General features: G+C 52.1%; 3 protein-coding genes across 4 annotated transcripts; all 3 read left to right on the top strand.

Moving 5' to 3' along the window:
* The first annotated feature begins 1,926 nt into the window (after nucleotides 1-1,926).
* On the top strand, nucleotides 1,927-18,689 carry GGNBP2 (gametogenetin binding protein 2). 2 transcript variants are annotated; one of them, XM_058037647.1, is made up of 14 exons: nucleotides 1,927-1,990; nucleotides 2,670-2,797; nucleotides 6,491-6,571; nucleotides 8,230-8,483; nucleotides 9,090-9,188; nucleotides 11,428-11,541; nucleotides 13,107-13,316; nucleotides 14,257-14,431; nucleotides 15,333-15,527; nucleotides 16,013-16,163; nucleotides 16,405-16,530; nucleotides 16,612-16,763; nucleotides 17,118-17,366; nucleotides 18,036-18,689. In XM_058037647.1, exons 2-14 carry the CDS (start codon nucleotides 2,705-2,707, stop codon nucleotides 18,237-18,239), a joined length of 2,103 nt encoding a protein of 700 aa, XP_057893630.1. In that variant the 5' UTR covers nucleotides 1,927-1,990; nucleotides 2,670-2,704; the 3' UTR covers nucleotides 18,240-18,689. The 2 variants fall into 2 exon arrangements, with proteins under 2 accessions (XP_057893630.1, XP_057893631.1); XM_058037648.1 differs by having other exon boundaries at nucleotides 13,107-13,310.
* Nucleotides 18,690-19,553: 864 nt separating this feature from the next.
* Nucleotides 19,554-39,707, top strand: DHRS11 (dehydrogenase/reductase 11). The gene is made up of 7 exons (XM_058037548.1): nucleotides 19,554-19,691; nucleotides 28,940-29,149; nucleotides 34,546-34,640; nucleotides 35,124-35,253; nucleotides 35,882-35,974; nucleotides 36,551-36,616; nucleotides 37,161-39,707. Exons 1-7 carry the CDS (start codon nucleotides 19,560-19,562, stop codon nucleotides 37,200-37,202), a joined length of 768 nt encoding a protein of 255 aa, XP_057893531.1. The 5' UTR covers nucleotides 19,554-19,559; the 3' UTR covers nucleotides 37,203-39,707.
* Nucleotides 39,708-40,992: 1,285 nt separating this feature from the next.
* On the top strand, nucleotides 40,993-48,445 carry MRM1 (mitochondrial rRNA methyltransferase 1). The gene is made up of 5 exons (XM_058037527.1): nucleotides 40,993-41,648; nucleotides 42,411-42,504; nucleotides 42,988-43,108; nucleotides 47,687-47,806; nucleotides 47,956-48,445. The coding sequence occupies exons 1-5, from the start codon at nucleotides 40,993-40,995 to the stop codon at nucleotides 48,003-48,005; spliced, it is 1,041 nt and encodes a 346-aa protein (XP_057893510.1). The 3' UTR covers nucleotides 48,006-48,445.
* Nucleotides 48,446-68,298: the final 19,853 nt, after the last annotated feature.

A 68,298-nucleotide genomic window follows, 5' to 3' on the forward strand; every position in this document is an offset into this window, starting at 1 on the left:
CTCAGAGGTCTTTTCCCACCTAAATGATTCTGGGATTCTGTGGGCTGCTCACCAGTGAGTTAATGAGACACAATTCTCATTGCCTGTTGCGGGTAACAAATGCACGGAGCTCTGCCCTGAAGCCACTGGTGCAGCTCTGGATGCTGAGTGTCCAGCCTGTGAACACAAGAGAATTGCCCAGGCCTCTGAAAGAACCCAGAGATGCAATTGGGCATCCTCTGATCACAGGAGGAGCAAACAGCTCTGTCTGGCTTTGAAAAGAAGTGGAAAGTGAACTCCAGGACACTGCTGCTCTCCACAGCTGGAGGAACAGGAACTCTGCATTTCACTTCACTCTGGGCTGTTTTAGACAAAGATCCCTTTGTACACATCAAAGGTATAATTTTTAAAATCAGAAACTTTTATTTAGTTGTTACAGAATGAGTAAAAATTTAAGATGTTTCAAGCAGGAAGACTAATGCTTCAACCATCATGTGTCACCTACTTCAGCAATAGTAAAGCAGAGGAAAACAGAAATCGTTTTCCCTTTGCTGCCATAATTCCACCAAATGACCTTTCTGTAGGGCTGCAGGGTAGAAAAATGCTGGGATATGGTGGGAGAGTGAAGCTGATTACATTTATCCTTAACTTTTTATGAAACATCACTAACTCCTTAACACATCTGATTATTTTTAAGGATCAGCTCCAGCAAGCCTCCTCTCCCGGCTGCAGTGGTGTCTCTTTTGAAGTCAGAAGTTGCCCCGAAGATTCCAGGCAGTATCGTATTTCAAAGCCCTGTCCCAGAGAACAGGTATTTCTTCCAGGCAAAGAGGCCCATGCAAATGAGCACAGGAAGGGGCTGGCTGCCTTTCCACCGCCTTGGAGATAACAAAACAAGCCACGTGTTCCAGCGACTTAAAAAAAACTTTTAAAATCCATGGATAAAAACGGTATTAATGTAATGGTGCTTTTTGTATCAATGTGCACTCCAAGAATACAGAACCTGGGACAATGCTGCTGTTGATGTGGGAGGGAGGAGTGACACAGGAAAGCACATTCCTGCAAAGACCTAAATTCATCGTGGTTCAGAGTGCTCTGGTGTGAGAAACTCTGTCTAGTAACAAACCCCCAGCTTTCCTGCTGCAGAAAACCATGAACACGCCGACTGCAGTTCCCGTTACAGCTCGATTAAATGAGCTCCTGCACTACACATCCCTTTTATGCAGACAGGAAAGAATCCTTCTCCTTTATTACCTGCCCTGCATTTTCCTGTGAGGGCTTTACTTATATCCATACACAACAAGAATGAACAGGTCAGATGTATTATTCCGTAGTTCAAGAAAGACTTTGGGTTCGTTGTTGTTTTTGTGATTTCATTTTTTTTTTGGGCTGGTTAATTTAGGCAGCCACAGGATTTCGGGCAGGCTGCTCTGGGGTGCTGCAGGCGCCAAGCAGAGCTGTTCAATCCTGCTCGGCCTGGCTCGGCACCAGCCGCGTTTGATGCCGGGGCAGCGTGTGAGGCGGAGAATTCAGCGAGCCCCAAGGACAGCGAGTCCAGCGCTTATCCCTGCACAGGACACCCCAAAGCCCGCCCCTGGCCGTGCCTCAGAGCGTTGATCTCGGCGCGGCTTTATCAGCCCGCGCTGCCGGCGGGGCCGTTCGCACTCGCGGTAACGCCCGGCCCGGCCCCGCTCGTTGTAACCCCCAACGCCCCGGGGCCGGCACCCGCTCCCGGCCCAACCGCCGGCCCGGGGGCCGTTCCTGGCACCGCCGGGAGCCGTTCCCGACGCCCCGGGCAGAGCCCCGCGTCCCTCAGGGCCGCCCGGAGCGGCCGCAGCGCCCCACGGCCTCGAGGCCAGGCCGGTGCCCGGGGCGGGCCCGGGCGGTGCCCGCGGCTCTCGCGAGAGCGGGGCGGGGCGGCCCCGGGGCGGGCAGGGAGGAGGCGGCTCCGGGACCCGCGGTGCCGCCCGCCTGTCACAGCGCCCGGGCCGCCCAGCGCCGCCAGCAGCCGGTAAGGGCCCGCCGGCCGCGGGCAGCGCTCCCGGGGGGGGGCGAGGGTACGGGCGGCAGCATGGGGCTCTCCCCGCCGCGCCGGGCGGCTCCCCGCCAGCGCAGCCCCGCGTGGGGAGCCGGGCGAGGCCGCGCAGCAACGGGAGGAAGGGGTGGGTCTGCCGGGGCAGCCGAGCTGCAGCCCGCGGGGAGGCGGCGGGGCGGGCGCTGGGGCCGCTCCGCGGGGCGCCCGGGGCAGCGCCGGGCTGGGCTGGGCTCCCCCCGCGCGGGCCGGGGGCGGCGGAGGAGCCGCAGAGCCGCGCCGGGCTGGGCGGGTCCCGGCGGCCGCGCTGGGCCGGTGGCGGGCGGGGGGTGGCGGCTCCATCTCCCCGTGGCGGCTCCATTTTCCCCCGCGGGCTCCATCTCCATCCCCATCCCCGCCCGGGGCTCCGTCTCCCCGTTGTGATCTCCACCTCCCCCTCTCCCCGGGGCTCTGCCCGCGCTCCCCCCGCGCCGTGCCCGTGTGCTGCCGCATTCCCGGCCCGTTGCCGGCCCGCGCGGGTCCCCTCCCGGCGGGGTGGGTGGGCCGGGCTCGGCGTGGTGAATCAGGCGATGGGGAGCGCAGGCTGGGTGCCGGCTGCTGGTGAAAGTGTGGCGGGGAAGCGCGGCGGGTGTTTACCTCCGGCCGGGGCCGCCCGCAGGCTGGAGCGGGGAGGAAGCGGCAGCAGCAGCAGCGATGGCGCGGCTGGTGGCGGTGTGCCGGGACGGCGAGGAGGAGTTCCCCTTCGAGAAGAGGCAGATCCCCCTCTACATCGATGACACCCTCACGGTGAGTCCCCGCCGCCCGTCCCGCTGCTCCCGCGCCTCCCGCGTGTTGCAATTCCCCGGGCCGGGCCTTTCCTCCTCGCCGGGCCTCGCTGGCTCCTCCTCGGGCTCCCGCGGCGTTAATCTTTGGGACTTTGCAACACTTGGGGTTAGCAGAGCTCAATGTGGCAACTTTTTTTATCTGATGGCCGGCTCTGCGAGCGGGCGAGCCGCGTAATGAGGGAGCTAGCGCCGTGCCGGGGCCTGTGCACAAGTTGTGCCGGAGCCACGAGCGTGGCTCGGTGCTCAAGGGTGGAGCAAAGCCATTTTTCTGCTGGGAAGGAAGGGAGCCATGTTAACGTTAAACCCGGCTTAAAACCGCCCGATTGTTCTGCTCTCACACAGGCAAGAAAAAGGCTAAAGGCGTTTTCCAGAGCTTCGGCGTGAAGTCGGGCTTATCGAGCCTGCAGAAATGTAACAAATCTGAGAGTTCCCGTTTCAGGGTGGTGCTGGGAGTTGGAAAACGTGGTTTGGCCGTTTCCAGAAGATTCAGTGGAAAAAGCAGCTAAATGCAGCTCGGAGGTTCTCTGGTCCTTCTCCTCGTGAGTTTAGAGGAAGGTTCAAAAATTGCATTGTAGGAGAACACAGAAATTGCATTGTAGGAGAACACGGAGCAAATGGAAAAAAAAAATCTCTAACTAGCCAGTTGCTCTTTGTTTTAATTCTTAAAGCAGCGAAATGTGTTGAAAATAATATTGCACTTAGTAAATTTGGTATATTAATGATTAGAATTTGATTTCTCATGATAGTGGAAGAGTAACTGTTGTTACTTTTAGTGATTTAAATTCCTAATCTAATGTTTAGGATGGAAGAATCCCTGAGTTTTATCAGCCAAGGAAGGTGTCCTTGCACATGGCAGAGGGGTGGAACTGGACGATCTTCAAGGTCCCTTCCAACCCAAACCATTCTTCCACCTTCCAGAGCAAAAGTGTTGAATGTCCTCAGACAGGCCCTGTCTGGTTTTGCAGCATTTGGAGGAAGTCCTATTGCTGTATTTTAGTTTTGATCAATGTGAATGGTGGCATATTATTAATTTACCAAATATAATCCCTGGTTTTGGCTTCTCTCTGGTTAGCTGTGTTCAGAGTTTCCTCTCAAGCTGTCCAAAGCAGGATCTGCCTCTCCTGGGGGGCTGATGACCTGGAAAACCCAGACTGTGCACGGATAGTGAAAGTCTGAGTTTTTTGGTGTCTTGGCCACACCTTGAAAGTTGTTTTGCCCATTCATTTTCCATGTGGTTTTAAGCTCTTGGATTTCTCTCTTTTTTTTTTTTTATTTTTTTAATCCTTCCTGGACTCCCTATAAACATTACCCATTCGTTTGTGTCATGAGACTTGCCATGCTCTTGTTATTTTTGTTGTGTGTAGTAGGTTGAGAGTGAAAATTCAGCTCTACCAGGTGGATGACTTCAGCAAACCTAGAATGCCATTTGTGGTTTAGTGCCAGAATTTAATACCAGGCCCAAACTTTGTGTAATTGCACTGTGTTGCTGCTGCCCTGCTGCTTTTTGCACCATCCTCACGACTGAAAGGGTTCTCTAGCTGTAAATCAGTTTTATATCCATCTGGAGAAAAGGCATTTATGCAAGTGCAAGTCATCCTCACCATGAAGAAATCTTACCTTATGTCCATTTTTTTTGTCATTCTCTCACTGTTGTTACAGTGTTTGGATTTCTAGGTGGTTTCTGGAGGCTTTTATTAAAAAGAATTCTGCAGCAGCAAGTGAATGAACTCTGAGCTTCCTTGTCTGTCATCTATAATTTATTTTTTAAATACTTAATGAGAGCTATTACAAAACATGCAGCTGCCTTTGAAACAGAATTTTACATCTGCAGCACTATCTTTAAAAACTAATGGTGGTTATTGATAGTGACTGGCTTCTGTTACCTCTTTGAAAACTCAAATTTTAAAAATAGTGGGAGCAGCCAGCTGAAAGAGTTAATCTGTGCCTTAAATGTGGAATCAGTGATTAGTGATTGCAAATGAGGAGTGAATGGCCCATGTGCTCCTCATCTGGAATTTGCTTTGTAGTAGCCAGGAAGCAGCTCAGGTGCAGGGAGATGCTGCTGCCCTGGGTGGATTCTTCACCTCCTCACTTCCCTGTTCCTCCTGGCTCAGCCAGAAATTAAAGGAGGTTTCAGTATTGAACCCTTTTCATTTCTTAAGCAGCTTTTATGGTTTCTAGAAGGCATTCCATTTGATGTGGTATTACAGGATTTTTTTTTTCTCCCTTCCAGTTCAGGGTGTGATGGTGGTTGATGTTTAACCACTTAATAAAATCTCATCAGACACACGAATTAATTTAGTCTTTGATTCTTTTGCTCTGTCGTACAAAATACCTCAGGGTGTTGTCTGATAGTGGGAGATGAAGGTGAGGGAGGAGAAACGGGCAGATTTATCTCTTGTCTCTGTTATTAGCAGATAAAACTTTTACTTTTGCTTGTAGCTCCTGGCCCACAGAAACACCACATTAGTGGTGTAGGGAACCTCCAGATCTGCAGCAGAAACTGGTGGGGATGGCTCAGGATTGGCACTGCTCTGCACACAGATAAGGCAGCTGTGCCAGCCTCACACTGGGGCACACGGGGCAGCAGAACAGTGCCTTGTTCCCTAGAAATGCTGTTTATTTTGGAGAGGTGCTCAGTGCCTGCAGCAGAGAGTGTGGAGTGCTCTGGAGGGAGTGCTGGTGATCAGGCAGGCAGCAGGGAATTGTGCCTTCCCCAGACAGCTGAGGGAGGTGCAGGGAGGAGAAGGGCTGAATCAGACAGTTTTATTTGGTGCTCATTTGCATTGGGGTTATTAACCAAAGTTGTTGTTTTGCCTTTCAGATTTTAAAGTGAACTTTCAGTGTTCATATTGACAAGTTCCCTATTTCTCAGTTTGGACAGGGAAGGGAACTCAGCCAGGCTTTACACATTTTTCTAGTTGCTTTCATTTTATTCCGTGGTTGCACAGTTGGATTTTTGACTGAAAGTTACTTTGCCGATTTCTGCCTCCTCTCAAGAAATTGCCCTCTTTGTTTTTCAGTAATTTGATAAGAAATGTTATTAATTACTTACAAGTAATCACATTGTTCTGTAGGCTTAACATTTTGCTTTGAGCCTCTTGAGAGTTGCAGCTGCAATCACACAAAGCAAACTATGCCTTGGAGTACCTTGTTGGGTTAATATGGTTTGAAATTAGCCTTTGGAGGAGTCGACTCTGTCATTAAACTGTTGTGACTGTTTCCTCAGAGCTTTATAAATCGAGTTAAGCTGTTGGGTCCATTTGATGTTGAAGTTGTTTTGTTTTGTTTTTTTTTTTTTTTAAGTTGAAGCAGGGTCTCAAGTCATGCAGATGATGATATAAACACTGATGGTCCATTTAGCAACTTTTGCTTTCTAGCAGCTATTTAAGAGTTGTCATTTATAAACTGCCTCTAGAACATTATATTAATGAAGCATTTATTGCTTTACTGAGACATTCACTATCTGAAATAGTTACTTTTATCCTTTCCCAAGCTCCAGTAATTATGTGAAAAGAATGAGCATTTAACATAATTTCAGTCTTATTTCCCTCAAGAAAGTAAAGCAACTAATGCTCTGTTTGTTTGGGTTTTTTTTTTTCATTTGTTTTTGTCTGAAAGCTCCTCTTTAAAATGTTTTTCCTCTCTTGCATAGATGGTGATGGAATTTCCTGATAATGTGCTGAACCTCGATGGACATCAGAATAACAGCACACAGCTGAAGCAGTTCATCCAGGTAAATCATGTTTCCTACAAAGTGAGATTTTTGCTTTCCTCAGGTTTGTGTTTTTTGCTTCTCCAGGAGGTTGTGACTCCTGGAATGCCTCAGACACGTCAGCACCTGGGAGCAATCACACCTTGGTACCAAAGTGCACTGGGCTCAGTTGTGCTCTGGATTCCTCAGCATTTATTGCACGTTGTCTTGTCAGGAGGCAATTGCTGCAAGTCTGAGAGCTCAGCACTCACAGTGGGAGCTGCAGCTTCTAAATACATCCTGATTTTTGTTTTTCTGAGCAGTTTTGAACCACCCTTTGAAGTGGAAGTGTGGATTGCTCGAGATTGGGTTACTATGATCAGTGCCCATACCAGGGTGGAATTTTTGTGCCAATTTGTGGATTTTATAGAGATCAGTAGTGAGAATTGGTCTTGTGGTACCCCAGAAACTTTAATCCTAGAGACTGATGTGCCAAATTCTGGCAAAAACTGTAGCACTGTGGCACCTGTAGCAGCTGCAGGATGGTGCCACTTGATGGGCAGAGGTCGCAGCTCTGCAGTTGCAGGGCTGCCTCTCTCAGGGCTGACAGCAGCAGTGCAGACATGTGCTGCATGCCAAGTGCAGCTGGGCTGTGAAAATAGCTCATTCCTGCTTTGCTGTGGCTCCTGAAATTAATTACAGGAAACAGGGTTATTGCACAGTGATAGTGCTTGGCAGTGATTTAATGGGCCTTCCTCTAGGAGCACAAACCTTAAATGTTACCTGATGGTACCTCTGCTCTCCATATTGCATAGAAGGAGCTGAGAGCACTTGCTCTTTTCAGTGGATGGGAATTCTGCTGTATTGTGTGGTCTTTTCTTCCTTTCCCAGGAGTTGTGACAAGTCCTTTGTGCATGGGGAGTCTTTGAGTGGTGTGATGTGACAATAAAACAGAGAATTCTCTGGTGGTGCGACAATCCCTGTGAAAATACAACTCAAGTGTGTGTTTGTGTGTTGGGGTATGAGGAAGGGACTCTCTGCTCTGCACAGCTCTGCTGGTGGCACTCCAGTGCTGCTGAAAGCCAAGGCAGTAATTCAGCAGTGAGGACTAGAAGGGTATGTGCTTTTTGTGAGGACGTGTGCCTGGATGCGTTTGACACAGGGGCCAGGAGACACATCTCCAATTGTTTATTGACGTCAGCAATATTAGAAGGTGTTCTCATTAATGTTCTATTCATAGCACACATTGGGTGTTCCCTACTGAAGTCAAAGGCTTTACCCTGAGTAGTAATGTGTGCTTTCTTTAATTCCAGCTAGTAGGATTGTAATGGGAAATGGCTTTTAGCCTTCCAGGAAAAATACTGCTAAATTGTCACGAGCAGAACGAGCTGGTTGTAAATGAGATTTCCATAAAAGCCAACGAGAGTTTATGGATTTCTGTGTGCCAAAGGCAAAAGGAGTGTGAGTAGAAGGTGAAAACTTGGAGTTGGTGTGTGTGAGACCTTTTCCTGCAACATCTGTGCTGAGGTGGAGACAAAGAATTTCCCAATTGGGACAGGATGGTTATTGTGGGACCATCCCATTCTTGGGACGGTTATTCTGAAGCAGCGTTTGCGGTGAAAGGAAGCGACAAAGAGGAGAAAAACCCAGAGAATAAACCTTGAACGATTTGATTTTGGTGGTGTTTTTTTTTTTTGCAGAGACACAGCATGCTGAAGCAGCAGGACCTGAACATTGCCATGATGGTGACGTCGCGGGAGGTGCTGAGCGCGCTGTCGCAGCTGGTGCCGTGCGTGGGCTGCCGGCGCAGCGTGGAGCGCCTCTTCTCGCAGCTGGTGGAGTCAGGGAACCCTGCCCTGGAGCCCCTCACCGTGGGGCCCAAGGGGGTGCTCTCGGTCACCCGCAGCTGCATGACTGATGCCAAGAAGCTCTACACGCTCTTCTACGTGCACGGGTCAGTGTCTGCCCGGGCCGTCCGCGCTCTCTGCGTCGCCTTCGCGGTGATGCTGAGTTGTCACAGCACGTTCTCCTCTTCAACATCCATAATTACAGCTGCTTGTTGCCTAAACTGGGGGAAAAACTAACCTAGTCTTTGGTAGCACCAGTTGCAGTGCCATGATTGCAGTTGGAAGATGCCAGTGTTTAATGTTTGGTCCTTAATCTGGTGCAGGCGCTGCGGGGTTTTTGTGGTCTCTGGAAGAAGAGTGTGTGCCTCATTACCTGGCTTGTAAAAAAATAAAAGTGTTCATTTTTTCCACCAAAGTTTGCTGCACTTGGGTAGAAAGGTTAACACTGAGAAAGTGAAACCTTCTGGGCTTGGTGAGCACAATAAATGCCCCAGTGCCATTAGTTCCTGAGCTGTCAGCAGAGCAAACAGGGAGTGCTCGGCACAGTGTGTCTTAGCCTTCCAGTTGGCTTCAGCTTGTTCTTCTTGCTCCAGTTAGCAGGAAAAGTAGGGAAGGTTAGTGCAGAGTTGAGATTGAGGTGGGGACAGTGAGGTAGTGTAACCTGATCCAGTGGTTTTCAGAATACAAAGTTCCTCACTTTTTTTTTTCCATAGGTCCAAACTGAATGACATGATTGATGCAATTCCCAAAAGTAAGAAGAACAAAAGGTGTCAGCTACACTCCCTGGACACACACAAACCAAAACCTTTGGGGTAAGTCTGTGTTGAACATGCAAAACTGAAATATTTTAAGGAAGCAAAGTATTGAGACTAATTTATTTTTAAGCATTGAGATCAATTTTTATGCTCTGATCTGCTTGCCAGAGTAGCAGTTGGATTGTAGCAGACCTAAATAGTTGTTGGGGAGAGGAAGGGAAGCACCAGGAGTTTTGGGCATGGATGGCTTCTGCACTGTGATATAAACAATGCTATTAGAAAGACAAACTGGTTTCTGTGCTCTAGACCAAAATGGTTGCTCAGCAGATTTTCTCACATTTAGGTCAAAGGGTACATGCTAAATAAATATACATCATTTTGCTTGGGATTATTAAAAATGCCTTGCACAACTGTTAACCAAGGGCTTTATTGTGGTTGGATGCAGGGTTAAAACTGGAACTCCTTAAAATATATTTTCTCAAAAGTGACAGCATGTTTTGAATACACCACTGAACAATATGCATATATGCCTCTGTCTTGAAGTTGAAATGATTTATTCCAGCTGGTTAAGCAGAAAAACACTCCCTGTAAATCTATTGTGGATTTTAGGGAGGTTTCTTGTTTGTGGGGTGGCTCCTTTTATTTTTTTTTTTTTTTCATATGATGACCAATAAATTAGTCTCTTGGGCTTAATTGGAGTGTCTGGACCATTTTTACTCAGCTGTGTTCTGCTGCTGCTTAAGCCTCCAACCTGTGAAAGCTTGTTCATGGTTTCCTGTTACAGGACATGTATTTTTCTATGCAGATTGGAGTCTCCTGGGTTTAGTTAAATCCCCTGGGATAGCAGGCATGTGGAATTTGACACTTGATTTTTGCTTGTGCTGCTTGAGGAGGATACTGGGAACTAATCATTACCTTCTATTATATTTTGGTTACAGGCCTTTCACAAAATTAGTTTAAAGCTTGTGTTACACGAGATCCTGAGAGTATAGGGGTGTAGATATATACATTTATTTTTTAAATAAAGCAAATTCATAGCATCATGAAAGTGGGTTTGGGGTTTTTTATATTTAGTAAGCTTAATCTTTTCTGTGTGAGAACAGATGCTGTGGAACCTGCACTTGGGCAAGGTAGAACAATGTGTATCAGCATTTATATAAATTCAAATAAATCTGCCTGCAGTGGGCACAGGCTCTGGCTGGGCTGTGGAGGCACTCAGCTGTCACAGAACAAACTTCATTTACCAACATGGAGCTCCTGCTCCACATCTTCACAAGAAACTCTTGAGATGGGCATTTCCTCCACACAAAAAGGCTTTGAGCTGGAGCAGTGTGTTTAATTAGAGGGGTTATGTAAGCAGCTAATGCCACTCCAGGGTTGCTTGATGTCCTCACTCTGTGCCTGGCTTTTGGCTCCTCAGCTCTGTTTGGGGCTCAGGAGCATTTGAAACTCTCCTAAATGCAAGCCCTATGACCTGGCAAAGTGGGAAATGGCACACAGAGCTCCTCTAATTAGGGAACAGGGCTGCTGCTTCCCATTTTCCTGCTCTGTTGTGTCCATAAGACAGAAATGACCATTCTGATAAAGTGTCAAGTGTACACAAGCCTGTAAGCAACCATGACTTGTTATTTAAAGTCCATTTTTTGTCACTTTCAGCACATCCAAATATGAATTGTAAAGTTATTTGATATTCTTACAGATTTTTGAAATTTAGGGTAGGGTGTTTTATAGTGAAAGTTGTTTGGTTTTTGTTTTGTTTTGTTGTTTTCTTTTGTTGTTTTACCAAATCATCTTCACCTGATTCAAACTTGTATTTGTTTATATTTAAAGTGATATTCTGAAAGTCACAACTGGTTTGCAGCTGTAACATTAGAAAGTCATGGTGAGTCTGGGTTATAAACATGGACAGCAAAATCTGCATCTCAGTTCTGACCCAAACTTTCATAGATATTAAGGCTTAACCTATAAAGAATTCAAATTTAATTAAGGAACAGAGCAGCATTTTCCATAGGACTTGTTTAGGAAGAATAACTAGCTGATAATATATATGTTATAGGTCTGAAAAATGTTTGGTAATACTATGTGACAGTGAAAGGAGCAGTAGCAGACTCAGTTCAAAGAAATTAAGAGCAGTTAAGAAAAGTAGAGAAGACAGGAAGAGGAAAGAGAACAAGTGTAGCATCATTTTCTGCTATGGACCCTCCCAGGGAGCAGTCAGGTAAAGAATGAGGCTCTGCTGGGCTTCCTTGCTGCCTCCCAGCAGGGTGAGGAAGAGTTTGGTGTCATTTCCACACAGGGGTTGCTGGATGGACGTGTGGGAGCTGATGTCCCAGGAGTGCAGGGATGAAGTGGTTCTGATCGACTCCAGCTGCCTCCTAGAAACCTTGGAAACCTACCTACGGAAACACAGGTGTGTGAGGGGGGGCAGGCACCTTCCTGGGGGGAATACATGGCTTTGTGAGGCCAGAGTGCTCAAAAGGCAGAGGGCTTTTTCTTGTGAAACTGTAGATTTCAGCTTGGTGGTGATGGGGGACTTTGCCGGGCTGCACTGGGATGGTTGATGTCACAAAGATGGTGGAATGTTCTTTGTGTTTAATGAAAGGGAAGATGTGGAGACCTCTGATGAAATCATAGCTGCTTGTCTGAATTTTTTTTTACTAGGATTACATTATGATTTACAGTTCAGTGTTTAGAAACTGTGTGTTCTCATTCACTCTTTCACTGCTCTTGGGCTCTGCCTGTTTTCAGGCTTTCAGGGAGTGTGTGCCATTTCAGAATCCTGCAAACTGCACTAGTGCAAGCAGATTTTGGGCTTGGTGTTGCCTTTAAAGCACTGTTCTAAACCACTTGTTTGTGCCTGGTGCTGTTCAATCTCTCTTGCAGGGCAGAAATAAACCATTAAATTATAGTTGCATGTGCACAGGACCTGCCGTGCTGATTGAAAAGTTTTCATTTCCAGCAGTCTCAAGGTTCTGATATCAACTGTGGGGGCACAGATGGGCGCGGGGGTGGCGGTGCTGTGGAAATAACACTTTGGAAACAAAATAACTTTAATCTCCTGTGACATTAAACACTGCCTTGGCTGCCTTCCTGGTGCTAACCTGCAATAATACTGCTGTTTTCTCTCCTTCCACCACAGAAAGCAGACAGGTATCGTAGGTCTAACAGCAAAATATGTTTGATTTAATGCTGTCAAATGGCTGGAGACACTAGGAAAGGGAAAAACACCATCCAGAGCTGGCATGGGGAGGCAGCTTTGAGCTGAAATGTGAGCAGCTTGTCTGACTTGCATTTTTAGAGTCATCCAGCAAGAGATCTGGTAGCCTCTTGAAGGTTACTCCTCTTATGACACAGAATGAGCTTAATTCGCCTGTATTTTAATTATAAGTATACTCTTGTCACACATGAGCTGTCATATGTTTAAAATGAGTACGTTGTGATATAAATAACCCTCGTTTGGCCATCAGCACAGCAATCTAATAATTCAAAATATGTTTCTAGTGGAAACAAGGTTCACTCTTGTACAGCAGGCACCAGAGGATACTTTGCCTTGTTTGTTATCACTCACTTGAGTACACTTGAAAGAATTGCTAGAAGGTGATGTGGTATGTGTTACTTGAGAGAGGGATTTTGCCCTGGTTTGCAGTACTTGCTCACTGCTGAGATTTCTGATCTTTGAGTTGAATTCTGTGTGGGAATTTCTTCAAATCAAGGATTCGCTGGGTGGGCTCCACTCCATGGGTCGCAGGACAGAAGTTTGATATCCAGGGTATGTAATGTAGAATAGATGGGGTAATTCATGGTCAATTTAGGTGGATCATAGCCAGAAGATACTATACTAATTACTATAATAAGAATGCTATTATAATTACATTTTTGAAGGCGGGGAGTTCTCTCACACCCCAGCTCAGACACCTCACCGCTCTCCCAGCGCGTTTGGGCGCGCCGAGCCTGATCCCGTTCTTTCCCCCCCAGATTTTGCACCGACTGCAAGAACAAAGTGCTGCGTGCCTACAACATCCTGATTGGGGAGCTGGACTGCAGCAAGGAGAAGGGTTACTGTGCTGCCCTGTACGAGGGGCTGCGCTGCTGTCCCCACGAGCGCCACATCCACGTGTGCTGCGAGACCGACTTCATCGCGCACCTCTTGGGCCGGGCCGAGCCCGAGTTCGCAGGAGGGTATGAGTATGTAATTGGCTAGAGTGGGCTATCTAGCGCTTTGCTTCTTTATTTGACTCTCCAATGTCTTTGCCCAAAGTGGCTTTTTGCCTCTTTGCTGTGTGATGAACTCGTGGTTGTGGATATCTGTACTGGTGTAGGCTCGGAGAGAGCGCTTGGAAGGTGTCGGCTGTGCTTTGGAAGGAAGGAGTGACCTTGTTCACTCCCTGAGCTGCCTGCTTGTCCACTGAGGTGTTCAAATATGCGAAATAGAAAGAGAGCCTTCGTTGAGTTTTGCCAAATGCCAAGTATTCAAGTTGGTTTTGTTGCCGTTTGTGTATTTCTGAGCCTTTTTTTAAGCATCTTTAAACCATCCAGTGAAAAGTTCTGAGCTCAGTATTGGAGAATGATAGAATGAGTTGGAAGTGACATTAAAGATCATCTAGTTCCAACCTCAGTACCTTTAAAGCTCAGTTATAACTGTTTAATGAGGAGGGTAAATCCTTTCATAGTAGTTTTACCTTAACAGATTGACCAGATTTATAGATAATAGATTAATAATGAACAGATTAATACTGAAATGTTTTTACTCTGCACGGTAAGTAATGTACAAAATGCCCTTTGTGTTTGTTCAGCTTGAGCTAACTGATAGTGAAATAATTGCTGTGATTTCTAGCAAATTTTAGGACACAAAAGAATTGCATCTCTGGCATTTAAACAAAAGGAAGAGCAGGTTATGGCACCTGAAGCCAGAGGTGGCATAGTGAGAAGGCACAGTGCTACTTCACAGTGGTGGCTTTGACCTGTTCCTTTCTATTTTGCATCTGCATGCAGCACAGCAGAGCCCTGCCAGGCTGCTCCTGCAAACACGGCTGCAGCTGTGCCTCAGAGAACACACGAGCCCTGCTTTGATCCCTGGGTTGGCTCCTAGCTGCTCTAACAGTGCTTTGCTTCCCCTTTCCCCCAGACGGAGAGAGAGGCACGCCAAGACAATAGACATAGCCCAGGAGGAGGTTCTCACCTGCCTGGGCATCCACCTCTACGAGAGGCTGCACCGCATCTGGCAGAAGCTGCGCGCTGAGGAGCAGACGTGGCAGATGCTCTTTTACCTGGGGGTGGATGCTTTACGCAAGAGCTTTGAGGTAAAAACATCCAGATTTGTCCAACCTGTGTCTGAGCTGCTGGGCCTGTTGTCACTGTGGTTCATTTTCTGCTTTTCAGCACTGGGATGGAAGGAGTGTCAAGGGTGTTGCAGTCAATCCCTTGTTGAGTTGTGTGGCATCCATGCACAGCACTACTGGAGTGTGTTTCCATGTGGAATAAACAGGAATAGAAAAGATTGAGGCTTGCTTTTACTTTCAAGCTGCCCATTCCACTACACTGAACCTTCTGTGTTAATAATTCTGTTTTTCTACCTGATTGCATTTAAAGTAGCTCAGGCTATAACAGTTTTTGGTTGGTCTATGAGCAAAAATGGAGGATGTGGTTTTGAATTACGAAAGTGATTGCAAACTCTTGTATTCAGCTTGTTCTGAATGCACTCTGTTCCTGTGGGATCCTGAGCTTTAGACAGAGCTCCTTTAACATACACCAATACTTAATATTAATCACAAGTATATTATATAGTTATCTTTTTTGTTATGTTCATCTTTCACTCATAAAGACTGTTCTCTCTAAAATCTCTAAAACACCAGAGAAGGAGGAGAAAAATAATTTTGGGAAAGATCATAGTGTAACCTTGAGCTGGTTAGTTCTTGTTTACTCTCACAGGCTCAGAGATCACAGATCTAACAATGCATTAAAATCTGCAACTCTTCACTGAAAAATGTAAATCTGGGCCATAGGTGCAACCCAGAGCTCCCTCACACATGAGTTTCCAGCAATCTAAACCAAGTGGCTGCATCTTGGTGGGCATTTTTCTCCTGTAGTCAATAGTGGTGCTACTGGGATTTCATTCCTGGCTGTTTTCCTTCTCTTGTTTTATAAATGAAAAAGCTTGAACAGTGATGACTTCTGTAACTGGATCTAACCTCTTGTAAACAGATGGCTGTGGAAAAAGTGCAGGGCATTAGTCGATTGGAGCAGCTCTGTGAAGAGTTTTCAGAAGAAGAGAGAGTGAGAGAGCTTAAACAAGAGAAGAAGCGCCAAAAGCGGAAGAACAGAAGGAAAAATAAATGTGTGTGTGAGATCCCTGCTCCTCTGCAGGCAGCAGAAGAGAAGGAAATCAATCAGGCAAAGGTAAACATGGCTAGCTGGGGCTTTTTGGGGCTTCATCCATCAGCTCACTGTTCCATGGTAGAATTTGTGAGGGATTTTCTTGTATTTTGGTCCTTGGTAGAATTTAATGCTCTTTCAGATGAGCAGAGTCTTTGTAAAGTCAGCTTCTGGGTTTTTTCAAAATCATAAATCTGAGGTTCAGGTTATGCCAGAACCTGGGGATTCAAATACTGCTTGTAGACAATTACCACTGGATTTTTGGAGAGAGGGAACCTTTAAGTGCAATTATTATTCAGGATCTCTTGGCTGGCCTTAATGGGCTGTGACTGTGGGTCAAGGTAAATTGGTTTTGGGGTTTTGTTTAGTTGTGTTGTACTCGTGAAGAATTCTAAGCAATGCTATTATCAGTCAGTGTCAGCTGATGTTTCTCATGGAAAGAGTATCCTTTACAAAGTGCTGGCTGAGCTGCTTCCAGTGCCTGCAATGTTTTTTGTTTCTGTTTGAAGGAGAACTCAAACTTCACGGAAAGCAGCTGCAAAGCCTGTGGTAGCACCGAAGAAGCCAACAACTGTGTAGAAGTAATTGTTACTAATGAAAGCACTTCTTGCACTTGTCCTAGTAGTGGTACCCTATTAGGCTCACCTAAAATCAAGAAAGGTATGTTAAATGTCAGTATTTTTCACTTTTAAAAAGCATTTGCCATTTATGGGGTGAACGGTGGTCACCTGTTTTTATAAAGGAGTCCCTGCCCGTGGCAGGGAGTTTGAATGAGATGATTTGTAGGGACCCTTCCTACCCAAACCTGTCTGGGGTTCTCTGAATTCTCTCTTGTTAGAGGCATAACTAAAGAATGTGCAGCAGTTCCTACAGATGGCAGTAATTGTGGCCTCTGTCTCAGGTTTATCTCCACACTGTACTGGCAGCGACTGTGGCTATTCCTCGAGCATGGAGGGCAGCGAAACGGGGTCCCGGGAGGGCTCGGACGTGGCCTGCACTGAGGGCATCTGCAACCATGATGAAAATGGTAGGTTTGGGAAGAAGACGATGATGCTTTGATGCCCCCAGAGCTGCAGCATCTCAAAGGAAACTTGGCTGTGTTTTGCAGGGGACGATGCCTGCGTCCATCGCTGCGACGACAAGGAGGAGGATGGAGACAGCTGTGTGGAGTGCTGGGCTAATGCAGAGGAGAGCAACACAAAAGGCAAAAACAAAAAGAAGAAAAAGAAAAGTAAAGCTTTGAAGTGTGAGAATGACCACGTAAGGAACATGGCTCTGCCAGATGCTTCTCTTAAGTGCTTACATTCCAATTGAGACTTATGCTGAAAATGGGACCGCAGGGATCTCCTGTTCCCTTGTCATCCCAAGTTTTGGAATTGAGGTCCTTCCTCTAGGTTAGGTTGTGGTGGAGTCTCTTCTGTGTTCCTAAGCACGTGCACTTTTACTCACTCTCAGTGAATGTGCCACCCCCAGCTCCCCAGGCACGTGTTTAAGTGTAAATACCTCCCCTCGCTCACCTTTGAACCTTCTCTTTTCCCTCTGCTTCCATCTCAAACTCGAATATTCCACATGAAACACTGCTGGCAGTTGATTGCAGGCTCTTTTCCATTCCAGATTCAGAAGCTTGGGAGCTGTCTGGCAGATGCAGGTAGCAGAGAGAGCTCAGGAAATCTCACGCACACAGAGTTTCACCGCGACAAGACCAAAGACACACACGCTGAGAGCTGCTGTAGCGCAGACAAAAGCGGCCAGCAGTTGCCTTGGTTTGAGCATATGAAAAATGTGTCACAGTTTGCAGAACCTACAGAAATGTCACTTGTCCCTGATACTGGAAAAGGTGCCAAAAGCTTAGTGGAACTCCTTGTAAGTAACCACTGCATTTGAGTTTTGGGTTGTAGTATCCTGCTTTAATCTTCGGGGCTGAGAACTCAACTCCCAGTGAGGAGCTGAGTCCCAGTGTTCAATTCAGTTCCCTGTGCATGTTCCCTGAGAAGTTTATAATTGAATGCTTTGCAGAGGAGGAGAAATAGTCGCTGGAATGCGGTGACAGAACTTGTGTTGCAAGTGCTCATTGTCAAGGGCTGCATTATTCCGTAACATGAAGTGGGCATTATTGCTGCCTTCAGGCCTCAAATGTGGCTTCCCACTGTGGGCTCCTTGGGCAGCTTTCATCTCTCTCCTTTCCTTCTCCTTCCACTTATTTAGATCCTTTGCTCTTTCCCTGCTTTTGTCTTTTCTTTGTTTTTTCACCTTTCCTCCCCTCAATTTTCTTTCTCCTTTTTTTTCCCTTTTTCTTTCCCTGCCTTTTCCTCAAAACCCGCTAATAAAATCAATCCTCTTCCCGTGGGAATGTGCTAAGACTGAAGCAGACTTGGATTTGTTTAATGACTGAATTGGCTATTTCTCACCCCAGAGCAGCAGAGCCCTGTGTGAGTGCTGTGCCTGGATCAGCCAGCTGGGCTTTGGGCTGGGCTCGGATGTGCTGCACAGGAGGGCAGTGCTGGAGCTCTGAAATCCCCCTTCTCATTGCAGGATGAGTCAGAGTGCACTTCTGACGAGGAACTGTTCATCTCCCAGGATGAAATCCAATCATTCATGGCAAACAACAAGTCTTTCTACAGCAACCGGGAGCAGTACCGGCAGCACCTGAAGGAGAAGTTCAACAAGTACTGTCGCCTCAACGACCACAAGGGGCCCGTCTGCAACAGCTGGCTGGCCACAGCTGGAGCCAACTGAACCCAGTCCAACTCTGTCTGTCACTGAAACTCGAGATGACTACTGCGCCTTCTCCTTCCAAACTTAATTTAGTGACTTACGGCAAAATTTTATCTTAAATTAATGTGATTTTTTTTCTTGGTTTTTTTTTTTTTTTTTTCCAGGGGGAGGCTGGTGGAGGTGATTTCCTTAATTTTGTTCTTTCTCCAGGCTTGTATCTTTAGTTGAGTAGCTGTGCAAGCCTCTCTTCTAATTTAAGCCATCTCTTTTCATTCAATGTTTCTCTTCCTGTGAGACTTACAAAAAGCAAACTAGTGGCAAAGTAATGTTGTACCTATAATTCTGTACAGAATGACAAGGAGCTGAATATAAGATTTTACAAAGTAGACATCCATTTGCAAAATGTTTTGGATGTAATATGTTAAAGCGCAATGTGCAAAAATTTAAATAAAGAATATTTATTAATATGCATAGTAAAAGTGAGTGTCTATGTTTGTGCTCTGAGTGCTCAGTTCCTGTGGTTCAGGTGGGTGGAGGTGGGGGTAAGGTGGGGAAAGCTGGGCTGGGAAAGGACAGAGCCTTGAAAACCAGGCTCTGTGCTCCTCCAGGGATGGTTTGGGGATGTGGAGTTGCTGCCAGCCCAGCAGGGACCGTGAGGGCCCAGCTCTGTCCGTGGCACGGTCCCAACCTGGCACTGCTCAGCATCAGGTGCCTGTTCTGCTTCCAGGAGCTGGGATAAGGGATGGCCAGGAGCTGGAAATCCTGCCCTGAGGGCTGTGCCCAAGGGCAGCATGCTTTGGGAAGGGGGTTGGATTTGGAGGCTGCAGCTTTGGGGGGGCATTGTTAAATCCTACCCTTTTTTTACATCAATTCAATACCTACCCTTCTGCCTCTTCCAATTAATCCATTTCCTCACACATTTCTGAGAATTATCCTTGGCCCTGGGGCGGGGGATAACACTCCCTTCCCTCTGCTGCTCACCCTCTGCTCTCTCCACACCCATTTCATCGCTCTCTAAAACCTGCTTGGCTCTTGGATCCTGCTCTACTCATCCCTCCCGTGGCTGCTGGATCCTGCTCCGCTCATCCCTCCCGTGCCTTTCCACGCTGGGGAACGAAACCCTCAAACCCCGCTCCCACCTGGAGCTGAGCCCCTCAAACCCCACGCACGGAGGGCGTGTCCCTTATGGGCGTGTCCCCATGGGCGTGTCCCTTATGGGCGTGTCCCCATGGGCGTGTCCCTTATGGGCGTGTCCCCGGGGCCAGGGGCGTGTCCCGGGGCGGGGCCGGCGGGCGGGCGGCGCTTTGTGCGCGGCGGCTGCGGCGGGGCCGGGCCGGGGCCATGGAGCGCTGGTCCGGCCGCGTCGCGCTGGTCACCGGCGCCTCCGTGGGCATCGGCGCGGCTGTGGCGAGGGCGCTGGTGCAGCACGGCATGAAGGTGGTGGGATGTGCCCGCAGCGTCGACAAGATCGAGGTACCGGCGGTACCGGCGGGGCGGGGGCCGCCTCTCCCCTCACGGGGCCGCCTCTCCCCTCACGGGGCCGCCTCTCCCCTCGTGAGGCCGCTCCTGGCCCGGCCGGGCGCTGACACCGCTTGGGGGATGCCCGGCCCCGGCTGCTCCTGCCCACCGAGCCGCTGGAGCGGGGGGAAGGTGCCCGAGCGAGGAGCGGGGTCGGTTTTCGGTTTTCTTTTTTTTTTTTTTTTTTTTTTTGTTTTGAGCCGCTTCTTATCGAGGTTAAAAATAGCATCTCTGTCCCCGGGAGCGGGATGGGGCTGCTCGGGAGGCTGGGCGCTCCTGGTGTTCAAAGAGGGTTCGGTCCTGCCAGGAGCATCCCCACAGCCCCCTCAGAAACCTGATGGCGCTGGCTTGGCGATAAAGATGCTCACAAGAAGTGTTTTCTCGGGATTCCTGTTGTGTGTGGGTCAGCTGTGCCTCGCAGGGGCTTATTTGCCATTTAGGAAGTTTCCTCTGAGGGAGGAATTAAGTTTTAGTCATGTTAAATATCGCCATCGTGGGTGTTTGGAGCTAAAGGGGACCTGTGCGATATCCAGGGTTGTGTTTCCATAGCCGGGGTGATAAGGGCTGTGCACAGCTGACTGTGCTGGGAAATAAATGGTCCAAAATTCACGGAAACCAAGGCTCGGCATCAGTGGCGTTGCTAAGCGGGGTTGATAAAGAAATGCTCGGGAAAAGCCAAACTTTTCCCCTTTTTCATTGCGTGTCACGGAGGCTCTGCTCGCAGAGAGGAGAGAGCACCGGTGTGACCGAGTGCACTGTGCTTTGGGGCTGCTGCTGATTTGGGATTCGCAGCGTTTTGGTGCTGTGGTTTGCAGGGAGGGCTGAGCTCTCCAAAGCCTTCCCCACCTGCAGCTGGTTGGATGTGCCTGGCAGAGGATGCTGCAAAGGATGTTGTCGCTTCCCATTCCCCTCCGCAAAGTTATTTCCAATACTGCCGTTTCCAGCGGCGCCCTTATCTTGGATGTTGTTCTGGACTCTTTTCATTTGGGAAAGAAATCAATGCAACTTGTGTTTTCCTTCGGTGTTCACGTGAGTTTCCTTCCTTTCCCAACCTTTCCTGGCCAAAATGCAGCGTGGGTTTAAAAACCAGCAGTGCTGTGAGGCTTTGTGTTTGGATTTGAGTGTGCCCCGGGGCGATGACTCCTGTATTGATCATTGATTGATTGATTGATTGGGTTTGCAGATTGGGGCCGCTCCCCGGTGTCCTGAGCTGTGTCACACACGTGTTCCCGCAGCAGCTGATGTTTGTCCCCTCGCTGGGACCCGAGTGTGTCTGCAGGGCTGTCATTTGTTTTGCTGGGTGTCTGGACTGTGTTTTGCTCCGCTGCTATTCTGGGTTTATTTATTGTCGAGCTTGTTTCCCTAACGAGGAAGAAAATCCCAGGGGGGGGAAGGTGCTGGAGCGTGGGGGGATCCAGGGTCACTGTGGGAACAGCTCTGTCACCTCCTGGCTGCCAGGGATGCTGTGGGAGCTTTCAGAGCAGGGCTGTTCATGGAGCTGTCCTCTGGGAGATTCACCTTGAGGCTTTTCCTTAAAAAAAAATTTAAAATATAATAGGAAAATATCCAGACTTGGAAGTGTTTGGGGATTTGACTGGGGCGGGATTGAGGGATGCTGGAACGCAGTGATGGAGGGAGGAGAGAAAGGGAATGTGAAGCAGCTGAGGGTTTGGTGATGCCAGAGCATCCCAGCCATGGCTAACAGAATGATGGAATCCCAGGTGGTTTGGGTTGAAAGGAACCTTATAAACCATCCCATTGCAACCCCCATGGGCAGGGACACCCTCCACTGTCCCAGGGGGCTCCAGGGAAGCTTGGCATGGAAAGAGGGCAAGAGCAGGGTGTGAAACCTGGAATGCAGAGCTCGCTCTAACACAAAAACCATCACATTTCATCAGAGTTCAGGAAGGTTGCTGGTTTTAAGGTGAAATGCTGGAACCCTTGTGTAAGGTGGTTTTGTAACCTCCTTCTAACTGAAAGAGCAGGTTGTCTGGTGGGGATTTAGCTGGGGCAATAAATGCTATGTCAAGATTTCTTAATCTCTTGGAAAATCAGATAAGGGCTTGAGGCAAGATAACGAAGGATTTGCAAAGTTGCGTGTTTGGCATTAAACCCCTGTCACAACTCTAGTGACAGTATTTGTCTTTTGAAATAAAAAATTACTTGTCTCTTGAAATAAAAAATGGTAATGGCTCACAAAAAAGCCCCCAAAACCCCAAAACTGCAGAAGGATATTTTTTAACTTTTCCCTTCCAGTGGCTCCACTGTCCACATTTCCCTCCCTGCTCCCTGCTGCAGCCTCTCCGTGTGGGTCATCCGACAGGAGCTCAGGCAGTCAGACATCGAGGAATAAAATATAATTAAACTGGCTGTATTTTCCTTGTGCACGCCAGGAGGTAATTCAGGTTGAAGGCTTGTTTTAAATGCAGAGCCTGGAGGTACTAACAGCTGTCAAGGACTTCTTGGCGTGTGCTCAGGGAGCGTTTGCTGCTCTCCAGACACCGCCACGCGTTCCAAGGCAGCAGCTCTCACCGAGCAGCCAAGTGTTTTTATTTTTTAGCAGCTTGGAAGAGCAGGTTTTTTTTGGGGGAAAAATGCTCCTTGGGTGCAGAGATCCGCTGAGATTTGCAGCCACAGCCACTTGGGTGCTCCTCACTTCCCCCTGCTCCTCCTCGTGTTTTCCAGGAGTTTGTGTTTGGTGTGTGGCTCCTTGCAGCAGCACAAAAAAAGGGGGGAATTTGCACATGCATGGGACAAAATGTTCCTGCCCTCCCGGCTGGCAAAGCCCTCTCTGGTCTTTTATTCAGTGAGATGTGTGAGTTTTGTTTTGCAGGGTTTTTCCCCAGGTTGGGAGGGTTTTCCTGGCTCAGAGGGACTCTGCAGCTTTTCCCTTGCAGCACAGCAGAGCAGGAGGCAGGGAGCTGTTTCTGAGTGGTTTGCAGTGGTGCTGGTACCGTGCTTTTTTATAACGAAAATTGGTTTATTTTCCATTTCCAGAGAACGCAGAAGTGCTGGCAGGTGCTCCCCCTCCATGCGTGGTGTCAGAGCCCTGATCTGCGGCGTGGCTGGGGCTGTCACTGGGGGGAGATGCCCCAGGTGGGACACTGCCCCTGCTCCAGCTCACTGGAAATCCTCCAGCAGCTCGGTTGCCTTGCCCTGCTGTGCCCAGGGATGCTGTGCTCCAAAAGAAATCCATTTTTCCCTGTCTTTGATGGCGTGCCGAGAGCAGAGCCGTGCAGGAAGCAATAAATGTGACTTAAGATACAAGGTTTAACCAATTAATTCCAATGCATTTGTGACAGGTATTGATCAAAGGTGACATTTATAACCAGGGCCTGCTTTGTCAAGGTTAGATCTTGCTCAGGAGCAGCCTTTGATAAGCTCAGCGATTGATTGCAGCTTGGAGCAGCCCAGGCTCTGGGGAGGCTGTTGGGAGGAGGAGGAAGGAGCTGAGAATTCCTCGTGGGACCTGAGCATCCATTTTTGGGCTCTCTGGTCACTTCAGGGAACCCTCAGGTGCTCCTAGGAGGGTAATTAACAGTGTAATTAACAGCTGGTTGCTGAGTGTGGTGTTTAATTCCCCGCAGGCAGATCAGATGATGGTTTAGAGCTCACCTGGTTCCATTTTGGTGTTTTGTCTGTCCCTCTGCCCAGCAGCTGGGATGGGTTTCCTGGGCTGTCCCCACGGGTTCCCCCATCCTGAGCAGGGTAATCCCGAGGCAGGGTGCCCGTGGAGTGTGAGTGACCTTCGGAGTCCCCTTGGCCCCTGGCAGGGGCTGTTCTGCGTTTGGGGATGGTGGGCTCAAGGCCTCTGAAGGGCTTTTATTGCCACTTGTCCCTGAGCAGATCCTGTCTGATAAACAGCAGAGATCCCATCATTGCCGGGAACAAATACTGCTCTGTGCTCATGGATTCCCTCAGCCTCGAAACTTTAAACCAGCCTGGGTTCCTCTGTTTCTCCCCCAAAATGTGCTTTAAGAATGTGGGTTTAGGACAGGCAGGGCTCTGTGGGGCTGGGTTTAGGGCAGGCAGGGCTCTGTGGGGCAGGCTGAGCTCTGTGGGGCTGGGTTTAGGACAGGCAGGGCTCTGTGGGGCTGGGTTTAGGGCAGGCAGGGCTCTGTGGGGCAGGCTGAGCTCTGTGGGGCTGGGTTTAGGACAGGCAGGGCTCTGTGGGGCTGGGTTTAGGGCAGGCAGAGCTCTGTGGGGCTGGCTTTAGGGCAGGCTGAGCTCTGTGGGGCTGGCTTTAGGGCAGGCTGAGCTCTGTGGGGCTGGGTTTAGGGCAGGCTGAGCTCTGTGGGGCTGGGTTTAGGGCAGGCTGAGCTCTGTGGGCCTGGGTTTAGGACAGGCAGGGCTCTGTGGGGCTGGGTTTAGGGCAGGCAGGGCTCTGTGGGGCAGGCTGAGCTCTGTGGGGCTGGGTTTAGGACAGGCAGGGCTCTGTGGGGCTGGGTTTAGGGCAGGCAGGGCTCTGTGGGGCAGGCTGAGCTCTGTGGGGCTGGGTTTAGGACAGGCAGGGCTCTGTGGGGCTGGGTTTAGGGCAGGCAGAGCTCTGTGGGGCTGGCTTTAGGGCAGGCTGAGCTCTGTGGGGCTGGCTTTAGGGCAGGCTGAGCTCTGTGGGGCTGGGTTTAGGGCAGGCTGAGCTCTGTGGGGCTGGGTTTAGGGCAGGCTGAGCTCTGTGGGCCTGGGTTTAGGACAGGCAGGGCTCTGTGGGGCTGGGTTTAGGGCAGGCTGAGCTCTGTGGGGCTGGGTTTAGGGCAGGCAGGGCTCAGAGGAAGGCAGGGATATTGCTCTAATGAGCTGTCACGGTGACAGCAGTGTCACCTCCTCCACGCCAGCCTGGAGCAAGGAGTGACAAACTCAAAGTGCCTTGACGTGAGTGAGGAGGGGCTGGGGGAGTGCCTGAAGGTGGCGGGGACCTCTGGGGCCTTTGGCTGTGTGTGACAATGGGACCTCTGGGGCCTTTGGCTGTGTGTGACAATGGAAATTGAACACTGAGCGAGCTGAGGAAAACATCTCCTGGGATGCTGAACTGCTGGGGAAGTGCAGGGAGCAGAGGGTGCTTGGGAAGGAGCAGCGTGGCTCTGGGAGCTCATCCCCCAGCTCTGGCTCAGCCAGACCCAGCTTAGCAGGAGCCTGGGAGGAAATGTGGAATGATATTTGTCCTTGGATCTTATGGGCCAAAAGGTACCCAGAGCTCAGAGTGTGATTCTCTCCATGTGACACAGCTCTGAATCCCACTCATGGGCACAGAGCACAGTGGAAATAAATAAATAAATAAACAAACAAACCTCACCCTGCTGCTTTATTCACTGTACCTCTCTATTATGCTGTTATGCTGTTATTAAATCTTAATTAAAAGCAGCTTCAGACTTGCCAATCCTGGAATGAAGGGGTTTGTAAGCCCCCAGTTGTCTCTCACAGCTGTGGAGCTGTTTGTTACAGTTTTTGTCCTTCATTTCCTCCAGGCAGCAAAAGTGATTGGGGTGATTTTGGTGCTTTTCCAGTTGGTTTCTTGGTGCAGGAGCTCAGTCAGTAGGACACAGGTTCCTGTGGTGAATGGCAGGCGAGATTAAAAATCACCCAGTGGCTTCTCCTGGCTTCCATCTCTCTGAGCTAAACGTGTCTGAAGTTAATGGGAGACTGTGCCAGATAAAGCCCTGCTTGACTCCTTCCTTCTTTCCCCCCTCTTTAGAGCCCCTTAACATTTTATATCAATTGGTTCTGTAAAACCATTTCACCAGGACTGAGTGTGGATATGCACAAAGAGCATTAACCCTTTCAGGGGAGAACTGGAGGTTTCTGAGCACAGCAAACCCATCCCATAGATGAGAGGCATCTTTTCAGACTGGCTGTCCATTTTCAGGCATCCAGAGATAATGCTGTGCTGCAGAGATGCTGGGAGTGTCCCAGGCTTTGGAGCAACCTGGGACAGTGGAAGGTGTGGAATTGAATGATATTTAAAGTCCCTTCCAACCCAAACCATTCTTATTTCAGATTTCCATCTCCAGCTGCTGGACTTGCACTGCCCTCACCTGTATTGCAGTTGCATTACCTGGTCACTCTGAAATTGTTTATGAAATCTGGAAAATCAGCTTTTTTCTCTTTTTTTCTTTCCTCCTTGTGCATGGGGTGAGCTCAAAGTGGAGTGAGCATCACTTGAGTGACTTAATGGATGCTCTGAAAAAAAAAACCCTCCATGAGCTCCAGCTCAGAGCTGCTTTTCAAAAGTCTCTTGCAAACTTGCCTGCAGTTGATGTTTCTTTGAAGAGCCTGTGATGACTCTTTATCTGTAGATGGTTGGAGCACAATCCAGCCCTGCCTGGGTGTCAGCAGTGTTCAGCACTTGCTTTTCAAAGAGAATTTGTTAGCACAAGTACAGCCTGAGAGATGAAAGGATCTGTGTTGGAGGCAGCCAGACACCAGGCAGGGAGGGAAAGGTTTTTGAGGGAGATTTGATTTCCCAGGTCAGTTGTGGCAGAGAAGCTGAAAAGAGAAGTGAAAGGGCATTCTCCTGGTGCAGCTGGAGCAGAGGAGGGGCAGCTCCAGCCAGAATGCTCAGCTTGGAGGGACCACTGTGGGGCTTGTGGTGCAGCCTCCCTGCTGCAGCAGGCTTATCCCAGAGCAAATCACAGCCCTTGTTCCCTCTGCTCCTTCACCTGGCTTGGCACTGAGCAGGGGAGGGTGGAAGTGGCAGCTGGACATGGACACAGAGCCCTGTGTCCCCCTGGGCTGTCAGTGAGCTTTGTCTGTCCCTCCCTGTCCGTGTTGATGGGTCCCTGTTCCCTCCAGCTCTCCTGGCACGGCTCCTGCTCTGGGAGATTCCTCCCATTGCCCTGTGCTCGTGTTTCTCATTTTTGGACATCTTTGGCACTGCTTGGTTCTCACTCTCTCACCAGTTCATGGTCCTTTTGCCCTTTTCCCCTCCTGTATCTTTGCAGGAACAAGGCCCCATCCCCGGAGCAGTTTAGAACCTTGCAGCAGCCCTTCCTGCTGCTGTGAATTTCCTAAATGCTGCTCTTGCAGGGACGCAGGCATTTCCCCTCCCCTCGTTGTTTATTCAAGCGTGTGCTCCAAAGGTGAAAAGGAAAATATTCTCCCACTCCTACCAGCACATCACCAACAAGGTTCCCTGCATGGCAAGGTGCTGGCAGCCCCAGGAGGGCACAGAGAGGGGTGGGATTCAGTGCCAGGGCACAGAGGGGTGGGATTCAGTGCCAGGGCAGCTTTGCTCAGGCAGGGATGCTGTCAGGGGCTCTCTGGGGATGCTGCTGGCAGGGATCGATTCCAGCTCAGCTCAGCACGTCCCTGCCCTCCCTGCCTGAGCTGTGAGAGCAATAATGATCATTCTTGTGTTCTGCAGGGCCTGCCCTGAGCTGGGAGCCAGGCAGGAGAGCAGCTCCTGCACCACAGCTCTGCCCTGGGCTGGTTCTGCCTTGTGGTCCATGGAAGCTGCTGGGGTTTGGGGAAGGTAAAGCAGCAAAGCTGCAGCTGCCTGCTCAGGGCTTTGGTCCAGCTCTGTGGTTGGCTCAGCTGCTGGGAAAGGCTGAAAATCATTTACCAGACAGCCCCAGAGTGCTTCATTTACCAAGACGCCTCAAGTGGACGTGTTTGGGGTGCAGGGAGGGCTGGGGAGGAGCTCGGAGCTGCCTCCATGTGCCATCACTCGCAGGAGATCCTGCCCTGGCCCTCGCTCCTCCCTTTCTGAAAGGCTTTTTGGGGGTTGCAGTGCCTGGAGTGCAGGGGGAGCTGTCTGTGGTGTGTGGCACACACAGGGCTGTGTGGCACACGCTGGAATGGCACCGTCGGTGACACCGCCACGGCCCCGTGTCCCGGGCATTTGGTGGGCGTTTGTAGCCAGAATCCATCTCCCCTCAGGAGCCAGACATCATGTGGCTCCTGCCTGGTGCTGGGAGCTGTCACTGTCACTGTCACTGCTGTGACACATCGGGGAGGAGATGCTGCTTCTCATTAGCGTCAGGGGTAAAGGGCACCCTCGGAGCTGTGCTGGCAGCTGGCAGCAGCTCCTGGCCCTGCCTTGGCTGTGTGTCACCCAGCCTGACAAAAGCTTGGGGTATTCGGAGTCATCCTTGGCCGTGGCTAACGAGGAATTGTCCTTTGCCAGTGTGGCAGGCGCCCAGCCTGGTGCCAGGGCAGCACTGATTTGTGGTTTTGATTTGTATTTTGTGTGCGCTGCTCACCTTGAGCAGGAGCAGCGCAGCACTGAGCCTGTCCTCAGCTCCAGAACTGAGAGGCTGGAGCTCTCAGCTTCTCCTGGATATTGAGATCTCCTTTTTCTTAATTAGCATCACACTGATCCTTCCCCAGTGCCTGCTTTGCAGGCTGTGTTAGCCCTGAGGTGTGGTCTTCAGGAAGTGGCTGCATGAGCTGCTCTGTGGGGAGAGTGGGCTGGTGGCTCTTTCCACCCTTCCTTCTGGCTGTATTTCCATCCTTCCTGCTGGCTGTATTTCCATCCTTCCTGCTGGCTGTATTTCCACCCTTCCTTCTGGCTGTATTTCCATCCTTCCTTCTGGCTGTATTTCCATCCTTCCTTCTGGCTGTATTTCCATCCTTCCTGCTGGCTGTATTTCCACCCTTCCTTCTGGCTGTATTTCCACCCTTCCTTCTGGCTGTATTTCCATCCTTCCTGCTGGCTGTTTTCCCCCTTCCTTCTGGGTATTTTTCCCCCTTCCTGCTGGCTGTTTTCCCCTTTCCTGCTGCTTGTTTTTTCTCCTTCCTGCTGACTATTTTCCCCCTCTCTGCTGGCTGTATTTTCCCCTTCCTGCTGGCTGTTTTTCCTGCTGGCTGTATTTTCCCCTTCCTTCTGGCTGTATTTTCCCCTTCCTTCTGGCTGTTTTTCCCCTTCCTTCTGGCTGTTTCCATCCTTCCTGCAGGCTGTATTTTCCCATCCTGCTGGCTGTTTTTCCTGATGACTGTTTTTCCCTTCTGATGGCTGTTTTTCCCCTCTCTGCTGACTGTTCTCCCCCCATCCTTCTGGCTGTTTTTCCCCCATCCTTCTGGCTGTTTTTCCCCCTTCTGCTGGCTGTTTTCCCCCCATCCTGCTGTCTATTTTTCCCTTTCCTTCTGTCTGTTTTCCCCCTATCCTGCTGTCTATTTTTCCCTTTCCTTCTGGCTGTTTTCCCCCCATCCTGCTGGCTGTTTTCCCCCTCCTGATGGCTGTTTTTCCCCCCTGCCTCTGTCTCCCCCAGAAGCTGGCAGCTGAGTGCCAGAGCGCTGGCTACCCGGGCACGCTGATCCCCTACAAGTGTGACCTGTCCAACGAGGAGGAGATCCTGTCCATGTTCTCTGCCATCAGGACCCTTCACCAGGGGGTGGACGTGTGCATCAACAACGCGGGGCTGGCGCGGCCCGAGCCGCTGCTCTCGGGGAGGACGGAGGGCTGGAGGACCATGATCGATGTGAGTATTCCTGGCCCATTTTCTGTCTCTCCTGGCCACCCTGGCCTCATGGCAGAGCTGAGGATCTGCTCCCCAGCCTGCTCTGACACAGCCCACTTGTGCTGCCTGGGGGGTGGAAGGACGTCCTGCCCTGCTGAGCCCCCACCTTGGAGGATGGAAACACAGCAGCATTTCTCCTTCAGCTCGCTGGCTTTCTGAGGGATGAAGAGCTTCCCTTTTTCCTCTTTTTTTCCTCTTTTTTTCCTCTTTTTTCCCCTCTTTTTTTCCTCTTTATTTCCTCTCTTTTTCCTCTTTTTTCTCTTTTTTCCTCTTTATTCCCTCTCTTTTTTCCTCTTTTTCCTCTTTTCCCCTCTCTTTTTTCCTCTTTATTCCCTCTCTTTTTTCCTCTTTTTTCCTCTTTTCCCCTCTCTTTTTTTCCTCTTTTTTCCCCCTCTTTTTTCCCCTCTTTTTTCCCCTCCATTTTTCCTCCTTCTTTTTTTCTCCTTTTTTTTCTTTTTTTCTTTTTTTCTTTTTTTTTTCTTTTTTTTTTCTTTTATTCCTTCAGTAAAGCAGGAAATGGAATGCCAGGCGCTGGGGTTTGCAGCTAATCCTGTTACTTGTGGCAGTGGTTTGTAGAAATGGGCAGATTCTTTTTGGCTTAAAAAGCTGTAATGCTTTTTGTCTTTACAGCTTCATTTTCCGCCCATAATCTGGTTAGGGCTGGATGTGAATGGGAGTGTTTCATGTGCTGAAATGGGAGCTGTGCACATGGCCCATCCCATTTACAACTTCTCCTGGGCACCTTCTGTGACTTCACCATTTTTGTCACTTTGTGGGGGCCCTTTCTCTGCACACAGCACTGGGAACCACAGCTGTGGGACCTCGGGATGGTTTGGGTGTCCTTGCAGTGTCTCTGGCCAGGGAGGTGCTGGATTTTGGTGTGATTTCCCCTCCTCTGGCCAGGGAGGTGCTGGATTTTGGTGTGATTTCCCCTCCTGTGCCGCCTTCCCTTGCGCACAGAAACGTTTTCCTCGCAGGAGCAGGAGTGGAACCCGTGGCTGGCAGCACCTCCAGCAGCTCTGGGAGCTTGTCCTGCTGAAGGGGAGGAGATGTCTGAGGAGCTCTTTGAAGGCTCGGGGCCTCGGCAGTGGAGTCAGCTGGGAGCTGTCAGCTCCCCTGGCTGCTCTGTGCTCTGTGTGAAAGAGAAGCACTCTGAGACTTCAGGCTCCTGCTGCCAGGCCAAGAGCTGCCACATCCTGCCTAATTAAGTTCTTGTTAGGATTTTGGCCAGCCTGCTGGCTGCTGTGGCTGCAGCCAAGGCCAGCTGAGCCCAGCTTTGTGTGCCCAGAGAGGCTTTTGTGGGCTCCCAGCCCGGGTCACTGCACAGCCACATCTCCCGGCCCCGTTGCCATGGAGGCTTTAAAGAAAATGAAGTGGAGCTGAGCTGAGCTGAGCTGCTGTCCAGCAGGGCTCTGCCAGGCCCTGGGGGTCACCTGGGCCTTGGAAATGCCCTGTCCTGGTCCCTGGGGCTGGGTGGTGTGTGGGTCCCTCAGGGATGCTGCACGTCCTTTGTTTTTATCAGCTGGGCAGGCTTGGGGGGACCTGTGGCTTTTCCAGCTCCCCCAGTCCTTATTCCCTTCCCTTGCTCAGCTGGAAGTGCTCCCATTATCTCCCTTCCACCACTTTTAGGGAGAAAGATTTTGGAGTGGGATTGTCCTGTATGGGACACTGCAGTGTTGGTGTTCACAGTGGCTCAAAGTTTGGGGTCCCCCTGTTGTGGGGGCTGCTTTGGGCTGGGGTGGGGGGAAGGAGAGGTGACCCCACAATGGCAGTGTCAGGAAAGCACTGGGGGATGTTTCATTCCCAGGGATGGCTGTGTGGCTGTCCCTGCTCTCTCAGTGCCTGGCAGAGATGCTGCTGCAGCAGCCTGAGCCAGCCCAGCAGACATTTCCCTCTCCCCATCCTCCAGCAGCTGCTGCCTTGGCTCCTCGTTTCTGTGCTCATGGAACAGCCCTGCAGCATAAAGGCAGAGCCCTGGCATGCTCCAGAGCCCAGAGCCTCACCCAGCCTGGCCTGGGCAGCCTGACAAGGCTGGGCTTTGCTTTCCATGCTGCTGCTCAGGCTGGGCACAGCTCGGTGCAGTTGTCCCTTCTGTCCTGTGTCCCTGCTTTGTGGCTGCGTGGCAGTGGCAGTGTCCCCCCTGGCAGCGTTCCCTGGCACTGTCCCTGTCTGCAGGCGCCATGGCAGGGCTGGGGGGCTCTGCAGGGCCAGCCCCCCTGCCAGGGCACCCCAGGGCCAGGCCAGGCTCCTGTCCCTCACAGGGAGGGCTGCCAGCACCTTCCACTGGGTTTGCAGGCAGCAGGGAGCTTCTTCCCCAGCTTCCCTGGAGAGCTGGGAGATGCTGTTGGACAACTCCAGGGCACCTCTGGGCTGCAGGATGGGAAAAGTTTCCCAACAGCCATCAACCATCGATTTAGGAGGCATTAGGGCCTTAAATCCTTAAATTAAAGGCCTTTTTTTTTTCTTTTTCTTTTTTTTTTTTTTTTTTTCCTTTTTGGTAAATTGATTTTTGCTTCCATGCATTTTTTATGAGCTTTGAGGCTCCGTGTCCTTCCAGATTCCACTCTCAGTATCCTCCTCCTTGCTATCCATCTAACAGTGAAAACCACATTATAATTTACTTATTCCTCTCCTTTTCTAATGTTCTGGTCCTTCATTGTGTGGTGTTCGTTCCCAGGGTGGGAGCTGCTCCTCCCCAGGCAGTTTGGAATGAGGGATGTGCTGGTTTGCAGAGCCCTGCCAAGATGTGCTGTGGGTGCAGAGGGGAAGGTGTCACCTCAGGCAGGTTTGAGCCCATCCTCCCCCATGTTCTGCCTGGTTTCTGAGGCTGGAGCAAAGTCCTGGTGTGCAGGAGGAGCTGCTGTGCACACTCCGAGCCTCTGGGGCTGCAGCAGCTCCTTCACTTCTCACCCACTGACCTTTCCAGCCAGGAATTCAAGCTGAACTTCCCATTTTCCCTGCTCAGGGCACATCCCCTGACTCCTCTAGACACAGCATGGGTTTGATGCTTGGCATTGTTCACTGACAAGCCAGGCTCTGTTCTTCTTGCTTTTCCCAGCCATCTGTGCAGGGATATGTCTGCTGTGAGCTGTGCTTCCATGTGTGCTCTGGGGCTGGGACACCCCTTTGGAACCCTTGGGAGAGGCTGATTCTGGGAAAGGGAAATGCTGAGCACTTCTAGGAACAGGATCCTTTGTGTTCTCTGACCTGGCAGCTGGGGCTGGTTAATGTGGCACCGTGGTGGCTGTCACAGGGCTGCTGCTGACACTCAGGTGTGCTGGGCACCCTTGTAAGGCACCTCTGAGCCTGTTCTCCCTAAAATAGGAATGAGGCAGAAAAATGTCTGATGTGGGTATTTGTAACAACAGCCTCGGGGTCACACACACTTGCTCATTTTCCTCCTCAGTGCCTGCTGCACCTTTTTGAAATGGGATTTCACCCCAAACCCAGTCTGTGCTGGTGGGAAAAGGCCATCCCAGCTCAGCTGCCTTCCAGCCAGTTGTTTTGTTGCACCGTGGGGTTTTATCACAGGGCTCTGGACTTTCCCATGTGCTGTTGATTGGGATCTGGCTCTGCCAGGAGCTGTCAGAATGTTGTAACCTTGCCCAGGCCGCTCTGTGAGTCACTTTGGGGTGATGTTACCCTCTAGTGGCCTTTGGAGAGGGATCTGGGAGCGGCTGCTCCAAGGAGGAGCTGCCTGGTGGGCTGGGGGAGGCAGGATTTGTTTGTCATGGAGGGTTTTACACCAGCAGGTGCCCAGGTCCATATCCCAAAGCCCAGGGTCAGGCTGTAGGGTGACTCCTGCTTTCCCTGAGCACCCTGTGTGAAATCCCTGCTGTGAAACCCCCAGTCCTGCCCGTGCCCTGCCTGCTCCGGGCTCCACCCCAGTGCTGAGGGGTGTCTCCTCTCTGCTCCTTTTCCTCCTGGCACAGCCCAGGTGGATTCCCAGGTTAAAGATTTATCTCTGCAGCCCAGGTGTGATGGTGAGGAGCCAGCAGTGCCTCTGCCCGGCCAAAGTGCACTGGGCTGGGGGTGGTGGCTCCTGGTGCTGCCTGGGCACTCCCAGGGGCACATCAAAGCCCTGCTTATCTCTGCTTATCTCTAAGACAAACCCCTCAGCGATGGCCTGGCAGTGAGTGGGGAATAAGGACCAGACAAAAGCAGTGACAAGGATCTGACCCTGCTGCTCTTTGTGCTGCTCAGTTATTGCACCTCCCAGCTCCATCCCTCTCCTGCCTGTCCTTTTGTGCCAGCAAGTCCCAGTTATTCTGCCCCATTCTTGTTCTTTTTTTTTTCCCAGGGATGATCCCAGCCCTCTCCCATTTCCATCCCTCACTGTTCCTGCTGCTCCACCTGCCTTCTGATTCATCAGAAAATCACTTCTCCCTGCAGATTGCAGTGTGTTCTGACCCTTCTGGGCTGCTCATTTAGCTGGCCAAGTGACATGCTGTTACACAGGACCTGCCAGGGGATGGTCACATCCTTCCTGGAGGCCTTCAGCAAAACCCCTTCCAAATCTGAACCCCCTGAGCAATGAGCAGTGCTGCTGGGATTGCTGCTCATCACTGCTGCAGCACCTCCGGGCCCTTGGGATTCCAGCTGGGACAATTTCCTCATCTTTATCTCCCAGCAGCTTTGGCTCAGTGTTTATGGTCAGGACGGGCTGGAACGCTGTGCGTTAATGCTTGGGGAGGTGACAGGATCGAGTTTAACCAAGCCAGGGTGGTGCTGGTGCACAGAGCAGGGGCCTGGAGTGCTCTGGGTCCTGCAGGGCTGGGGAATCGCCACTTTGGGCTGGGGCAATGTCACCAGGCAGGGACAGGGACAGGGACAGCTGGGTGGCTCCCACAGCCCCAGGCTGAGTTGCCCACTCTGGGGTTCCCTGTGGCACAGAGTGAGCCTTGCTTCCCGTGCCTGGGAGCTGCTGCTGCCTCCTGTGAGCTGCTGGCGCTGTGACAGGCAGGAGCTGGGGATTTCCTCGTTAACGAGCTGCCCTAATTACCTGCTGTGAGTGCCCTGCCAGCTGTCCGGAGTGCTCAGTCAATCACCTCGGGCTCCTGCCTGCAGTGCTGCTCTGGGGAGGGCTTTGCTCTCCTTCCTTGGGCTTTACCCTCACCCCTGCCCCTAAAACACCCAAATCCATTTATTTCTGCCCCCTCTGGGTGTCTGTGCACCCCTGGCCCTGTGGCTGCAGCCCCCAGCTCAGCTGTGGGGTGTGAGGATGAGCCATTCCCTCTTTGGGTTTTCCTGGGAATTGCCTGGGGACGAGACTGGAGCTGATATCCCGGATTTTGGGCACACAGGGGGTGCCAGGCAGGACTGCTGGCCTTCATTTCTTCTTATTTTCTCCCCCTCAGGTCAATGTGATGGCCGTGAGCATCTGCACCCGGGAGGCCTATCAGTCCATGAAGGAGAGAAACATCGACGATGGGCACATCATTAATATTAACAGGTGAACAAAGCGGGCTGTGGGGCCAGCCTGGGGCCCTTCCTGCTCCTCCCTGCAGCACAGAGAGGATTTAAGCACCGGCTGGGGTCAGCCTTGGGCTTTCTCCTCCTGCCTGCCTTACAGGAAGGGTTTCAGCACTGGAGCTTCAGGCTTGCTGTGGTGCTGATGGGGATTCCTGAGGATTGTGGGGCTTGCTGCTTCAAACTTAATCTTTGCTGGTCTAAAGGGAGGAAGACCAAACCAGGGAGATAAGGATACTCTAAATGAGGGAGGAAAGGATACCCCAAACCAGGGAGAAAAGGGTGATACCAACCCCTGCTGATGGGGCAGGGCTGGCATTTGGTTTCTGGAGCTGCTCAGGGAGGTTTGGCTGTGCCAGTCCCCCGCTGCAGCCCCGTGCCAGCCCCCAGCGGGTTCATTGTGGTGCCCTGAGTGCCCTGGGGTCCCTGCCAGCTGCCAGCAGCGTGCCCTGTGCTCTGTCCCCAGCATGAACGGGCACAGCGTGGTGCCCCAGTCCGTGGTGCATTTCTACAGTGCCACCAAGTACGCGGTGACAGCGCTGACCGAGGGGCTGCGGCAGGAGCTGCGCGAGGCCAGGACCCACATCCGAGCCACGGTGAGAGCCAGGGCCCTGGGGTGTGAAAATGAAGCTCAGCACCCTGGGGATGGTCAGGAGATCCTCTGGGGAACTGTCCCAGACCCACATCTGAGCCATGGTGAGAGCCAGGGCCCTGGGGTATGAGAATGGGGCTCAGCACCCTGGGGATGGTCAGGAGATCCTCTGGGGAACTGTCCCAGACCCACATCAGAGCCACGGTGAGAGCCAGGGCCCTGGGGTGTGAAAATGAAGCTCAGCACCCTGGGGATGGTCAGGAAATCCTGTGGTGCTCTGTCCCAGGCAGGTGGGGGCACAGAAGGTCTGGGAAGGGATTTTTGGGGTGCACAGAGTGGGAAGTTGCTTGTTGGAGGGGTCACATCAATAGAAGGAGGCACTGAGCTGGGCTGTGGGTGCTCAGTCAGAGCTTTTCCATGTTTTTCTTTGCTTCTCTGTCCCTCTGGGCTGTGAGGAGGGAGGTGCCCACCAGAGGTACCTGCCACAACAATCAGTAAGGTCTGCTCACTTCAACTGGTCCCTTAAAATGGGTGGGAAAGGAGAATAACAGAAAAATAATTTTTTTTTTTTTTCATTCTTTTACTGAAGGGGAATTACAAATCCTATTAGGATGTGCTCTGCTTTTTTCCAGTGTATATCTCCAGGACTGGTGGAAACAGGATTTGCTTTTAAACTCCATGATAATGACCCTGAGAGAGCTGCTGCTACATATGAGAGCATTCGGGTAGGACCTGGGGGAGTGGGAGCAGAGGGAAGTGGCTCTGGTTATAATTGATCATTTCTCCTGGCTGGTGGTTCCAGGGAGTGCCCAGTGCTCTCCAATCTCAGCCCTCAAACCTCACATTTTCCACTCGTATTTACAAACTGTGTAGGTTTCCATTTGGGTTCAGTTTCCAGCTCCTTCCATTTTTCCTTTTATTTTGATGTTTCTGTAAATCAGTGTCATTCAGCTTTGCCATTCTGCAGGCTGTGACTTCTTCATTGCAGAGGAGATGGGACAAGCAGAGGTGCCAGCACAAGGAGAAATGTTCTGCAGGTGGCAGGGGATTTTCTGTGGGAATTCCTGACAAGGGTGGCAGAATCCCTGTGCCAGCAGTGAGATTATCCACAGCAGATTATCAGCACCAGGCACATCCTCTGTTACATTTCCAATGCACTGGGTATTTCCTGCTTGCTTGTCCCTCCTGGCCGTGCCCCAGTGACACTGTCAGAGCTCATCAGGGATGGTCAGGAGAGGAGGGATCTCCTGGGGAGCTCTGGGGGTGCCCCCTGACCCAGAGCCCTTTTGCTGTTGTTGCAGTGTCTCAAGGCTGAAGACATGGCCAACGCTGTCATCTATGTCCTCAGTGCCCCTCCTCATGTCCAGGTAGGCTGGGGCTGGGGCTGGGGCTGGGGAGGGGCTCAGGGCTGCCCTGGCCTGGCTGATCTGCTGCTGGATCAGCTGGGAGCTTAGGCAGCCTGTGCTGGGGATTAGCAGGGATCACGTTTGTTTACACTTCCAGCCCTGGGATGGCACTGCTGGGGCTCTGGCACTGCGCAGGGTGTGGGATGGCACTGCTGAGGGTCTGGGACTGCTCAGGGTGTGGGGTTGCTCAGGGATGGCACTGCTGAGGGTCTGGGATTGCTCAGGGTGTGGGGTTGCTCAGGGATGGCACTGCTGAGGGTCTGGGATTGCTCAGGGTGTGGGATTGCTCAGGGATGGCACTGCTGAGGGTCTGGGACTGCTCAGGGTGTGGGGTTGCTCAGGGATGGCACTGCTGAGGCTCTGGCACTGCTCAGGGTGTGGGGTTGCTCAGCTCATCAGGCTCAGCCCTGGTCACAGCGTAGAAGTGCCCAGTGCAGGGCTCCAGTGCAGGATCCCAGGATTCCAGTGCAGGATTCCTGTTCCATGCCACGCTGCTCTCTTGCAGATTGGGGATATACAGATGAGGCCCACGGAGCAGATCTCGTAGCAGGGCAGGAGGATGAGGAGGATGAGGAGCACCATGAGCAGCACATGCCCACTCCACCTGGAGCCCTCTGGCAGCCCAGGCTTCCCTCAGCTGGCTGGCAGCGTTTTAATCAAGTACCAAGGATCATGTCTGAAGAATTGTTTTTCTCTCCCTCTCTCTGAGCTGGTGCTGGTGCTGAGCCAGTTTGAAAAAAGGAAAAAGAACCACAAACTCGTAGTGGGTCTCTTTCTCCCCCACTCCTTTCTGGAACTGCTTGAGAGTAAAAATGTGTTTGAGAATAATGCAGGGAAGTGGTTTGTGGAAGATGGTTTGTCTCCAGGCTGGTTTATTCTTCATTTTGCTTTCTTATCAAGGTTTGTTTGATCTTCATTGCTGATGCTGTGTGTGGACCTAGGTGAAGTGGCACAAGATGTTTGCCAGCTTCGGTGTGCTTAGGGTTTGAGATTTTCAGTGGACATTATACATGAGTCCATCTAACACTCTGAGTTTATTTTCATCAGGTTGATTACTGATGGTGGTGATGCAGGTGATATTTTCCTTTTCTTTTGTACTCCACTGCCCTAACCCCAGTGTACAAGCTCCCCCAGCCCTCCTTTCCCCTTCACATGGCTCATGCCTGCCAAGTTTGAGCAAGTATAAATGTGTGTGCTTGATATTTCTCTTTTTTTCTAGGTAGGTAAATATTTGGAGGAAAAGCACCTGTCCCTGTGCAGGTTAGGATGATAATCTAAGTGGCATAGTTACAGTAAGAGTGAGTTGTTTGGTATTTTTAATAAAAACTAAATGTGTGCTGTCTTGTGACCACCTCTATCCTTGGTATCATCTCCCAGCACTCTCGATGTTCTGTGTGTGATTTTTGCATGCATTGACACTTTTCTGCAAACGTGGATTGCTCTGGTGCTGTTGAAATGCTGGTGCTGAGGAGCTGGAAATGGTGGAAGTTTATTTTTATGTAGAGACACAAACTCTGAGAGAGAGAGAGAGAGATAGAGTGGAACAAGCCCTGCTGAAGGTGTCTGGAACGAGGAGGGATTTGCAGATTTGCAGGGGCCTTTTGGCCACAGAAAGCAGCAGGAGAAGGGTCTGGCTGAGATCCTGTGCTGGTGCAGCCCCAGTGTCTGGCTCTGGGTTTACTCTGAGTTGGGGGAGAGGAGAACTGGCCCCATAGCAGAGCTGGAGTTGTCTGGAGACCCTCTGCAGGGAGGTCTGTGTGTGTGCCCAGCTCTCCAGGGAGCTCCTGGGCACGTTGCCTTAAGATTGCAGACCCCGTCCAGCTCCTGCTGGGCTCCAGGAGGTCAGGGATGGTCAGAGCAGAGGACAGAGAGCTGGGAGATTGGGGTTGGATTGTTTGGCTTACACCAGAAGAGCCCTGGGAGTTCATCTGTGCCAGCCCTGCACAGGGGAGAGCAGAGCTGGGCCACCAGGACACGAGTTCAGCTCCCTGTACAGCCTTGGGCAAGTCACTTTACCTCTCTGCCTCAGTTTCCCCGGCTGGAAATGGGGATAATGACACTCACCTACCTCACAGGGGTGTTGTGAGGACTCACAAGCTTTTGTAAAGCACTTTGACAGGCGCTGTGTAAGTGCTGAGTGTTGCTATTGAAGTATTGTTATGAATTAAACCTTGTGATACCTAGAATTCCTTGTGCCAAAGGTGAGCAGCTGTAGGAGGATACAAGGAGAAAACTGGCATAACGTTCCTTTCATGATGGCAAAAACAAAAGGCAATTTGCCCCTTTTTTCCCCTTTTATTAACTCTTGGTTTGTTCTGTCCGTTCACCAGTTTTTACTGACAAGTGCACCTGGATTTGGCTTTTTGATTTATGATGAGTGAAATCCCTGCACTGCCCTGCTCCAGGATGCCAAGGTGGTGCCTTTGTGTGCATTCCCAGCAGGTGCCCTGTGTGCCATCTTTAGAAGGTGGTTGAGCTCCTAAAGAGGCCAAAAAAAACCAGAAAAAAATGAAAAATTAGCAACTTCTGAGCAGGGATGTGGGCAGCAGTGGTGAAACGTGGAATGGTGGCAGCAGCTGTGTGCAAAGTTCACAGATGTTGCAATGTGTGGCTGAGGAGGGCCTTCACATCTCCCTGTGCTGTAAAAGGAGGATTTGGAGAGAATTGCTGAAGATGCAGAACCCTGACAAAGGGTTTGTCCAGGTAGTTGCTCCCTGCAAATACAACCTGGCAGCCCTGCAGCCCTGGAAGTTTTTTTTTCTTTTTCCCCCAAGAACATTTGTAATCTCTGAAGTCACCTCGAGGTGACATGCAGTATATTTTTCCATTTGAAGTGTGGTTTTAGGGGATCATCCCTGCTGCCTGCTAACCTCCCCCATAGGAGGGCTCCTCAGGTGGCCTTGGTGGCACCTCCTGCCACCTCCCTGGGATGAGATGGGACCCCACCCCGAGGCAGCGACACCCCTCAAACGCCAGGATCAGTGACCTGTGTAATTTATCAGTAGGTTTCTATTGTGAACTGTAAAATAAAGAATAAAAAGAGAGGCACACTGTGGCTCGTCTGCGGCGTGTTTTGTTATTTTTGTGTTAAACCTGAACAGCCTTTTTACTGTTCACACCCAAAGTTTTCTTTGGGGAACGACCCAAACAGAATCCTTCCCTTTGGGGTCTTTATGGGGAAAGCCAGAATTTCTTTGCAGAGCTGGACAGCATCCAGTTGTCTTGGGAGGTAACCTGTGGGGGTCTGGCTGGGGACAGCTCTGGGATGCTCCGTTCCTGGGTGGTTCCCGGGGTCACGGGGTTCCCCATTCCCAGGGTCTGTCCAGGGATTCTGGGGTTCCCCATTCCCGGTACCCGGGGTGTGTCCGGGGGCTCCGGGATGCTCCATACCCGTTCCTGGGGTCACTGGGGTTCCCATTTCCCGTTCCCGGGGCTCTGGGATGCTCCATTCCCTGGCTATTCCCGGTACCCGGGGTCACTGGGGTTCCCCATTCCCGTTCCCGGGGCTCTGGGATGCTCCGTTCCCGGGCTGTTCCCGGTACCCGGGGTCACGGGGGTTCTCCGTTCCCGGTACCCGGGGTCACTGGGGTTCCCCATTCCCGTTCCCGGGGCTCTGGGATGCTCCGCTCCCGGGCTGTTCCCGGTACCCGGGGTCACGGGGGTTCTCCGTTCCCGGTACCCGGGGTCACTGGCGTTCCCATTCCCGTTCCCGGGGCTCTGGGATGCTCCGCTCCCGGGCTGTTCCCGGTACCCGGGGTCACTGGGGTTCTCCGTTCCCGGTACCCGGGGTCACTGGTGTTCCCCATTCCCGTTCCCGGGGCTCTGGGATGCTCAGTTCCCTGGCTATTCCCGGTACCCGGGGTCACGGGGGTTCTCCGTTCCCGGTACCCGGGGTCACTGGGGTTCTCCGTTCCCGTACCCGGGGTCACGGGGGTTCCCCATTCCCGTTCCCGGGGCTCTGGGATGCTCCGTTCCCGGGCTGTTCTCGGTACCCGGGGTCACCGGCGTTCCCATTTCCCGTTCCCGGGGCTCTGGGATGCTCCGGTACCCGGGGTCACTGGGGTTCCCCATTCCCGTACCCGGGGTCACTGGGGTTCCCCATTCCCGTACCCGGGGTCACCGGCGTTCCCATTTCCCGTTCCCGGGGCTCTGGGATGCTCCGTTCCCGGTATCCCCGCCGGCCGCCAGGGGGCGCTGCCGGCCGGGGCGTGCCGGGGCCGCCGGAAGCGGAGCGGGGCCCGCGCGCGTGTCCGCGGCTCGGGTGCCCCGCCGGGATCCCCGCCTGGCCCCGGCCGTGCCCCGGCTGCGGAGCGGGGCCGGCTGCTTCCCCCCACGCCATGGAGCGGGCGCTGCTGCCCCTCCTGTGCCCGCGGGCCCCGCGGCTGTGCCGGGCCCCGCTCCGGTTCCGCTCCAGCCGCGGGGCTGAGCAAGGAGCGCCCCGAGGCAGCGATCCCCCGGAGGCTTCGGGGGCCGGGCGGGGGTCGCGCACCGGGCGGGAGCTGTGGCGGGCACAGCAGGACTCGCCCCGGGCCGGCCCGGGGAAGGGGCTGGGGCGAAAGGCGCCGCCGGCCCTGGAGAGAACCAAAGGCTCGGAGATCGTGTTCGGGGTGGCCCCGTGCTGGCTGGCGCTGGCCCGGGCGCGCAGGGCGCTGTTCCGGCTGTTCCTCAAGGAGCGGCGCGGCGGCCCCGGGCGGCCCCTGAGCGCCGAGCTCGCCCTGCAGGCCGCGGCCCGCGGGGTGCCCGTACTGCACGTCCCGGGCCGGGCGCTGGACACGCTGTGCCGGGGCCGGCCCCACCAGGGAGTGTGCCTGGAGGCCGCCCCGCTGCCCTTCAGGAGCCTGCGGGACGCGGAGGAGAGAGACGGAGAGAGCGGGGAGCGGCAGCTGCTGTGGCTGGTGCTGGAGCACATCCAGGACCCCATGAACCTGGGGGCTCTGCTGCGCTCCGCGTACTTCCTGGGGGTGGACAGAGTGGTGGCGACACGCAGCAACAGGTACGGGACACAGAAACACATAATGAGATACAGAAACAGATAACGGGCCACAGAAACAGGTAAGAGACACAGAAACAGATAATGAGACACAGAAACAGGTAACGAGACACAGAAACAGATAATGGGCCGCAGAAACAGATAATGAGACACAGAAACAGATAAGGGACCACAGCAACAGGTACGGGCCACAGAAACAGGTAAGAGACACAGAAACAGATAATGAGACACAGAAACAGGTAACAAGACACAGCAACAGGTACGGGCCACAGAAACAGATAACGGGACACAGCAACAGGTATGGGACACAGAAACAGATAACGAGACACACAAACAGGTGTGAGACACACAGGTGTGAGACACACAAACAGGGATGGGCCACAGAAACAGGTAACAAGACACACAAACAGGTACAGGCCACAGAAAGTACAGGCTCCTCCAACCCCCTTTTCCTCCCACACAGGTTTCCCGCCTGCATCACTCAGCTGTTGTTTAGGGAGATTTCTGGGGCTGATCTCCAGAGCAGGATTTGGGATGTTGCTGCTCCGCAGGCAGGCTGTGGGGTGTGGGATTCCAGGCTCTCCCTGGACTCTCCTTGTTTAACCCATTTTGTGTTTCTCTTGTCCCTCCTGTGACCCGTTTCCTGGGTTAATTTCTGAGCCCTCCTATTCTCTGTAGGAATACACATCCGTGTAGTGAGTGGGATCTGAAAATTCACCTGCATTTCCTCTCGTGTGACACTTGTCCGTTCTTTTCCCCTTGCAGCTGCCCCTTGACTCCCATAGTGAGCAAAGCCAGTGCTGGAACCATGGAGGTCTTTGATGTGTACAGCACAGATGATCTGCCGGCCTTTCTGAAGGTACAGTGAGACACTTTAATTTCTTTTTTTTTTTTTCTTTTTTTCAAGAAAACAAACACGGCAGGTTTGACATGCAGTGTCTGTGCTGGGACACCCCCAGCCCCACTCCAAGGGTAGGGGGAGATTCTGGGAGCTGGAGGTGCCAGGGTGATCCTGCAGCTCTGGGCATGCCGGGGTTTGTCTCCCTTCTCCTCGGGATGTGTGGCACAGCAGCATCCCGGGGCCCAGCACACGATGGCAGCATTGGGCAGCCTTTGGAGCAGGGAACAGAGGAGGAACCAGGGCTGGGGGGAGCTGCTGGGAATCTTTTCTCCCTATGCAGTGAGGTGTGAGAGGGAGCCCTTTGCAGGTAAAAATTGAAGGCATGCCAAAAAAAAAACCCCTAGACAGCTTAACTGAAAATGTGAAAAATAGAGTGCTTGCAGACATGAGTTCTTTTTAAGCTTGAGTAATTGGCAGTTCTTGATTTCTTTCCTTTTCTAGGCTAAAAGTGCAGAAGGCTGGGAAGTGGTGGGAACAGCCAGCAGGCCCGAGGATGTGGAAGGTGTTCCTGTCATCAGCTGCTCGGAATTCCGGTGGGACAAACCCCTCATTGTGGTGATAGGTACTGCCATTCCCAGAGCTGGGGGCTGGGGGGAGGATGGCAACAACCACAGGGGTTCTTACAGGTCTGGAAAAGAAAAGCTGAGAGGGAATCCTGGAATGGTGTGGCTGTGAATGAAGCACGGGCTGGGAGGAACGGGGGGAGCTGAGGGGGCTCCCAGCAGGAGCAGTCTGTGGATGCACTCGGAATTCAGCAGCTGAGCAGGGTCTGGGGGGCAGTTTTGGTGCCAGGGCAGTCACAGGGTGGTGTTTGCTTTGTGTTCTGTGTTTTGATGTGTGCTGGAGCCCCAGGTGTGGATTTTCTGTGGTGGTGAGCCCCAAGAGGTGTTTGCTGTTCATGGACAGAGCTGCTCGGGGAGAGCTGTGCCACATTTCCCCTTAAAAACCAGGAATGTCTGGGCTGGGAAGAACCACCAGGGGCTGTTGATGGGCATGGTCTGGGTGCAAAGCTGGGCATGGTGTGGGTACAGAGCTGGGCATGGTGTGGGTGCAAAGCTGGGCATGGTGTGGGTGCAGAGCTGGGCATGGTGTGGGTACAGAGCTGGGCATGGTGTGGGTGCAGAGCTGAGCATGGTGTGGGTGCAGAGCTGAGCATGGTGTGGGTGCAGAGCTGGGCATGGTGTGGGTGCAAAGCTGGGCATGGTCTGGGTACAGAGCTGGGCATGGTGTGGGTACAGAGCTGGGCATGGTCTGGGTGCAAAGCTGGGCATGGTGTGGGTACAGAGCTGGGCATGGTCTGGGTACAGAGCTGGGCATGGTGTGGGTACAGAGCTGGGCATGGTCTGGGTGCAAAGCTGGGCATGGTGTGGGTACAAAGCTGGGCATGGTGTGGGTACAGAGCTGGGCATGGTGTGGGTGCAAAGCTGGGCATGGTGTGGGTGCAGAGCTGGGCATGGTGTGGGTACAGAGCTGGGCATGGTGTGGGTACAAAGCTGGGCATGGTGTGGGTGCAGAGCTGGGCATGGTCTGGGTACAGAGCTGGGCATGGTTGGGTACAGAGCTGGGCATGGTCTGGGTACAGAGCTGGGCATGGTGTGGGTGCAAAGCTGGGCATGGTCTGGGTGCAGAGCTGGGCATGGTTGGGTACAGAGCTGGGCATGGTGTGGGTGCAGAGCTGGGCATGGTGTGGGTACAGAGCTGGGCATGGTGTGGGTACAGAGCTGGGCATGGTTGGGTACAGAGCTGGGCATGGTCTGGGTACAGAGCTGGGCATGGTTGGGTACAGAGCTGGGCTTTGCAGCCACCCCTGAGAGCAGTCGGGGCACACCTGGGACAGGGCAGGAGGTGCTGCCTGTGGGGCAGGAGCAGAGCAATCTCCTCCCTGTTGGAGCAGTGGCTGCCACGTCCCAGAGCACCGAGCTGGGCAGTTCCTGCAGGGAGTTCTGCCCACTCTCTCACCTTCTGTAGGCACAGTCTGGGCTTGTGCAGCCTCCCAGAAGGTGAAGGGAAGGGGAGCAGCAGCTTTGTGGCAGCTGGAGAAGGAAATTCCCCCAGGAATGCAGCTCCAGGCACCTGTGTGTGGCCGTGCCACGTCCCCCACTGTTGTCACCTGTCACCTGGCACAGGAGCTGGCTGGAGCTTTCACACAGAGTCCTGCTGGCCAGGAGCCAGGGAGGGGCTGCAATCCTGCCCCGTGCTGGGGCCGCCTTGGCTCGGAGGATATTCCTTTAATTAAAATGTTTATTGAGCTCCTGGAAACACTGACAAGACAACGCTGCAAATCTGGCATCTCTACAAGATGTGTGGAGCTGTATTCCAGGGGGAGCAGGGGGGCTGGCAGCTCTGCTGATTGCCCACAAAGAAATGCATCCCACAAACGGCGCCAGCACCCGCACACGGGCAGGGCTGGGAGCGGCAGCGGCGTCGTTACCGTGAGTTATGAGAGATTTCTCCAGGAAAAAGCCCAAATATCCTTTTGTCAGGGGAGATTGGAGGCTGATTGGTAGATGCATGAGGAGAGCTCCCGGACCCTGCAGCAGTAATGATTTCAACTCTCTGCTGAGCACTAACTCTTGGCTGGAAAGAAAATTGAACATTACGGTCGCCTGGCGCTGGGCTGGTTGGGAGGAACGTCCTGGATGTGAATGTGGAGCAGTGCTGCAGCTGCAGGGAGCAGCAGGGATAATTCAGCCTGGGACTGAGCTCCCTGGCACCACACAGATTGTCCTGTAAGTTAAGCATTTGCAGGCTGCAGTTCCCCCTCCTGGCATCCTCGCTGCCTTGGCAGAGAGTGATTTGGACAGTCCAGCTTAATGCTGTCTGCACTGGAGTCATTGCTGGAGGCGACAGACAGCTCAGACTGGGAGCCTGGTGCACAAGGAACAGATTGGGAGCACTTAGATGGCTGAGTAAGAAGAGTTTCTGGGTAATTTGTTCTTCTTAGACCTTCAGTCTTTAGCTCGGGGTTTAAGGCTCTTCACAGAGCTGCTGGTTTTATGGAGATGTTAATTTTGTATATTTTTCTGCTGCTGGCTCTGAATTTCCTGCACTGGGAACTGCAATTGTGAGTGGTGTTAATTGTAAATGGGGCAGGAAATGTGTTTTGTCATTTCTCCAAGCTCTGGTCTTTGAGCTCTGTCAGTGAGGGACGAAGCTGAGAGGTGAAAGTTAAAGATCTGAAGTGGGAAGTGTTTTGGTCACCAGTCTAAACGAGGATTTCATCTGATTCAGTCAGTACTCCCTCCCTTGTGTCACACTGTGCAAGTCTTTTTGCCCTGAATTTATCTCTCCTGATTATTTTAAGCAGCCAGGGCCATAAAAAGCTTTGTAAAAGCTGGAGGCAAAATTGGTGCCTTTATTGGGAATTGTAAGACCCTTTTTAGGGACAGGAGAGGATTTCTGCAGGAGCCATTGCTGCTGTCCCAGTTGGAGAGGCTCAGGAGGTAAGGTGTAAGACCTTTCCAGGACAGTATTTCTGCTTTTCTGAGCATCCCTGGAGTGGTGAGGAGACAGGCAGGGCCATGGGAGGCCTGGCTTTGATTGCTGGTGTCACCCTGGGACCTTGGGTGAGCCCCCCCAGGCCTTGTGTGCTCTGCTGGCTGTTAGAGCAGGAGGGAAGGATTGGTCAGGATGGGGTTTGGGGCTTCTGAGGGCTCACTGAGCCCAGCCACATGCTGGGCCTGTTTGCCAGAGGTGTTTGGGATGAGCTGGCCATCCCTGCAGCCCTGCAGCTGCCTGTGCTGCTCTAAATAACAGGAATAAAGAATTCTTTGGGGAGCCAGGCAGGTTGGGAGGTCCAGGGCCCTCTGCATTTTCACCTGTCTGCACACAGCATTGTTTAAAGCCTCTCCCTTTCCATTTCCCTTTGTGACAGTGTGAGTCAAACAACTACTAATGACCTGGGATAGATTTCAACTCTGTTTCACCAGTGTATCAGCCCAAACACATCAGGGCTGCTGCCTGGTTTAACAACTAATCAATTGAAGCCTCTGCTTAAACTGTCTGCATGCACAAGCTGCACCCAGCCCATGGAGTGTGTGTGTGTGTGTGCTGGGAAGGCTGGAGCTGTCCCTGGCAATAGGAATGTGGGGTTTGCTGTCCCTGGCAGTTGGGATGTGGGGTTTGCTCTCACTGGCCATAGGGATGTGGGGTTTGCTGTCCCTGGCAGTTGGGATGTGGGGTTTGCTCTCACTGGCAGTTGGGATGTGGGGTTTGGTGTCTCTGGCAATAGGGATGTGGGGTTTGGTGTCTCTGGCAATAGGGATGTGGGGTTTGGTGTCTCTGGCAATAGGGATGTGGGGTTTGGTGTCTCTGGCAATAGGGATGTGGGGCTTGGTGTCTCTGGCAATAGGGATGTGGGGTTTGCTGTCTCTGGCAGTTGGGATGTGGGGTTTGCTGGGGCAGAGCTGGCCTGTGCCCCCTTGGCTGCCCTGTCCCTGTGCCCACGGGGAGCTCTCTGCTGGCACTCTGCTCCTGTGGGATCTCTGTGCAGATGGTGCATGGATATTCCTCAAAACCACTTGAGATGCTGGGGAACAGATCCAGGGATTTAGCTGTACTGAGAAGGGCCTGACAAAGGAGGAATGAGGAGGAGGACTCCATTGATATCAGAAGGCTAAATAATTACTTTATTATACTGTATTATTCTGTACATCTAAACTGAATCTGCCAAGCACTCAGCCCTGCACACACTGCACTGATCTTGTGACTGTCACCAACAGTGCTGACACACAAACACACACACCTGGCCCTGACAGGCCAAGGAACCAAAGCCCCATCACTGTGGGTAAACAATCTCCACGTTGCGTTCTGCCGTGGCACAAACACAGGCACAGCAAATGAGATAAGAATTGTGTTTTCTTTCTCTGATGTTCAGAGATTGTGAAACCCAGTAATGTTCTTGGGAAGAATTGTGCCTTGCTTTTCTCTGTGAAATGTGGGGCGACACTGGGAGGGCAGGGAGGAGAGGGAGGGCAGGGAGGAAGGTGCCAGGCTCCCTCTGGGGCTCAGCTGCTGTGTGGAGCTGCTGAGGTGGCTGAGCTTGGGGAGAGTGTCACACACAGAGAACTGACAGGAGCTGCAGCGGGGAGGGGAAGGGAGGTGCTGGGGCTGAGCTGAGCAGTGTGTGTGTGTCCTGCAGGCAGTGAAGGGGAGGGCATTTCCCTGCAGACCCAGCTGCAGTGCCAGCAGATGTTGGCCATCCCCCCTGGCAGGGCGCTGCACCCCGGCATCGACTCCCTCAACGTCTCTGTGGCTGCAGGTGAGAGCAGTTCTGGGCACCAGGTACCAACCCCTCAGCCTCTGCACTTAACATCCAGGCCCACCGAATGGTTTTCTTGTGGTCTGGAAAAAAAATAAAATCCCTTAATATTTATTTTATAATATTTATTTATATTTGCTTTCCTACAGGTATCCTCCTGCACTCCATCTGCAGCCAGAAACGGAGGCACGGAGATTGAAATCCTCTTCATTTGTGGAGGAAGCTGCTCAGTGTGGGTATGGAAATGCTCTTCCCAGGGTCTCCACCATCACGGTGACTTCCAGGGAGAGCCCAGAGACCTGAGCTGCGTTTTGGCTGCTGCAGAAGCCAGCAGACCCCTGATGTTGTGGGTAACAGCTGGGGGGAGCAGCTGAGGGAAGGCAGGCAGGTCTGGGAGCAGGAGAACACCCAGGGGTGGCCCCAGCACCTGTGCCCTGCAGACTTTGTGCATCCCTTGGACTGTGGGGACGGTTTGGGCCGTGGGTGAAGGAGCCCTGTGCCCTCCCCAGCTGTGCCTGGCAGCCCCTGGAGCTGCATTTTCTGTGTTTGGTTGTAAACCAGGTGTGCAGCCCTGCCAAGGGCTGGCAAACGTCTGGGGTGGGGGGGAAACGGAGCCCGTGGAAATAAAGCTTTTGTAAAGATTGGTTGTGGACTCAAATTAATCCATTTTGTGTCGTGTAAATGCAGAGTGTGACTGGTCCTTCAGGTGGGAAGAGGGATCTGGAGCTCGGTGCCTTCTGGGGAAGTTTCCTTTCCAAGCTGGACTGATCCTCCTGGGGCTGAGGTGCCCCAGGACCAGTGTCCTGCTGGTGGCTTCATTTGCAGCTCTCCTGCTTGAAAATCCAGGCTGGCTAAATTATTGAGAGCCAAAAGAATGTTATCACTTAGCACCTTAATTATTTTATTTAGCTACCGTGGCCCTGTGCATAGGATTCCTCATTAACACTTAATTTACAGTGCCCTTTAGGGATAATTTCAAACAATTCCGTTCAGCCTGCCCCCTCCCCACATACAAATGAATAAGTAAATCACTCTGAGTGACTAATTAGGACTTTTTTTTGAGCTAAATGAAGTCTGTAAGCCCTGGTGTGGGGGTGTGGGGGTGTTTTCTGTGTCCCTGGTGGCACTGGGGACACTGCAGGTGTCTGGGATGGGGGACAGGAGCTCCTGGAAGGTGTCCAGGGCTCCCTTCTGTGGCTGTGAGGGAGAGGAGGGTGCCTGGGGTGTGTCCTGAGCAAAGGACAAATCCCAAACCCCTCTGAAGTGACCCCATCATCCAAGCAGGGCTGTGTGACCAAACCCACAGGGAGCAGCAGAGCCCTGAGCTGGTGCCTTGTGGCTGAGAGCTGGTGCAGTTTGGGGGCTGAATTTGCCTTTTTTTGGATTAAAGCTGAGAGGGAAAGGCTGCAGGCCCCGAGGAGCTGCTCAGCAGCCCAGGGTGCCCCAGCAGAGGGGGCCCGTGGCTCAGATTTGCTCATTTCCAGAGCAAAGACTCCAGGATCCAGCCCTGGGCTGGCTGAATCCTTCCTCGGGATCAGGGTGAAGCCATTTCTCCATCCCTCACCTGCAGCTAAGTGCATTCATTTCCCATCTCACAGGAGCTGCTGTTCCTCCCGTTTTGTTTCTCTATTTTGGGTTTGTCCCAGCAGTGGGGAGGCACTCCTGGCTCTGTGTGCCTGGGGAAGCCGGGCTCTGTCAGGCTGTGCCTGGCCATCTGCTCAGCCCCTCCAACCCGGAGGCAGCTGGGCAGCCCTGCAGCAGCTCCTTTGCTCCTGGAAGGCTCCCAAAACCCTTTGGGACCTCTGTGTGCACCGGAGTGGGAGGAGAAGCTCCTGCTTGGCCACCAGTCCAGCTCCATCTCCTCTCTCCTGTGAATTCCCACTCCGGTATCCATGGAACACCTTGCTTTGGCACTGGGGCAGCAGACAGGGCTTTTGGGGGTTGCTTGAGCTTGAATTTCAGGATTTGAGTGCATAACTCGGGCTGCAGCTCAGACTTTGCTGCTTGTGAGGGCACTGAGTCCCCCTCTGGATGGCTCTGCTGTTCCCTCTGACCCCATTTCCCTCTCTGGTGAGTTTTAGCCCCGTTTTCCCCACCTGCAGTGCCTTTTGGATGGAGCTGATGCTTTGTCCTCCTGTCCCAGCCCCATCCTGAGGCTCTGAGGAGCTCAGGGACCTCTGCTCTCTCCCACCTTTGGTGCTGGAGCTCTGTGCTGTGCCATTTGCCCCGATCTAATAAATGCAATCCATTAATTGGATCATTGCCTGCTTCTCCAGTTAATTTCCTGGATATTTTTAAATGTTAAAATGTAGTTTTTATAGTCTTTCATTATTTTTAGCCCTAAGCTTGAGTATAATCGTCCCTGTAATGTAACTGTAAAAAAATCCCAGCTTTATATCATAAAGGGGGACATTAATTGTCATTTCTTGTGTACATCAGCAAGATCAAAACACGTTTCCTGATTACTTCTGTTTGTACATAGAGTCTCTTTGATATTTAGATATGAATAAAGTGCGTGTGTGTAATTTGAAAGTCAATTCTTCCCTCCCCGCTGCTTGTCATGGATTCCTTTCAGAGGCTTATTTACCAAATTCATTTTAAAATTTACTAATTGCCCTTCCAGAATGATTTCTCAATAATCAAAGTGTCTCTAAGCACAGTGGCAAAACATTTGTCCTCCTGGATTCACAGGATGAGTTCAGCACTGCCTTATCTCAGCCAGGGGAAACACAAATCTTCCATTTCCCAAAATCCACCCTTGGGAGTCTGGCTGGGAGAGCAGCTCAGCTCCTGCCCCACGTTTGCCTTTTGTGCTCAGGGTGTCCCCACCACTGGAGAGATCCCATTCCACCCCATCCAACAACTGGAGAGATCCCATTCCACCCAATCCAACTGGAGAGATCCCATTCCTCCCAATCCAGCAACTGGAGAGATCCCATTCCCCCCAATCCAACTGGAGAGATCCCATTCCCCCCAATCCAGCTGGAGAGATCCCATTCCTCCCAATCCAGCAACTGGAGAGATCCCATTCCACCCAATCCAGCAACTGGAGAGATCCCATTCCACCCAATCCAACTGGAGAGATCCCATTCCTCCCAATCCAACTGGAGAAATCCCATTCCCCCAGTTCAGTGCTGGGTCCCAGTGATGTTTTGGAGGCTGGGATGGCTCTAGGACAGGGAACAAACACCTTTCCCTCTACAAAGGCCAGGCTGGTGGCAGGGGAAGGGGATGCTGCTGAGGATGGGAATGCTGCAGGAGCTGGGATTGCTGCAGGAGCTGGGAATGCTGCCCACGGGGCACCTCCAGAACGCACAGCCCCGATCCCGTTCGTGAATGCAATCAACCCTGAGGTCTTGCTCCTTCCACAGGTGCAATTAACATCACCATCTGCTAATCCGTGATTAACGATGTTTACAAATAGGCTGCAGCACGGGAAAGTGGGCTGGCACTCTTTGGGGCTTTTTTCCCTTTGTTTTTTTCCATGGATTGCCCCATGGAATGTTCCCCCCACCCCTCCATTAATTCCCAGACATTTTGCATTTCCCTTATTTAAAAGTGCTGTTAAAACTCCAAACCAGCTGCAGGAATGAAGGGTTCACATCAGAAGGTCAGTGCTGCTAAATGGGATTTAATTGCACGGGGGTTGAGGTACAAACTGATGAATCTGAGTAATAAAACTTTGTGGGGAGCAACATATGGTGCAGTTTAAGGTAAATTTTTATCGATCATCCCACAAGTGATGTGTTAAAGGGATGGCAGCCTTTGCTTTGGGTTTGATATCGACGTGGAGTTTTAATAATGGCACACAGGAATATCGTGGAGGGGTTTATAGTTTAAAATAATAATAAAAATAGAGAGTGTTTTCTATTAACTGCCTTCTTGTCTAGCAGAGAGGAATACATTACAAGGCTGCTGTGTGTCCTCCAGATCTAGGTGACATGTAATTGCTCAGTAATTGGTAGAACCATGTAAAAGCCATGGTATTTGCCAGCAAACCCTCCTAAGTCACCATGAAATTGGAGTGTGATATTTATTCTGTACAAAACTGCCTGCCCAAACGTGTGTGGGATCTGGTGGTCAGTGCAGGGGAGCTCCTGCAGGATCCTTTAACCTCCCTGGGCCTCAGGGGTATCCACCCTGAATAATCCTGAGTGGTTTGGGTTGGGAAGGGAGCTCAGAGCTCATCTCATCCCACCTCCCGCTAATAATATTAATAATATTTATTATTATTATTATTATTATTATTATTATTATTATTACTACTACTACTACCCTCTAATTATTACAGCTGTGTCAAGGCTTAGCTCAACATGATGGGAGCTTGAAGTTCTCAGGTGGGCAGGGAGCAGTAATTACAAGTGAGGTTGGTCATAGGTAAGAAGCTCAGTTTGATTACACCAAGGAGTCACATTGCTATCAGCTGTGTGATGTGGGGCAACGTTTAAATGAGGGCCATCTTCTCCTGGGAAATGACAGAAGTAACAGGTATCCATAGTTAATGAGCCTAGGGGTTCTAGCTCTTGGAGGTCAGATTTATCAATTTTAGAATTATCAATATAACCAATAATATATAATATAAAAGCTTATATAATCAATATAATTTTGGTGTTTCTGGCTGGGAGTTGGACATGAGTGATAATCGTATGGTCAATATTTATCAGGAGTAACATTATCAAACCCTTTTGGGAAAGGAACTCCAACTGGACAGGTTGGAAAAGGTTTGTCAGGGCTTGTGTCAGACAGACAGATGGTAGGGGAGCCTGCAGACCTGGCTAAAGCAACCCAGGCATTCGTCTTTGGTTGATTTACAGGTAAAGCTTCTGTTTGTGCTGTTTGAGCTGTAAGAGCCCTTTCCTTTTTTTCTCCTAGAGTTTTTCCAAGTTCATTTGCCTGGACAGTTGCCACTTGCTGTGGATCCCAATTTTGTTAGAGGCATCCATCATTTCAGGCACTGTGGGTTTTTCTTTCCCTAGGGCTTTGATAACTCTTTTACAGTCTGCATTGGCATTATTTTCAATAATATCCCTTATCATTATTGGGGAGCTATATCGTTGCCACATTGTCCTTCTGCTGCTTGGATTACCTGGGTCTCAGCTGAGTCTGTGAGAATTATACTAGCAAGATTTTTACTTGGTGTGTGTGTATGTCCTTCCAGGGTTCTTTTCAGCAGTTGCTTAAAATATGGGAAGCAGATCCCACTGTCCCTTATTGCTTTTCACAATTTTATCTCATGAGGTGGGATAGCCACCCGTGTTGTAGGACCACCGGCTTGCTGGCTGAATAGCACAGGCATAGCTAGAGGATTTATTCTTCTTTGCAAATCTGGCCTCTGACTTCATGCCAGTGTCTTAGTTGAAAATTATCAAAAGATTTTTGTGAGTTCTCTAATTTGGGATTAATCCTGGCGAATTTTCAGGGTTCAGTGTCTCTTTTTGGGTCGAGAAATCTCTCCCAAACCCCGTGGGGACTCTGGAGCTGTTTGGGAACAGTTATTTTTCGAAATGCTTTTGTGTTGGGATCAAAGGGTTGGCATTTGCAGGGGCAAAATAATTCTCTGTCTGTGCTGTATTTATGAAAGCAGCTGTCACGTTCCAGCCTCCCCCTCCTCGTTGCACGGTTTGTGTGCGTGGATGTGGCTGCGCGGACGAATCGTGGCGCAAAGTAGTCCCGCTCGGTGCTAGGAGTGCGGAAGGCGAAAACGCGGAGGGATCTCAGAGATCGCTTGTGCGGTGCGGTCCGGAGGGATCTCTCCGTGATGTGCCCGGCTCCTCAAGTTCCGGCTGAGAGAGGGACGCGGAAGGATACATGCAAGGCGCTGCAGTTTTCGCCTGCTGTGGTGCCGTATACGGACCCGGTGGCGGCGGAAGCGGCGTGCCAGGGCACGGGGATTCCGGCTGTGGCCGGGCAGCGGCAGGCAGCGGCTCGGAACCGGGACCGGGCTGTGCCAAAGCTGCGGCCAAAGCAGTGGGGGCTGGCGGCGGCGGCGCCGTGGAGATAGCACTGCGCATGCGTGGGGCTGATCCCGGCAGCAGCGCCGTGGTTGGATGAGGCGGCGCGGAGTGATAATGGTGCGGCGGTTGTAGCAACTACGCATGCGTCGGTTGCGTCACTGTGGCAGCGCGTGTTGGGCGCGTGGCGGGCGGGAGGCGGCGGAGCTGCGGGAGCGGGAACGGGAACGGGGCTGCGGCCGAGGAAGGGAGCGACGGGACGGCCACGGCTGCGGGAGGCGGCGGGGCCGCGCCATGCAGCAGCTCTGAAGCGGGGGCCCCGCTGGGGAAGGCGCGGCTCGGCCCGCCATGCAGCGGCGGCGGCAGGAGCGGGAAAGCGACCACGGGCGGCGGCGGGGTGGCCGCGGGGGCGGGAGGTGGTCCCGGGAGGCGGCGGGAGGCTGCCGCGGGGGCAGCGTGGCGGGCTGTGGTGGGCTGGTCGGCGGCGGGAGCGCGGGGTGCGGCCGCGGGGGGCTGGGGTGGCTGTCGGCCCGGCGGGCAGGGGCGGCAGGCACGGGAGGCTGGGCTGGAGCGGCGCCGGCGCGGGAGGGGCTGCAGCCATCGGTGCGCACGCCGCGCCGCCGGCACGGGGGGGCTGGGCGGGCTGCGGCGCCCCGGTCCCAGCGCAAGCGGTCCCGTGCCGGGAGCGGGGGATTGCGCCGAAACGGCGGCAGGGACAGGGTTAACCGTGGGCGGCTCGGGGTGCGCTGCGGGCGCTCGAACGCCGTGGGGAGGCGGCACTGTGCACAGGGGGCGCTGGGGAAGCAGCGCGGCCGCGCCGGGCGCGCTCGGCACCGCAGAGCCGGAGCCGCCCGGGGCTGCAGAGACGCGGCAGCGACGCGAGTCGGGCCGGCACCGTCCCCGCTGTGCCGGCAAAGGGGGCCAGGGCGACTTTGGGGGGACGGCAGGAGCGGCCGCACTCGCGGGGAGTGGGGGGGGGGCGGGCATGGCCGCAGTGATGCCGGTGGGCGGGCTCGGAGAGGCGGGGTGGGGGGCGGGGCCCAACGGGATGGTAAAGGCAAGGATGGCAGAGTGGTGGGAGGGACCAGGGGGACGGGGGTTAAGACCGCGAGGGCGGGGGTCGGTGCGGCCAAGGTGAGCGGGACCGCGGCTACCGGAGCCCTGGGGTCCAACGGGGAGGTGGGGGCGGGGCCGGTTGTGGACTCGCGGCAGCAAGGGGCGGGGCGGCTGCTGCGGGCACCCCCAGTGCAGCAAACGGCTCCAGCAGTGCCCTGTAGGCTGGGACTGGCTCCACGGCAGCCACGGCCCGGCGGGAGATACAATAAAGTGCTTAACAAAAACTGTGTCCAAAAGTCTCCAGAAAAGATGGCAGAATAGTTGCACTTTACAGCCCCTTTTGCGACAGTTGCAGTTGGTGGCAGTCGCGTTTTGCGGCGCCTTTCACGACAGTGCTTCTTTACGACACCATTTACGACAGTGCTGCTTTACGACGCCTTTTACGACAGTGCCGCTTTACGACGCCTTTACGACAGTCATGCTTTACGACGCCTTTACGACAGTCGTGCTTTACGACCCCTTTTACGACAGTCGTGCTTTACGACGTCTTTTACGACAGTCGTGCTTTACGACCCCCTTTTACGACAGTCGTGCTTTACGACGCCTTTTACGACAGTCGTGCTTTACGACGTCGTTTACGACAGTGCTGCTTTACGACGTCGTTTACGACAGTGCTGCTTTACGACAGTCGTGCTTTACGACGTCGTTTACGACAGTCGTGCTTTACGACGCCTTTTACGACAGTCGTGCTTTACGACGTCTTTTACGACAGTCGTGCTTTACGACCCCCTTTTACGACAGTCGTGCTTTACGACGCCTTTTACGACAGTCGTGCTTTACGACGTCGTTTACGACAGTGCTGCTTTACGACAGTCGTGCTTTACGACCCCCTTTTACGACAGTCGTGCTTTACGACGCCTTTTACGACAGTCGTGCTTTACGACGTCGTTTACGACAGTCGTGCTTTACGACCCCTTTTACGACAGTCGTGCTTTACGACGCCTTTTACGACAGTCGTGCTTTACGACCCCCTTTTACGACAGTCGTGCTTTACGACGCCTTTTACGACAGTCGTGATTTACGACGTCGTTTACGACAGTGCTGTTTTACGACAGTCGTGCTTTACGACGTCGTTTACGACAGTCGTGCTTTACGACGTCGTTTACGACAGTCGTGCTTTACGACCCCTTTTACGACAGTCGTGCTTTACGACGCCTTTACGACAGTCGTGCTTTACGACGTCGTTTACGACAGTCGTGCTTTACGACCCCTTTTACGACAGCCGTGCTTTACGACGTCGTTTACGACAGTCGTGCTTTACGACGTCGTTTACGACAGTGCTGTTTTACGACAGTGCTGCTTTACGACGTCGTTTACGACAGTCGTGCTTTACGACCCCTTTTACGACAGTCGTGCTTTACGACCCCTTTTACGGCAGTCGTGCTTTACGACGTCGTTTACGACAGTCGTGCTTTACGACGCCTTTACGACAGTGCTGCTTTACGACGCCTTTTACTACAGTGCTGCTTTACGGCACCTTTTACCACAGTAGTGCTTTACGTCCGGTTTTACGACAGTCGCGCTTTACGGTCGTTTTTACGACAGTGCTGCTTTACGGCACCTTCTATGACATTCACGATTTACGGCACCTTTTACGTCAATTGCACTTTATGGCACTTTGTTTTATGGAAATTTTATGGCACTTTATGGCACTTCACTTTACAGCACTTCCTGGTTTTCATTTTGTTTTTCCATGTTTTTTTAAATTTAGTGTATTTTTTAAATTTTAAGTTTTTTAAATTTAATTTTAATTTTAAATTTTTCTTTATTTAAAGCTTATTATTTTATTTTATTTGGTGCTGCCCAGACCAGCTCAAGCTGGTGCTTGTGGTGTTTGAGGGTCCCCAGGGCAATGGAAGAGATGAGAATCTTGACTTCACCTTTCAGAAGGTTGATTTATTATGTTATGATCTCTATTATATTAAAAGAAAACGAGATATTAGAACTATACTAAAAGAGCAAGGAGACATCAGAAAGCTGGAAAGGAATGAATAATAAAAACCTGGGGCTGCTCACAGCCCCGACACAGCTGGAGCATGATTGGTCATCAAGTAGAAACAATGCACAGGAGACCAATCCAAGCTGCCCCTGTTGCTGAACCATCTCCAGCCCACACTCCACAGCCAGCAGATTGTTATTGGTTCCGTTTCTGTTCTGAGGCTTCTCAGGAGAAAAATCCCAGCGAAAGGATTTTCATCCAATGTGTCAGTGCCAGGGGATGGCACAGGCTGGCCAACGTCACTGTGTCATCCCTGCCAGCCCAGGGGTCACAGCAAGGAGGAGAGAGCTCACCCTGTGCTCATCCTGCATTACAGAGCAATCCAACACAAAACACATATTAACACAAGATGATAACCTTTAATGTTTTCATTACATGGTTTTTGGAGCCTTTGGAGATTAAATATTTCTCAGTACACTGGGGATAACTCCGTGGGCCACCTGTATTTTACCTTCTTGTTAAGCAGGACATCCAAAACTGTTCCCAGCTGGGCAATTTCCATGATTTAACCTTGACTCTGATCTGGAGAGCCCTGGGGCCTCACTTGGAGGAGCCTCCTCAGGAATTTTTCCCTGCCAGGTCAGGGATGGCTTCTTGGCACTTCTTTCAGCAGAGCAGCAGTAATTGCTTCACCCCTGATCAGAAGTTTTACCCTTTGAATCTGTAACAAAGTGCTGGGAATTGATGGGAAGCTAAACCTGGCTGGTTTAGGAGCTGAGCAGTGATGTGCCTATCCCCTGGGTGCACCCTGTCCCCCAGCAGAGCACACTTACGGCAAGATTTGGGACTGACAGTCACCCTTTTCCCCAGGGATCCTTCCTGACACCCCAGCTCCATCCCAGGGCAGCATTTTGGGGTGAATTGAGCAGTTTTCATCCCTGCTCCAAGCTCTGGCAGAGCCTCATCGCTGCCTGCTGAGCATGGAGCAGGTTGGTGCCACAAACCCACCTCGGGGTGGGCACCTGACAGCCCAGGGAGGCCAGGAGGTGGGAACAGGTAAGGAAAAGGGGGATGCAGGAGTGGCTGAATTCCCTAGCAGGATAAGGAGGTGCTGGTGCTGCCTCCCAGCTTTGCCAGCCGTCATTAGCACCTCCCAGCCAGGCACAGCTCATTCCAGCTGCATCCCAACCTTCTGCTGGATATTGCATCTGTGCCTAATATGCATTTTTATATAAACAAGGGTGCTAAATGGCCTTTCACTTCCCTTTGTAATGTCTTTTTTAATGGAAGGTCCTGAATTAAGAACATATATATATGACTCGAAGAATTTTCTAAGTGATATTGAAAAGCTATTGTAGGGTAGGATTTCTCCTTGCAAAATTATTTTAATGAGGTTCCAGTTTATTTTCTGGCTGTATTTTACTTATTTAATCCTCCAGAGGGGCTTTTCAGAGGCAGCATCTCATTTTCAATGCAACTATTCTTAACATTAGGGAAAACTACCTTTCTGAAATGCATGAAGGGGAAAAAAACCCCAACCAGAGGAAGATGTACGAGATAAGAATAAACTTGAAAAGCTTTGAGGTGGTTTATGGCTTCTCTGGAAAGAATAACAGTTCATGTATTTTTGTTATGGTGTGGTTTAATGATGCTTGCAGAAAAAAGATAAGGTAGGAATGGAAATATAAAATTAAACCAGCAAAGTGAATGTGATTATTTTAGTTACCAGTATTACCTGGGGAAAACGCTCGGGGGGGTTTTATCTAGACTAAATATTTGCTTTTCTGAGAAGAAAGGGCCCTCTGCATCTCCTGGCACGAGGCTGGGGAGGGGAATTCTCCTGTGGTCCAGAGGGAGGATGAGGATGGAGGGAGCCCTGGTTGTGCCAGCGCTGGTGTCCTGGCAATGGGATTGGCACGGGCTGTGCCAGGGGTGAGGCGGAGATGGCCCCAAAAGGGAATAGGGAATTCCCAGCCTCCCCCTGTGCCTTGTGGCACTGAGCAGGGTGGGGAGTGGGGTGTGTGCACCCAGCATGGGGGATCCTGGATCCTTCACTGGGATCTGGGAATGGCTGATTCCCATGGGAGCCATCATCCCCATGTCCCCATATCCCTATGTCCCCATATCCCTGTATCCCCATGTCCCCAAATCCCCATGTCCCTATATCCCTGTATCCCCATCCTCATATCCCCAGGTCCCCATATCCATATCCCCGCCCCCATGTCCCTGTATCTCCATATTCTCATCCCCACATCCCCATATCCATATCCCCATCCCCATGTCCCTATATCTCCATATTCTCATCCCCATATCCCTATCCCCATCCCATCCCCATATCCCCATCCATCCCAGGCTGTCAGGGCACACCCAGAGCCCCCAGCCCAGGAGTTTTTGACTTCCCTGGGCAGCTCCAAGGTTCCCAGTCTGGGCTGGTGCAGTTTGAGGAGGGATCAGCAGGATCAGCCAAATGTGAGTCCCCTCTGGCACACCAGGCTCCCAAACACCCCCCCCCCCCCCAGCCCTTGGCTCATGAAAGGCAAACCTGAGCTGAACCTGATGTGTGGCCTTCAGCCTCCCTGGGTAGTTAATTTTTCAATTTCTTCCAAGGATGCGGAAGACCAAGAAGTTTGTTTATAATTAAAGTACTTGGAGATTTATACTTTAATTCAAATAGCTGAAAAGAAGCAGTTTCTATGTAGGTTTCTTCACTATCAGAATCTAAACCAGATTATTATGTAAATTTTCTCGATCCTAAATTCATTACAATATTCAATTTCAGGAAATGCTCTTGACCATCTGCTGCTGCTCCAAGAAATGAGTCTTGGAGATTGTTTGCTACCAGAAATGCGGTAGGTATTTAGGATAGATGGGAGGGTAAGGGCAGTGCTCTGATTTCTGAGCCTGGTTATTTAACCTGGAGTGCCGAGGCCACAGCTGGGCTGGGAAGGAGTAGCAGCTTCTGCTGTGGCCCTGTCCTGGTGTCACCCCTCCCCAGCCATCCTCAGCAGAGGCTTCCAGTCCTCCTCTGGCTCCTTGGGAGGCAGCCTGGATTAATTCCAGGAGGGGACACAGTCCCAAGCTAGGGAAGGTACGGGTTGGATATTAGGAAGAAATTTTTCACTGAAAGAATAATGAAGGTTTCACCACAGGGCAGGTGTGTGCCCCCAGCAGCACACAGGAAGGGAATGTGGGTGTGGATGGACAGGACAGGGACCTTCAGCAGTGCTTGGATGGATGTTGGAACATGGAGTGGGATGGAGAGGGGTTTTCTTCCTGTTCTTCATTCAGGGACAAGCTGGAACTGGTGCTTGCTCATCTGGAGCTGTCCCAGCATTCCAACCCCAGCCCCCAGTAACCCACTGATTCCCCTCCTTCAGGGGAATTTTAACTCCTGTCCTCTGCTGCTGGGTAGATCCTTGAGCTGGGAATGACGTGAGACAGAGGGAAAGGAACGGCCCTGTCCTGCCCCTTCCCCAGCTGAAAACCACTGCAGAATTCCAGCTAAGCATTAAAAAGGTACCAATTTGCATTCAAATGATGCTCCTGCTGAGGGGCTGGGTTTGATGGGGTGCAGGGCACTGTGTGGGCACCTTGTGCCCTCTCCCTTCCCTTTCCCCCCTCTCTGAGCCCCAGCAGCTCCTGTGCCTGAGGGTTTGGGGACAGAGACCCCATGGACATCCCTTGGAGTGCCCAGCATGGCATCCCTGCAGCCAGCAGGGCCTGGCTGCCCTGGAATGTCCCAGAGGAGGGTGGGGGACACTCAGGGACAGGGCCAGGCTGGCCTTTGTGTGCCTGTGCCAAGCAGATGTGAACAAACCCGAGTTCGATTTCCGAGAGCGCCTGGGGAGCGTCGCTGACTAATTATGGCAAACAGAGGATGAGCTCCCCTCCTCTTGCATTTTTTGATAAACATTGTCTCCTCTCCACAGCTGAGTATTTAATTAGTGTTGATTGTTGTTCCCGTGTTCAATAAGCACTCATCAGGAGGGGGGTGTCCGCTGGGGCAGCGTGGCCTGGAGCACAGCGCAGCCCAGGGTGTTCATAATTAAGGATGCAATTTATTTCAGCAAGTCATGTGTACAGCACCCTGTGTTTTAGGTTAATTTTCAAGGTTAAAGGGGAAAAAAAAAAAGCCAAAACAACTTCAGAAGGCGAGGAGAGACGGCTGGAAAGTGAACAGTGAAAACTGCAGGGAGGAATGTACATAGAAATAAATCTGTTTATAAATAAATCTGTTTATAAAGAAATCTTTTAAAATCTGAGGCACCCAAAGCTCTGTGTGTGCTTGTGAATGCCCCCACGGGGCCCTGCAGACCCCTGGGTGCTTCCCAGCCTCTTTCCTTTCAGACTGGGCCTGTTCCCAAGCTTTGGCTGGAAAATGGGACGTGGAGCTGGATTCTCCAGCTGTGGGAAGGTTCCTCAGGAAACAGGTGCAGTAACAACATAAAACAACATAAAAGCTGCTTTTGCTCCTGCTGCTGGCTGTGGGAAGGGCTGAGGTTCACCACCAGCGTGGCTTTATTCCTTTATTCCATCCCTGCCTCAGCTTTGGCTGTGTTTTCCCAAGGAATAACAAGGAGTGTCCCTGGAGCATCCCAGTGGGCTTTTCCCCTTCCCCTCCTCTGGGTGTTTTCAGTGCCAGCCCTGCTGTGGGCAGAGCTGTTGGCCACATCAGCTGGCTGGGGGAAAAACACTGCAGAATTCCTGCAGGAAACCACTGCAGGAGGCAGCAGAGGGTGGGCAGGGGGCTGGGGTGGGCACTGGGGGCTGGGAGCAGCCTCAGATTGAGTCTGGTCCTGGCTGGGCTGGGGGCTCAGGGGGCACAGCAGGCCCTGGCTGGGCTGGGCAGCATCAGCTGTGTCAGGAGAGGAGCTCCAGGCTCCCTGGTGCCAGCAGGGAATGGCTCAGGATCAACCATTCCCCAGGGTTTGCTGCTCCTGAGCTTCCCTGGCATGGGTCCTGGGTGTCCCCAGCCCTGGGGCCAGCTCTGCCGGGTGGCACAGGGTCCTGTGTGAGCTGTGGGCAGCAGCTGAAGGGTTAAAGGGATGCAGAGGCACAGGTCACTCCCTGCAGCTCTCTCTGTCCATCGATATATTGAATATCTGCTAATCTGGATCAGTGGCACTGGGGAGGACCTGGGGACGGCCACAGCCCCCCTGTGCCTGGGGACAGCCACAGCTCCCTGTGCTGGCCCTGCTGGGGCAGGGGAGGGCTCAGGGGCTGCCTGGGCAGGGCTGTCCCTGGGGAGGGGGACATGGGGACAATCTCCTCACCCTCGTCCTTCCCCAGGCACAATCTGACCCAGTGCCTGCACCCCACGCTCCCAAACATCATCAGCTGTGACGGCCAGGAAAAGAAACCCCAAAAGGGAGAAAATCCCAAAGATTGCTCCATCCCTTCCTTCTGAGGGGGACCTCGAGGCCGTGTCCTGGGCATGAGGTGCCACCCACACCTGTCCCCAGTGCCACCAGTGCCAGGGGAACATCCCACACCCCCAGCCCTTTGGAGCACCCACCCAAGAGAGGGCAGATTTATTGCAGAGGAGATGTATTTGGGCTCATGGCAGTTCAGTTGTGTTAATTATGAAAATCTAAAGATAATCTATATTTAATGTCAAATTTTTCTCAAATTTGCTAAAGAAGGAGGAGAATGTATGCACATGATGACATTTAAATGAAGAACAAGGTGCAATTAAACTCCGAAACGTACAGTAGACTAATTGGGGAGAGGATGACAAATATAGTTATCATCAGCAACTAATTAGGGCCCTGCTTTAGCTCTCCCTGCTTGATTAATCTTGACTAGGTGTTAATAAGTTCCCTGGGCCTGGCCAGCAGTTGGGGCCAGGCTGTTTGTGGCTGCAGCCCTGGCCTGGAGGGATGTTGGACCATGAGGGGTGTTGGTTAAAAGGGTTAGATTTATTTTTGGAGGAGGATCAGAGCACATTTGGGCGGTGGAATTGTCCCCACGGAGCCTGGGAGTGCAGAGAGAGGAGGAGGAAGAGGAGGAAGAGGAGGAAGAGGAGGAGGAGCATCCACAGCCACGTCCCCTGTCTCCCAGATTTCCACTCTTATCTTTCTGCATGGAAAGGTAGGAATAGCAGTGAAATGTAAGAATAACAGTGAAATGTTCCTGCTGTACTCCACATCCAGGGCTGCCTCTAAAGGGTGACCTGGCATGGGAGGCAGATAAATAAATCAATCCCTGCTGGGCTCAGAGCATCCTCCTGCCAGCCACAGTAGCACACCTTGTGTGCTATCCCCCTGGGACAAAGGGGGCTCCAGCCCCGACCCCTAAATGAGGTTTGTCCTTGTTTTCACCAGTGCTGGAGTTTGGTTTGATGGCATCAGAGAGGTTTTTAAATTTGCTGCTGGCAGTGAATGGCTCTGGGGTTTCACTACCATGAGGATGCTGAGGGTGGGCATTGAGCAGAAACCAGGAGGCAAACAGGGAAAATCTGGGCACAAAACTCCATTTTTGGGGTGGGTTTGCAGCTTGTGCAGCTTTCCTGGAGAGGTGAGGCCACACAGAGCCCTGGGGGAAGGTGATGGGGGAAAATCCCCCCAGCTCGACCATGTGGGGATGGCATTCACAGCCACCCTACAACCATCTCACCACTGTCCTACAGATGTCCTGAACCCGCCAGAACCCAGCCCCAGGTGCTGCTCCTGCTCCCGGAGCTCCATTCCCACCTGGAGTACCCCCAGAGGGTGCAGTGCCATGGGAGGGGACAGTGCCATGGGAGGGGACAGTGCCATGGGAGGGGACAGTGCGGTGCCATGGGAGGGGACAGTGCAGTGCCATGGGGAGGGGACAGTGCAGTGCCATGGGAGGGGACAGTGCGGTGCCATGGGAGGGGACAGTGCCATGGGAGGGGACAGCACCATGGGAGGGGACAGCGCCATGGGAGGGGACAGTGCAGTGCCATGGGAGGGGACAGTGCAGTGCCATGGGAGGGGACAGTGCCATGGGAGGGGACAGTGCCATGGGAGGGGACAGTGCCATGGGGAGGGGACAGTGCGGTGCCATGGGAGGGGACAGTGCCATGGGAGGGGACAGTGAAGTGCCATGGGGAGGGGACAGTGCGGTGCCATGGGAGGGGACAGTGCCATTGGTGAGGACAGTGCCATTGGTGAGGACAGTGCCATGGGAAGGGACAGTGCCATGGGAGGGGACAGTGCAGTTCCATGGGGAGGGGACAGTGCAGTGCCATGGGAGGGGACAGTGCCATGGGAGGGGACAGTGCCATGGGAGGGGACAGTGCGGTGCCATGGGAGGGGACAGTGCCATGGGAGGGGACAGTGCCATGGGGAGGGGACAGTGCAGTGCCATGGGAGGGGACAGTGAGGACAGTGCCATGGGAGGGGGCAGTGCCATGGGAGGGGACAGTGCGGTGCCATGGGGACAGTGAGGACAGTGCCATGGGAGGGGACAGCGCCATGGGAGGGGACAGTGCCATGGGAGGGGACAGTGCAGTGCCATGGGAGGGGACAGTGCCATCGCCCTCTCAGCGTGTCCCCACAGCCCCGGGAGGGCCGGGGGTCCCTCCCCGTGGCTCGCAGCCCCTGCGGGGGCCCGGGCCGCGTTCCTGCCCTCCCGGCGGAGCGGGGGGAGCGGAGCCATCGCCGGGAGGATGAACTTGGCTCGGTCTCCATGGAAACGCTGCCGGGGCCCGGCTCCGCCGCCGTGAGCGCGGGGCCCGCTGACCCCACTCAGAATTATTACCTTTAGCCAAATAAAATAATTTGTGTTAATAAAGAGACCATTTTCTCTCGGCTTCCAAGCGAGCCTTCCCCAGAAGGCAGAGTGACTCCTTAATTACACTTTTACTGCAAGGTGATTAATGTTCAATATGTGATACTCCGTTTAAATAAGTCGCTTATTAACACCTTTAATATATTTAATTTTTTTTTTCCTTTCCCTTTTCCCCCCTCCTTCCCCCTGGCCCTGGAGGGGCTGAGCAGCGCTAGATGGAGCTCTGATATTGGGCATGGGGGGTGAATCCATGGAAGGACAAAACGATGGGAGGAGCAGGAGGGGAAACCCTCAGTGCCAGGGTGGCAGAGTTGGAGTGGGGGAAAATCGCTTTGCTTTGGGGGTTTGTGGCTGTGGGCACTGGAAAAGGACTGGGAGAGGGCTCAGCCCTTGGGCAGGGATGGGAGCAGCTCTGGCTGCTGAGCTGGGGGAGCCACAGGAGTCTGAGAGTCCAAAATGGCCCAGCTGTGGCCATCTCTGCAGGCAGGGCTGGGAAATGGCATCAGGGACTGTCCTGGCACATCCCTCCTGTCCTGGCACACATCTCTGACCCATCTGTGCCCATCTCTGCAGCCACATCCCTCCTGTGAGTGGCACGGGGACCAGGGCTCTCCTGGCACATCCCGGCGCTGGGGAAATGGGGAAATGCCCCCTCGGGTTATTTTCTGGGGATGGGTGGCGGTGACGCTGCTGGCTGGTGTTTAAAAGCAGGAAACTGCTCCTGCCTGAAATGGATTGCTCCTCCTGATAGCAGCTCAAGTGCTAAATGAAAAAGGTAATTTTGTTTTATACTGGGTTTCTTCCGTTTGGAACTGTTTTTATTCGTGCGGCGACAGCTGTTTGTAAATACATGTTATTGTTTGCCCCATAAAAAAAAAAAAAATTATTATTCCCAAAATGGGATCTCGCAGAATAAACTCCTGGCGCTGGTGCAGAGTTTGGAAATGGTGCTGGAAGTTTCTCCTTTTGGAGCCCTGTGAGCTGACAGGGAAGGGGCGGAGAAGCCCCGGGGGACAGGGGGTGGCACAGCCCTGGTGTCACTGTCCTTGCAAGGAGCCCTGGTCCCTGCCACCAGCCCCATCCCAGCTTTCCCTCACTCATTTATTGGCAGCAGCATCCCAAAAGGACAAACACAGCAGATTTGGCATTGCCATGGCACAGGGGAGCTGCTTTCCTGGGCTCCTTCACTTTTCACCATCCATTCTGGATCTCTGGATTTCAGCTTGGAGCCTGCCCAGAGCTGGGTGGGAGGAGATGTTCCAGCAGCCCCAAACATCCCAATTCCGGCCCAAACTGCCCCAAAATGCAGTTCACTCCATTTTCCTCCTTTTCCCTGCTTTCTGCTGGAAGTGGGGTTAGGGATATTCACCATCACATATGGAGAAATATTCTGTGTATTATACAGAGAGAAACATCCCAGGGAGCTTGTGAAGATCTGCCCTGGCTGCTGCTGGGGGTGTGTGTGCTGGAACCACTGCAAAGTGAAATAAAACTGCAGAGAAACCAAAGATTTCTGAAGGAATTGGTGCCTGAATCCGTCCCTGAGAGCCCCTGAGGAAGCTCAGCTGCTCCCAGTTACCAGAGTGGGGAGTTTTCCTTGGGAGCCTCATTCCCAGACGGGTTCCAGGTGGGGATCGTGGGGGTTATAAATACCTGAAATGCAGATTCACTCCTGAGATTCAGGTTCACTCCTGCATTTGGTGTCCTGCCCTCAGCTCGGAGCCTCCTGAAGGGAATTCCAGGTTTGGTGCAGGCAGGGCTGGGCTCTGCTCCCCTGGTTTTGTTCCACTGCCTTCCCCTTTTCTTTCTCCCTCCTCTTTTCCTGCAAAAAGCCATTTTACTGGAGGGATACCTCTGAGACCCCGGCTCCAGCTGCTCTCCTTGCCCTGAATTCCTGCACTTTATTAAAATTCTATTAATAGGAGATGCCTCATGGAGCCCTGTAAGGGAGGTGACACCTCTGCTTTTCTCCTGCTCTGTGCTTTCCCTGGGGTGGGGGATGTGGGTTTGGTTTGGGTTTAGTTTCTCATTTCCTTGGAGTGGTTTGAAAAAGGCAAAGAGCTTGGACTGTGTGAAAACCTGAAAAAGGAGAGGATTAAGCAGGAATAGTGGAGGAAATGCTGCTTAGCTGGTGTAAATACTGAGCCCCCTGTTAATTTCAGGGCTAAATTAGACATTTTGTTAATTGTTTACCCAGCAAGCCCCACTCTGGCAGAGAGGCATCAGCCCCCTGGAGCTGTGCAGGTGTTTGGGAGCTCCCTGGTCCAGGGGGCTGAGCTGTGCATCACCTGGCATTTCCTAACAGCCATCTCTTCCAGGGCTAATTCCTATTGAAAATGAGCTTTTATTGCATTAAATAAAGCTTCAGGTAGCTCTGAGAACAGTATTTCTGCAGTGTTCAAGGGAGAGGCTCCAGCCGGGCTGGTGCTGCTCAGCCCTGGGCAGGGCTCTCCCCTCTCTTTTATTTCCCACCTTGGTTCTTTTTGTATCATTTTTGCAGCTGGAGATTTTGCTCTGTAATTTCTGTCTGGTCTAACAGTGCCTGCTTTTCCTGGCTGTTTGAGCATTGATAAATAAATAAAATGAGGTTTGTCTGGTCTGTGGGGTGGCCACAAGCCAGGGGTCCTGGGAATGGTGCAGATGCTCAGGGAGCAGTGGCAGCTCTGGGGTGAAAGGAGAGGATTCACCAGGCAAGCTCACCTTTCCTAAAAATATAAAAAAAAATTTCTGGGGTGTGCAGGAGGCTGTGAGCAGTGCCAGGGCTGTGCTGGCCGTGTCCCTGTGCCACCAGCCCACACTGGCCCCAGCCCTGGTCCCCTCCTGCACCCTGAAAATCTCCTCTAAAACCGAGCAGTGCCCAGTAATGAAGCAGCAAAGGTTTATTGCCCATAAAGGGTGAAATTAATGTGAGCAATCCTCATAAACCCCCCTGATTTGTGCTGCTCTGGCTGCAGGGCCCTGGCTCCTGCTCCGCACAGCTAATGGGGCTGATTAAGGGTTAATTAGGGAGTGCCAGCCCTGCCTTGGGAGGCTCCTGTGGGTGAACCTGGCCTCTGCACCCGAGGGTTCCACTCCTCCCCACCAGGATCTTTGATAAATGCATTTTCCCAATGGCTGCTGCATCCCAAAGGTGTTTTTGCTTTCCACTGACCAGCTGCACTAAAATCACTGTGATGTGAACAATTCTGACAAAAATAAAAAACCCCACACCTCAGTTTTCCTCCAGTGCTGGAGCTAAAATGAGAAATTCAGCAGACAAAACCGCAGGAGTTTGTACCTCTGAGTCTGCAGTGGCTTTTTATGGTGGTTACTTATTTTCCCTAAATTGATGAGGCTTAAAGGGGAAGTTAAACTTTTCACAGATACAGAGGTGAAATAATATTAAATTCCCAAATTAAAGATCATCATTAACCTGTTTGGGTTTTATTGCACTAACAGTAAACACAACAAGCTGTGAACAGGGTGCTTAATTATTTCAATGAATATTCATAATGTACAGGACCCTTAGAGGAAATAAAGAGAGGAAATTGTTCTACAGCAGTTGGGAGGGTGATAAGCAAAGATTTAAATTGAGGGAGGAAAATGAAATACACCTGCACTGTAAATCCTTGGTGCATATATTTACATTTTTATTTATTTTTATATATTATGTATTTTTAAGAAATGAATACAATTCTTACTTATTAGAGGATAATTTGTTTTCCATGGATGCAGGTGTGTTTAGAATAGCT

Source organism: Melospiza georgiana, chromosome 19 (genome assembly GCF_028018845.1).
Source record: "Melospiza georgiana isolate bMelGeo1 chromosome 19, bMelGeo1.pri, whole genome shotgun sequence".
NCBI classification, from domain to species: Eukaryota; Metazoa; Chordata; class Aves; order Passeriformes; family Passerellidae; genus Melospiza; species Melospiza georgiana.

Excerpts from the sequence above, each read along its gene's own strand:
- MRM1 (XM_058037527.1), top strand. The coding sequence starts at position 40,993 with ATGGAGCGGGCGCTGCTGCCCCTCCTGTGCCCGCGGGCCCCGCGGCTG. Across the intron at positions 42,505-42,987 it reads ATCTGCCGGCCTTTCTGAAG|GCTAAAAGTGCAGAAGGCTG; the intron begins GTACAGTGAGAC and ends TTCCTTTTCTAG. Across the intron at positions 43,109-47,686 it reads ACCCCTCATTGTGGTGATAG|GCAGTGAAGGGGAGGGCATT; the intron begins GTACTGCCATTC and ends TGTGTCCTGCAG.
- GGNBP2 (XM_058037647.1), top strand. The coding sequence starts at position 2,705 with ATGGCGCGGCTGGTGGCGGTGTGCCGGGACGGCGAGGAGGAGTTCCCC. Across the intron at positions 2,798-6,490 it reads ACATCGATGACACCCTCACG|ATGGTGATGGAATTTCCTGA; the intron begins GTGAGTCCCCGC and ends TCTCTTGCATAG. Across the intron at positions 9,189-11,427 it reads CACAAACCAAAACCTTTGGG|GGGTTGCTGGATGGACGTGT; the intron begins GTAAGTCTGTGT and ends ATTTCCACACAG.
- DHRS11 (XM_058037548.1), top strand. The coding sequence starts at position 19,560 with ATGGAGCGCTGGTCCGGCCGCGTCGCGCTGGTCACCGGCGCCTCCGTG. Across the intron at positions 29,150-34,545 it reads GCTGGAGGACCATGATCGAT|GTCAATGTGATGGCCGTGAG; the intron begins GTGAGTATTCCT and ends TCTCCCCCTCAG. Across the intron at positions 35,254-35,881 it reads GGACCCACATCCGAGCCACG|TGTATATCTCCAGGACTGGT; the intron begins GTGAGAGCCAGG and ends GCTTTTTTCCAG.